Source organism: Rhipicephalus microplus, chromosome 2 (assembly GCF_043290135.1).
Source record: "Rhipicephalus microplus isolate Deutch F79 chromosome 2, USDA_Rmic, whole genome shotgun sequence".
Classification (NCBI taxonomy): Eukaryota; Metazoa; Arthropoda; class Arachnida; order Ixodida; family Ixodidae; genus Rhipicephalus; species Rhipicephalus microplus.
The window spans coordinates 175,195,817-175,267,905 of record NC_134701.1 but is presented as its reverse complement, the minus strand read 5'-3'; the positions used below and the strand labels follow the sequence as shown (position 1 = coordinate 175,267,905).

General features: G+C 46.9%; 1 protein-coding gene across 1 annotated transcript; it reads left to right on the top strand.

Moving 5' to 3' along the window:
• Positions 1-16,196: 16,196 nt before the first annotated feature.
• Positions 16,197-57,560, top strand: LOC119169660 (cytochrome P450 2W1-like). The gene is made up of 4 exons (XM_075885677.1): positions 16,197-16,345; positions 19,060-19,181; positions 28,045-28,151; positions 57,253-57,560. The coding sequence occupies exons 1-4, from the start codon at positions 16,197-16,199 to the stop codon at positions 57,319-57,321; spliced, it is 447 nt and encodes a 148-aa protein (XP_075741792.1). The 3' UTR covers positions 57,322-57,560.
• The last annotated feature ends 14,529 nt before the right edge of the window (positions 57,561-72,089 follow it).

The following is a 72,089-nucleotide window of genomic DNA, read 5'->3' as shown; positions in this document are numbered from 1 at the left end:
CAAAGGTCACGTACGGCAATATCTGATCCCAGTTTTTATGTTCTGTGTCAACGTACATACTGATCATGTCTGTGAGGGTCCTATTGAGGCGCTCCGTCAGTCCGTTTGTCTGCGGATGGTATGCAGTTGTTCTCTGGTGAGCTGTACCGCTGAGTCTGAGAACCGACTCCAAAAGCTCTGCGGTGAAGGCAGGTCCTCTGTCTGTGATCACTGTTGTCGGAGCGCCATTCCGAAGGACGATGTTTTCGATAAAAAACTGAGCGGCTTCTGCTGCTGTGCCACGCTGCATAGCTTTAGTCTCCGCATAACGGGACAGGTAATCAGTGACCACAATAATCCATCTGTTCCCTGTTGTGGAAGTTGGAAAGGGACCCAGAAAATTCATTCCAATCTGGGTGAACGGCTTTTCTGGTGCTTCGACTGGATGTAAAAGACCGGCTGGCTTGCTGGGAGGCGCTTTGCATCTTTGGCAGTCGGTGCACGTTCGCACGTGATGGTTAACAGCAGCAGGTAACTTTGGCCAGTAATAATTACATCGTAGTCGACACAATGTTCGGGTGTAGCCTAGATGACCAGAAGTTGCTTCATCATGGCACGCTTCCATAATTTCTTTTCGAAGAGAAGCAGGCACGACGAGCAAGTGCGGGTTACCAGTTGGTGAGAAGTTTTTTTTATAGAGAACATCGTTTCGCAAGCAAAAAGATGGCAGTTCTCTAGCAAATAACCGCGGCACGTCTTTACGTCGTCCTTCTAAATATTCAATGAGTGGTAACAGCTCAGGGTCATTGCGCTGCTCTCGTGCAATAGTGGCTGTGTTGACAACTCCCAAGAATGCCGCGTCGATGTTTTCGTCATCAGGAGCGACAGTTTCCACTGGCGACCGTGAGAGACAGTCGGCGTCGGTGTGCCTCTTCCCAGATTTGTAGACGATGGTCATGTCAAACTCTTGAAGTCTTAGGCTCCAGCGCGCCAAACGACCAGATGGATCTTTAAGGTTGGTGAGCCAGCACAAAGAGTGATGGTCGCTAACAACCTTGAAAGAGCGGCCGTACAAATACGGACGAAATTTGATGACTGCCCACACCACGGCGAGACACTCCTTCTCGGTGGTCGAGTAGTTCTCCTCCGTGCGAGAGAGAGTTCTGCTGGCGTAGGCTATTACTCTTTCACAGCCGTCTTGCCACTGCACCAGAACGGCACCTAGACCTACATTGCTGGCGTCAGTGTGAAGTACTGTAGGGGCTTCCTGGTCGAAGTGCGCGAGGACTGGAGGTGTTTGCAGGCGTTGTCGTAGTTCATTGAACGCCATTTGCTGTTGTTCACCCCAAAAGAAGGGGACGTCCTCACGTGTGAGTCGTGTCAATGGTGTAGCAATAGACGAAAAGTCCTCAATAAATCGCCGGTAATAAGCACACAACCCTAAAAAGCGTCTCACGGCCTTTTTGTCGCATGGTGCAGGAAATTGCGCTACGGTGTCTATTTTGGCCGGGTCAGGTCGAACACCCTCGTGACTGACGACGTGGCCTAGGAAGTTGAGTTCGTTAAAACCAAAATGACATTTTTCCGGTTTTAAAGTAAGGCCGGCCGAACGTATGGCTTGGAGGACGCTGAATAAACGGCTGAGATGTTCCTTGAATGTTGCTGAGATTACAATAACATCGTCGAGATAGACCAAGCATGTTTGCCACTTCAGGCCTGATAGTACGGTGTCCATGAGACGTTGAAAAGTGGCTGGCGCCGAGCACAACCCAAAAGGAAGCACCTTAAATTCGTAGAGGCCGTCGGGCGTCACGAAGGCCGTTTTTTCACGATCTCTCTCGTCGACTTCTATCTGCCAGTAGCCGCTTCGGAGGTCCATTGAAGAGAAATAGCGCGCATGACGCAGCCGATCGAGTGAATCATTTATGCGGTGCCGTGGATAGACGTCTTTTTTCGTGACTTGGTTCAACTTGCGCTAATCAATACAGAAGCGCAAGCTGCCGTCTTTTTTCTTGACCAAAACCACGGGGGATGCCCAAGGACTTTTCGAAGGTTGTATGACGTCATCCGCGAGCATCTTGTGTACTTGCTTCTGAATCTCCTCGCGCTCTTTCGGAGACACACGGTAGGGGTTTTGCCGAATTGGTCGCGTGTTGTCTTCAGTAATGATGCGGTGCTTTGTCAATGGTGTTTGCTGTACCTTTGACGTACGCGAAAAGCAGTCTTCGAATTGGTGTATAAGTTCAAGCAGGCGCTTCCTATCACAGGGCGGTAGCGTAGAGCAGATGTCCACCGACAAAGTTGTCGAGGCGGGGACAGCCGCGTCATCTGGTGGCAAGGCACAGCAATCCCCGGCTTGGTCTATATCGTCGAAGTAGGCAATTGCGGTACCCTTCTGGATTTGATGGCGCTCGTTGCTGAAGTTTGTAAGGAGCACTTCTGCCTGTCCACCAGTAAGCGTTAGGATGCCTCTCGCGATGGAAATGCCTTGACTGAGCAAAAGAGCGACTATGTGCTCCACTATCACATCCTTATAGGAAGGCCACCCACTGGACACAGACACAAGGCAGCAGGATCTCGGTGGGAGCGTCACATCGTCGGCTATTCGCAAACTGCCGCATAGTTCGTCGCTGCTGTCGTCGACATACGGATGTGTGCAAAACGTCACCATACGTTGAGGGATGTTGATAATAGCGCCATGATCTCGAAGAAAATACATGCCCAAAATTAGCTCTTTACAGCAGTCTGGCAACAGGACGAAAGTGGCCACGAAGCTAGAATCCCCAATGCGAAGTCGAGCGGTGCATTTACCCGTGGGAATCATCAGCTGACCACCAGCACTCCTTATGTGTGGCCCTGTCCACGGTGTCTTGACCTTTCTAAGGCGGTCGGCAAGTTCTTGTCGCATGATTGAGAAGTCGGCGCCAGTGTCGACCGGTGCTGTAACGTAATGTCCGTCAATGAAAACGCCAAGACCAGCACGTACAACTTCACCGGCATTAGTATTCGTCGTGGTTGTCGTCATACCTTCTTGCGATGATAGGGGGAACACTTCGGTGTCTCGACGATTGGCAACCTTGCCCCCGGAGGTCGCAGCAGTTAGTTTTCCTGGTGCGGGCTAGGCGAACGGCCTCTGGTGACGTCCGCGTAGCTCTGAGGGAAGTCACGGTGACGCGCAGGAAATGGAGATCGCCAGTGACGCGGTGTAGTTGCTTGGCCAGTCGACAGTTGATCAGCATCGTGGGCACGACGGTCTTCAGAGCGGAAAGAACCGGGACCAGAAAAGTTCCCGAAGCCGGAATCGCTATGACGGCAATAGCGAGCAATGTGACCGGGTTCTCCGCAGCGGTAGCAAATAGGTCGACGGTCGGCCATGCGCCACAAGTCAGTTCGGCGAACTGGTGGTCGTCTCGTAGAATCTCGTTGCCACCAAGGTACGGCAGTGGGTCGTGGCTGGAAGGGCGTCGCCACAAATGTCGGTGGAGGACGACGGACCACATCAGCGTAGCTCGCTCGATGTGGCTCAGGATTTGGCGCGGGTGGTGTAATGGCTTGCCGCAACTCCTGGCGGACGATTTCGGCAACAGATGCGACTGGCGGTTGGGCAGGGGGAACGCAGAGGGCCCGAAGTTCCTCACGCAGTAATTCTCTAATCATTTGTCGCAGGGAACTTTCGCATACGGCAGTGTTCTGAGCTGCATCACTTACTGCCGTGTGGTTCTGCAGGCGGTCAAAGTGTCGGCGTCGTTGTTGCAGTGCGCGCTCGATGACTGTCGCCTCTCTTATGAATTCATCTACACTTGTAGGTGGATTTCGTACGAGGCCCGCAAACACTTGTTCTTTAACACCCTGCATTAGGTGACGCACCTTCTTCGCCTCGGGCATGTCCGGGTCAGCTCGTCGAAACAGACGGATCATACCCTCTGCGTACATGGCGGCTGTTTCATTGGGTTTTTGCACGCGTGCCTCAATCACTTGCTGTGCGCGATCCCGTCGGTCCGAGTTCAAAAATGTAGCGAGGAGCTTTCGACGGAAGTCTTCCCAAGATTGAAATGTAGCCTCGCGGTTCTCATACCACGTGCGAGCGCTATCTTCCAGTGCGAAATATGCATGGCCAAGTTTGTGCTGTTCGCTCCAGTTGTTGGATACAGCGACCCGTTCGAACTATTCGAGCCAGTCTTCGACATCCTCGTACTCTTCCCCACGGAAGACTTCAGGAACGCGAGGATGTTCAAGAGTGACCTGCGAGGGAAAAGTGGTCTGCGATGGCGGGATAACCGCGGATGTCGTAGGAGCTGCCATGCTGGAAAGAGGGGGAACAGGTGCGGACTCTGGACTTAGGCCTAGTTGGCGCCGACGGAATCGGTGCACTGGAGTCGTGACGAGGGGCTGAGTCTCTGGACTAGGTGAACGGGTCCGAGTAAGACTGTCCTGCATCAGGGTGTAGGCCCCGGCACCTCCACCAGCGTCACGACGTCGAAACAGAGGTCTTGCGGCAGAAACTGAGATACCAGAAGCAGGTAGGTTCTTTTAATAGAACGCGCAAGAAAGTTCTTCTTCTTCGTCCATTTCGTAGTCCTTCGTGGCACATGCACAACTGTCATCGTCTTTCTTGGGCAAGCACGTGACAATATAATCTCCATATAGAAGCACCGCCATCCAGCGGACATTTCAAGGACTAAATGGGAGGTGGCACATGCACACTTTCTTACGGCTTGCGCTTCGGGTTTACTTCCCACCGTTAACCACCTCGAGTTCATGGTATATACTACTTCACTGTATTCATGGCTATAAGGCCCGACGCTTGCTAAACCTTTCTAAAACGTAGGAGGTTACACCCAGCGAGTATAACGTAGCAACCCTTTCTTGTCAGATCGTGCTCATTGTACATGCCAACAGCTGCTAATGGGAATCGCAGCGTGCGCGTTACCTAAAGGCCGAATGCTCCTGTCTCTCATTCCCCCTTAGAAGCCATTAACATGTGCATTGAGCACTACCTTTTATTGTTCAACAACGCACAGAAGAAATGTCTCACCAGAACCACCTTGGAGGTCAAAATCGTAAGGACCGCTATTTCGGGCATGTGCCACTGGTGGTTACGTACTATGAGGGATGCACAAGCCACGCCATAAAGAGCTCCGTCCTAAAATACGCTTTTCTACATTCTCGGAATGTGTGATTTTTCAAAAGTGGTTTGTCGCATCAGAAATTTGCCTTCGTGAAAGTGCAATATTTCGACATATCAATGTAAACACACCAAAAGATATATATGTTCTTGTTAAGAGCGAACTTCCTGTTGTGTTCAGATTTTCTGCGTCCAACCTTCCAGTACTTTTAAAGGCCAACTGCAACGATATTTTTCTTGGGGTGGAAACGGCCATAAATACGTAGTGCATATGCGATAAGTTACAATACCGACAGTGAGAAATCTTGCAGACGCGTATTTAATTTATAGTTGGTGCTCTAATTGCCAGCAAGCAGACGATGCAGAGCTCTAGCGGTGTGTCCAGGCAAATAGGACAAACCCAGATATGACGATTACTGCAGAACATCGCCGGGCCGCTCTTTGTGAGCAATCCTCCCTGGCGCTGAATCGTTCTTCGCTTTCAATGTAGCGCGTTTTAGACACGTCTGTGTGTTTTTTTCTGCCTTGGGACCGCCTAAAGAGAGCGTGTTCGAAACGCGTTCATGCTGCACTCAAGTCAATGGCAAGTCGAGTTCAAGTGAAGCAGCGTTTCCGAATACGGGGGTCAGGCACTGCAAACCCACCAGTGGGAAGCCTGGACCAGCGTTCGATGAGAGGCATGTTGACACAGCTCTCTCAAGTTAACATAAAAAAACACACGCACTGACCCCCATATTCAGAAAGGCTACTTGACTTGAACTTCACTTGAAACCACTTTCAATGCAGCGCGTTCACAACGCGGTTGTGCGTTTGTACTGTCTTGGCACGCCCTAAAGACAGAGCATTCGAAACGCGTTTGTGCTCAATTGAAGTCGGTGGCAAGTCAAGATCAAGTCAAGCAGCGCTTCTGAATACGGGGGTAAGGGGTGCGTCCGCAATGTGCATGTTGGAGGAGCGTGGAGAAGATGATTTTTCTGTAGTTTACGTCACTTACGATCAGCCGTAATGGCGCCGTTTTTAAATGCGAAGCGTTTTTTAAACGAACTGGGGCAACATTGAGCGTATCTATCTATCTATCTATCTATCTGGCTGCCTAGGTTTGGTTGCTCTCGTGGTCACCCCATTTACTTGGCGTGAACCAAAATTAGCATGAGAGAGTAAGATGGTCTGACAAATACGACGCGCTTGTCAAGACATAAATTATGTCACAACCCTGTCACGTACGTCGTCAATCACTTCCCGCCATATCAGACAGTGGCACATGCCCACTGGCGGGCATGTGCCGCTGGTATGTGGGTATGTTCCACAGTGGATTAAAACAAGGTATCTCCCAGGAACTACGAGAACACACGTGGTAATTTTAACGCCCGAGTGTTGATAAATACCTGAGGTCGGCAGTGCCGAACCGTCGAGTCCCACCTGGAATCGAACCCAAGCATTCTGGGTGCCGATGAAGCATTTTAGCACAGAGCTACGCCAGGTCACGGAACTACTTTTCATAGACGCTTATCTTCGTGAAACATTATTAGTGGTTGCAGTGCTGCCTGCCCAATGTTATAAACATTACATATGTACTATTTTGATACAGCCGTCACGTCGGGTTAACGTCAGTGGTGGTTAGTTGTCATGCGTCGAAGTTGATTTATGTAGCAGTGTCCGGGGCCAGCATCTTCGCGAGCATCAGCGCTTCATATCAGCCTCTGGTGTTGCTATGCGCGTGTTGCAGTTGACATTGTTGTGCAAGGGCGAACAACTAGTTATATAAACATCTGCAACTCTTCAACATATGTATGTGCGTGCAACATTTGTACATATATTTAGCGTCATTTAATGACGTGTCGCCCAATCAATAAAAATGCAACATATAGTCACCTTTCCTCGGCATGCTTCGCATAACGTGGATTCCCAGGTACGTGAGATGAGCCGAAAATTTTTCTAGTTTCGATCTCAAAAACACCGTCGTTTGGAAGCTTTTTTCTGAGGTAAGCACTTGTATTTCGAAGGGGACATTTGGCAGGCAGCACTATCTCTAGCTAAAATACCTGTATATTGACTTTTCGCTGAGTGCCAAATTTCGTTGTAGTTAGCCTCTAAATGCGAATGCATTTCTTAGTCGGGCCATGTCAGGCGTCCGTCGGGATCCGTTCATCACCCTCTCTCATAGCAACAGCAGCAGGAGCGCGCGTCCCTAGACACAGGAGCCCCCCTCCCCCCTATGTCACGCTTCGGCGTCGGCAGCTCTCAGCACGAGCTGCATGCGGGCGCTTATCCTCCCCCTGGCAACCGGAGCCCCACTTCCTTGACTTTCTACTTCCCCACTCTCGACCGTTTGATGGAACATCCGGAAATGTGTGCTCGAAACGCCGCTGTGAAAAACCAACGCCAAGACAAGAACGCTGTTTGTTTTGTTCACTTCATGGTATTTTTTAACCGTGCACTCTACCTACAGGAGTTGGACAGTTGTTACCAGGAATACAAGATCTCTAATCTTTAGCAGATGTCCCTTTTTATTTACTGTGCGTATTTTACAAAAAAACAAATGTCGCAGCATTACATTTTTGTTGTTTGAAAGTGATAGTACGCGCCTCTCTTAACCATATATTCGTTTTGCGAGTTGAGACCCCATACATTATTGCTGAAGTTTTAGTGCAAGCTAACCAATTTGGTGTAACATGTACAAACATGCCCTTCGGCTACTAGGTCTATTGGCCTCAAGCACATACAATGGCGGCAACATTCCTACGCGATGACGTCAAACATAGGATGCCGGATTGACTTTGTCTGCTAGAACACCGCATTTCCTGCACTTTTGCTGTGGGCACCGTGCTGCTTCCCTTTGTTTTGAAGCTCAGTGCTTGCCCCGCTGCTGTGGTCTAGCGGCTAAGGTACTCGGCTGCTGACCCGCAGGTCGCGGGAGTGAATCCTGGCTGCGGTGGCTGCATTTTCGATGAAATGAAAATGCTGTAGGCCAGTGTGCTCAGATTTGGGTGCACGTTAAAGAACTCCAGGTGGTCGACATTGCCGGAGCCCTCCACTACGGCGTCTCTCATAATTATTTATTTATTTATTTATTTATTTATTTGTACAATACTGCGAACCTTGAGAGGTCCAAGCAGGAGAGGGATGTACACATCCAGAAGACATGCGTACGGATGCAAGATCGACACATGAATGTGAGGGTACATAATCAACAGGTAAGTATACAATCTTTATACATTGGATGACAGCAGGGATACATTGGATGACATTCCAATCGGAAACAGTTCTGGAAAAAAATGAATATTTGTATTGGTCTGTACGGGCAAAGAACGGTGTAATACTTCGGCTATGTTTGTACGAGACATGCTACGTGACTACGTATTGAATGAACTATATGGTGGTTTGGGGACGTTAAACCTCACATATCAATCAATTGAAACTCAGTGCTTACAGACGCGGTAAGACCTGATGTTACTCGTGAGCAAACTACCATTCAGTTCCTTCCGTGTCACCCGTGTCTAATTTGCGTCGTGAAGTCATGGCTAGGAACCCGTGTAGCCATGAGGGACGATGCAATGGTGCGCGAAAGCAAACATGCCGTATTCCACAACTACGCATCCTATCTGTGACGTCAAAATGATCACGGCGCTGGCCTCTCTAGGGGAGGCCTTGTCTGCCATTAGGCAAGTAATGTGCAGGTAGTCTGTGCATGCACGCCCGCCTCGAGGAGGCACGCGCACTGCACATGCCATGGTTTTGAATGCGAAGCCTTTTTCAGTGACCTGCGGCGACTTTGAGCGTATCTATCTATCTATCTATCTATCTATCTATCTATCTATCTATCTATCTATCTATCTATCTATCTATCTATCTATCTATCTATCTATCTATCTATCTATCTATCTATCTATCTACCTATCTATCTATCCGCGTACGACTTTTAGCTCTCCGGGCCGTTTTTACATTGGTATCAATACCAAACTTTGTATGGCATAACATGACTGTATGTAGAACATATTTGACTTGTCATAACATGAAAATCACGATATATGTCATGAATGTGGTGATTTACAATTCATGGTCCTGCAGCTCTTGGGGTGATTTCGTTCACATGGAATATTGCGAAATGGGTATAGTACGACATGATTGCATGCTGAACACGAGTGACCGACCCTAACATGAAAATATGACATGCGTGTAATGTAACAACATGACTACATGCCACGCTCATGATGTGCTCGCGACCATTTCGCTAGCGTCATGTATACCAAAGGGTATTACTGTATGTGAATGGATGACGAAGGTATGTGACTGGTGCAAACACGATAATCATGAGAGGCGTGTCATGTAACGACATGACTACATGCCACGCTCATGATGCGCTGGCGGCCGTTTCGCTAGCTTTATATGTACCAAACTCGGTATACGCGACGCGAATGAAGAACACAGGTAGACACATCCAAACATGATAATTATGACATGCGCGTCATGTAACAACATGACTACGTGCCACATTCATGATGCGCTCGCGTCCGTTTCGCTAGCTTCACATATGCCAAATTTTATATTACGAGACCTCAATTTAGGACGGAGGTGTGTGACTAGGGTAAACATGATAGTCATCAGATGCGTGTCATGTGAGAACATGACTACATACCACAGTCAAGGCGGCAATACATTTCGACGAGACGCGGTGCGCGTGCTAACTAGCGTTTGTTTCGTCGCGTCACGCGGCGTTGCCACGCCAGACGCCGGGCCTGCAATATAGGCGCGCGCCGCGCCGCATTGCTTTGACGCGTGCGCATTTCAGCGCGTCCGGCTTCCCTCCGTCACGAAAAGAGGGAGACGCAGTGTTTTCTGGGTAACGCATCGGCACGAGCATGTTGCATTTCGCGCCGGTTGCCTTCGGGCCGTGCCGATGGACGCTGGTGGTGCTGGTCGCGCCAGGTGTCAGACTATAAAGTGCTCGCGTTTTGCTAACGCAGCGTAGCTGTGCCCAGCATGCACGCGCATCAACGCTACATCGGAGTATATTAGGCCCTTAATGATGCGTTCGCGGCAGTTTTTTCAACTCCACAAATAGCAAATTTGGCGTTACGTGACGTCAATGGATTACGAAAATATGACTGGTGCGAATATGATAATGCGGACAAGCGTGTCATTTAAGAATATGACAACGTACCACGCTCTTGCGTGCTCGTGGCCGTTTCGCCAGCTCCACATTTACTGAATTTGGTATCACGTGATGTGGATAGATGATGGAGGTAAACGATACGTCCAAATATGACAATCATGACACGTAAGTCACGTACGGCATAAGTCACCTCCACCTCCTAACATTGTACTGATTTTAGATTGACATATCAACTTTCCTCATTTGTGCTTCGCATATCATCTATTCCCAGTGTGTGTGGGATCTGCCAATTTTTTGGTGGCCAAAACTTGACGGCACGTCTGGACTACGTGGCATCTGGTGCCGCAAACATGCAAATATTTTCCCCAAAGAGAGGCGCGAACGCAGGCCTCAGAGAGTGCCTAGTGGAATGCGGAGGGCAATTTGGGAGTCCAAGAGCCACCAGTTTGGATTTCGGTGAATTCCACTTGGGTTGATGTTCGGACTAGAAAAGGCCCATTAAGAAAAACGAGCTGCCTCCTTGTGCATTGGTGCCTAGCGTCTCACCTCTTTTATATATAAATTATTTTTGTTGAAATAGAACAACCTGCTTACTGGAAATATGTGAAATAACATGTCTTGACAACGCTTTTTGTAAAGAACGAGTTTCTATCATGTCTGAACAAAAGCCTTGATAACCACATACTGTAACAATTATAAAAATATTTAGCAACGTCTTTACATGCCAGCGTTGAATTTGTATTGTAAACGATCGCTTTCACTTCCAGCTGACCGGGCAAGAAATCACAGCTTCGTGTCCGCTAGTTTCAAGGATCATCCGAATGGTGAAATATTGTACGTCTCACGTTCCACAGGAAGAATGCGAAAGCGCTGAAGGAGGGTCGTCAGTAAGAAACATATCTGGGCAATGGTCATTGCTTCTCGCGGGCACATTCACTTTCCGGTAGAACTGAACGCAACAAGGCATGATTTTCAATTCAGCATCGTTGTTGTATGGCTGCACTTACATACATATCTATATGCCGACTATAACGCAACGAATGGTGAATCTTGGCGCTTGTAGAAAAAAATGCTTTTACGCTTGAATGAATGCCAATACGTTCAGAAATCGGGCTATAAATGTCAAACGGAGCATAAGAGTGTGTGAAACGTACATGAAACGAATGCGTTCTGCGCGCATCGATTTTTAAAATGTCATGCAATATCAACGAGATATTGCGTTATACAGATGACCCTTCATCTATTGTTTACACGAATAGGAAGATCGAATCCACTCTATCGCGTTTAGTGACCCTTGGTTCAATCTTACGAACAAAAAACCTATTTCGTTAATACTATTTTTTCGGTACCTTTCGATTCAGAACTTCTACATAAACTGATAAAAAAAGGTGCACGCCAAGATACTGTGCTGGCTATGAATCCTAAGAAAAAAGTTGCGGCACAAACATTGTTCAACTGATCAAAAAGGGTCACAAAGCTACGTGAAAAATGGTAGTCACGTGAAGCAAGCTTTTCGTATCTAAATATATCAGATTGCACTGGTGTGCACAACCTCGGAACAATCCAGCAAATGAAACCAGAAAACGGAAAAAACTTTTAAAAAATCAATCACTAAGAACATGTAAATAAAACCATATCTGATTCTGATTCTGATTTTGTGGCGATTGGTTTCAAAGAAGGCGGCCTATGGCCGACATCCAATAGTACAGTCGGGTTGTCATGTCATCGGCTACTGTGCGCAGCAATGGATGCCACGGATAACGCGCAAAACCAGATGGCTGTTTTCGTTGTATCGCACTAGTATATTAGCTGTCGGCTGCACGTTTAATGCAGTAGCGCTCGCAGCGGCACGCCGGCTATTCGTGTGGCTGCATTAGGCAATAAAAAAAAAGAAAACAGTGGCTAAACAAGTCATCACCTTGCGACATGTCTAGGACATACAACGAAATGATGTCAAAGCATAGTTCCTGGATAAGAAAATGGCACCAGCAGCCAATATTGGCGAGAATCTGTTGTACGCAGGACACGTTTCGGTGCAGTCAATAGCACAGCTTGATTGGACCAGAACCCAGGCACAGTTCGCGCGTGACATACATGTTCGCTTTTATAAATGAGAATAAACGCACAATAATTCCAGGGAAGGCATTGAATTGTTATGCGATATAATTGAAGTGTAAATGTGAAGATAGAAAACTGAAAGAAAAAAATAACTTCCCACCGGCAGAATTTGTAGGCGCATCAGTGTTATATAACCATCACATTGCTGATGAACCAGATAATGAAAATACTAGGTGCGGGTTATTGTGGTTTGCACCAATAGCCTCAATATTGATCAATGCCACACGCACAGCCCTTTTATTTGCCGCTATTTGCCGATTGTGGCTGGCAATGTACTGTGCTCTTTTTTTAAACCCTGCAAAGGTTACCAGAAAAGTTACGTCGAATACGTAGGGTATAGGATTTGCAAAAAAAAACACAATTTGAAGCTCTCAAATTTATGGCTTGATCAGTATTGATATTTCAAGACTCGTTAAGTGCCACCCAGCCGACCATAGACTGGATTAACCGGAAGGCTGAGAACGTCAATCTGAGGTAAGCTCTTAGCTTAGTCGTTTGAGCTACAGTTTATTGTTGTGCAACAAAACTTGTTGGGGAAACTGGCGTGGTGAAAAGCACCACGGTAATATGCGGACACACTCTATAGAGTCAGGTACAATATAGTCAGGTACAATGTGCCACTTCATTGTGTATATTTGGCGACAACCGAGCAACCATTATCTCTTCACTGCCACTTGATATTTGTATTATGAAATGTTTGTCTCACGGATTCAGTGATGAATTCTTTAGGCCTCACAAGAGCAAAGAAGTATGGGCTTAGATCTGTTGTTCAGCACTAGTAAGAAAAACAGGAATATACGAGAAGCGTTGCTTTGGGAGTAGTAAATACTACGCGTAAGCGTAGAGTTTTGTCGAATGATTTGGCTTCTCTTACAACGCTGCTCACGGAAGGCATCATCATTCGGCCTTCCACCTGCTTTCTAGCGTTACTGAGCACCCGAATAGACGAACCAGATGATTCAGCATGCTGTTCTCAAAAATCGAGCTAGAAATAAAGTTTTTGTGATTATTATGTTTTTTTCTGCTGTAAGCGGACCTCAATAGTCAGCTCACTTCTTTTCTTAGAAATCATTTTCACGTCACCAAAGTAAGCTTTATAAAACGCCCTAAAGAAACTATTTTCTGTTTACATTTCTTTTGCACTGCGGGTACAACATTTTTGTTTGAAGTGAAATAATGAGCAAGAGGGGCCACTGCTTTTATTGGACAACGGCTACTCGTTCTTGCTTAGCAGACAAAATATGCTGTAAAAATTCTGAATAAAGTGAACACTATGTCATAAAGTTGAACAAAAAAATTGTGAAACAGTACAATTTCACTACACCTCTCTCAGAAGTATTGGAAAGCACCTGTTCTAAATGGTCAACATAGTTCAGTGCACATGTGCCAACTCATATATTCAGTATGGCTTAATGTACGCACTTAACCACTCTAGGACAAATAATTACAATAACCTCGTCACATTTACGTGCTCCTTATATATTTATATTCAGCAAGCGTGGCGGTGAAACTGAGTTTTTTTTTTAATGCAAAAGATGGCCCTTCGGCATAACAAGCATACATAAAAACGACACAGGTTAGCACATAGACAATTTACATCGATGTATAAAAGTTAACACACTCACATGCTATGTGCGTGGAGGGCAAAGACCGGCTGAGACCTAGTGGCGAGGATAAAAATTTATTTTATTTGAAACATTTATCTGCTTGTATGAAAAGCTGCCTTAAATGACTGTGCGACGTATGGATGCTTGTACATAAAGAAAACTGCACAGGCAGTTTCCCGTCAAGTTGCCCTGTGAAATATGCGTACTTGTATTATATATTTTTTGTTGAGCGCAGGTGCGTCTGTACGTCAGCGGATGATGCAAGTGGTCGTGTAGTTTTGCGCTTTTGGTGAAACAAGCCCAAGTAGAGCTTCGTCGTACAAGAAGCCGTGTGTTGCGAATAATGTTCCGAGCAAAAACGTAACGCATATTCACATCATTTCAAGTCATGGTAAGCGAACCTTAACTTTTTCATAACAAAAGCATTAGTACTTGCAGGGCTTGAGGGATCAATACACAACTTGCACAGGTCTCATGTATAGAATTGGCTGTTTTGGCCTTCGAAGTACTTGTTCTTGGGCTAGTTGGTTCGTAATACTGAGGGAACTTTCTAGACGCTCTTTCTCTGTGTGTCTTTCTCTCTGTGGTGGTGTAGGCTTCTAGAAATTTCGCTCAGTGTGCTGGCCTTATTGAGAGTGTTCAGTTGTCGAGGCGGGCTCATCAAGTGTGAGGCCCAAATTAGCACTGTGTAGAATGCCATGCGTGATTTCGTTCGATAGGTCCTCATCATTGGCCTACGGAACGGCTATATCCTTTCCAATAGAAAAGAATGAAGTGCTCTAAATTGTAGAACACTCTTGGTAAACACAATAGACGCAGTTAGCGCGAAGTGTCCAACCTTGAGAAGGCACAGCTAAGCCTGATCACTATATAAACAGCCCCAAGCTTATCTATTTTGTGGGTGCTTCTGCTGGCTGAGTAACCCCTTGCAGGGTTAGCTTCACCACTCAACAGTAAGAAGTGGCTTCTTCAGAGCAATTGCTACAACCTAGATACATACCTCCGCACAACGGGGGCACGAGCTGCTGGTGTAAGTATCCAGATATTGTTTATAAAATAAACACAATTTGGACACGAATCTTTCCGTAAAAGCCAAAGCGTGAATGCCTGAACTCTCTTTCTCTCTCGCTCTGTGTGTGTGTGTGCGTGTGTGTGCGTGTGCGTGTGCGTGTGCGCGTGCGTGCGTGTGTGTGTGTGTGTGTGTGTGTGTGTGTGTGTGTGTCTGTGTGTGTGTGTGTGTGTGTGTGTGTGTGTGAAAACAAGCAAGCAACATCGCTGGTCGGCTTCATGGAAGGCAGGCGATGGTTTCCATTGAAGAATTGAATGGCTTATGTAGTAACGCGCACGGCACCGCTTACGTCATAATTGCAAAGGCAGCGTTGTCGGCCTCTGCCGACGATACTTGCTGTTTCGTCGATCCAGTGCAGCACGACTAATTTTTTTTCCTGGCAGTAATACTGTGTAGCCTTCTAAGCAGTTGCTCTGGTGAAGGTGAAAGTGACTCGCAGAGTTCTCTCTTCGTCGCCTTTTCAGCCACTTTTTCAGTGTTTGAGGGCGCTTTCCTATTTCATTTGCAAACTTTAAAAAAATGTCTTTCGTAGTATCAGGCAATGGTGACTAACTAGGTTCCCCGGCCCAAACTTGATTCAGTTGACTCCTCCTTATCAGTTGGCTTCTCCTCCTTATTCGACAGATACTAGTAGAGCCCTTGCCACCACTTGATTCATGTTGAGACAGAATGCGCAAGATCCGCTTATCTTCCATTCCAGGAGATAAGCAAACTTTAGTGACATTGACTGATTTATTCATACAAATACCTCACGGGTTCCTATGTTTTGAACATTGTGTGAGGGGGGGGGGGTAAGAGAAGAACTAGAAAATTGTGCAAGATACGGCGAATTCTATTACTCAATACAAAAAGAAATCATATTTCTATCCCAAACGAAAAAGAAATCAGGCATTCGTATCACATACATATATATACGCAAAGCAACCATAGCTAAGAAATGTACTTTATACAAAAGAACAATCTAATTGTATATAATGTTAAACAACGTTTAAAAAAGTTGCGCCATGTGGCATCTAAATAGGTAGCTTTTAAACTTTATTCGTGCAAATATTCACTTACTTAATATCCTGTTCATCGCTTCGAAATTGTGGTAAATTCATCAATATTTAGGACGTGCTGCTGGTCTGGGCAAATTTAGTACTCACCATCGCTATTACGGGGCTCATAGCGGCATTTATAACAAGGATGGTGCGCTCTACGGAGAAGAATAATTCCCTCAAAACGCCACCTGGGCCACCGTCTTGGCCTTTGCTTGGAAAACTGTGCTTGTCATCCTACACCTTGCCGGTGAAGGATTCTGTTGAGTGGTCAAAAAAATGCGGCCCCGTTGTCAGGTAAGGCATCAGTGTTAATCTATAAGCTACTCATTACCTGTTAGAAAGCGGTAAACTCTCATTGAAGAAGGGCAGAACATGTATTGTGTTGCCTGTCATGGAACAGAAAACATATTCCTCTCCATACGGACGTACGAAGAGTACAAATGTTTCACAGGGTGTGGTAGGAAAATGAAGTTATGCAAATATAACAGTAGTGTTATCATTTGTGCAAAACTTCACTTTATTGTTGTTATCCTGAGATGTTTATTTCTAGAGTTAGCACTGCTCGACTTCATTGATTGATATGTAAGGTTTAAAGTTCCAAAACCATCATATGATTATGACAGACGCCGTAGGAGGGCTCCGGAAATTTCGACCACCTGGGGTTCCTTAGTGCGCACCCGAAATTGAGCAAACAGGCCTAAGCACTTTTCGACATAATACAACTGCAGAATTAATTGCGAAAATGCGTACAAATCAAAGTGATGTGAGATGAGGTAGGACAGGCTTGAAACTGTGAGTAAAACAAGGTACACCTTAAGGTAAAAAAGAAAATTGGCAGATCCCACATTCTAGGAAGGAAAGGAGAGAAAGGGGTATCGAGGTTGCTCCTTTAGAGGAGTAACTAACTTGCTACACCCATTGCACCAATTCAGGAGTAACCATGCTCTAATGGTTACTCCTCAAAGGAGCAGCAGTTAGCAAAACAAAATCAGGTTTTGTTTGGCTTGCCCAGCCTCTCGAAGTGCGTGCTAGGATTTGATTAAATGTGCAATCCATGTGCAAGCATGATATTCAGAATGAAATTTCGAAGTATTTGCAGCAAATCCACGGGATTCAAACTCACGAACACTCAGCATGCGCGTACACTAACCACTACACCACAGCGCGCTAAGGCACCGTCTGAGAGGAAACAGGCTTGCGTAGGCACCGACAGGTCGTTTGCACACGGCGCGAACATAGCTCCAGTTACTCTAAAAAAAAAGAGGGCGCTTTACTCCACAAGGAGGAACGTGCCCCTCCTTGCCGTGCAATGTGCAATATTTTTAGCGCATTCCGTTTTGAGGTGGAGCAAAGAGCCCTATTCGGGGGTAACTGCGCACTTCCTCCACAAAACGTTTTAGAGTGCACGTACCTTGAAAATTAGTGTCATGGGAAGCATGGGGAAGGAAAGTGGCTGTGTTGTAAATATTTATTCAGAGGAAAGAGTACAAAGTTGTGCTGAAAATATATACAAATGCACGCACAGACAAATGTAAAGCAGTCACGTATGTTCTACATAACCAGTTGTTCACACTTTCGTAACGATGCAAACAGCAAACATGCATATATTAGCAACACTGTAATAGGCAAGCTGATATGAAGCGCTGGGGGCTGGGAATCACGCTTGCCCCGCCGCGGTGGTCTAGTGGCTAAGGTACTCGGCTGCTGACCCGCAGGTCGCGGGTTCAAATCCCGGCTGCGGCGGCTGCATTTCCGATGGAGGCGGAAATATTGTAGGCCCGTGTGCTCAGATTTGGGTGCACGTTAAAGAACCCCAGGTGGTCGAAATTTCTGGAGCCCTCCACTACGGCGTCTCTCATAATCATATGGTGGTTTTGGGACGTTAAACCCCACAAATCAATCATGGGAATCACACTTAAAGTCAATAAAAACGGGGAATATACCACGACATCTGCCCCGCGGCCAAAAATGGTCCAGCGTGGCTCAAGCTGTGGTTGGAGCAGTGTTTAATATACGCGGAGTACTTCTTGTTTTACACATTGAGTGTGCTTCTGCTGCCCCCAACGAAGCACAGTGTTGTTTTTTACCAGGTTATGGGAAGAAATAGTGGAATGTAAGATATTCTACACGTGCACACACGCATACTAAGGCAACAACTGACTGGCTTTTAGGCACACGCTTGTCAGTACTCATTAAATGCGAATCATTTATTATCAATCTTATCAATCTTTTGCGCCTTTGAAAGCATATATATCTATATATATATATATATATATATATATATGAGATTTAACAGACAGTAATGCCAAGGAATGTCTGGGGGAAGTTATTAGACCCATTGTAATGTAAATGCGAAGAAAGAAAATCGGGTGAAAAGATGACTTGACGTAAGCAGGAACTGAACCTGTGACCTTCGAATAACGCGTTCGATGATCTACCACGGAGCTACCACGGCGGCTATCGCCTAAGCCACTTTATTGAGTTTATATGTGAACTTAAACGTTGCAGTGTTAGTCAGCGCCACCTGTAGCAATAAAGGTGAGTGAGGCACACTCTATATGAGCCTGTTTGGCGTCACGTAGCACTAGAACCTAATACGAGCTGGCAGCTGACAAGTAGTCTTTCGTATACAACCTAATGGCACCAAGTCTGCCAGTACGAGACCCTCGTTAATGAATAAAGAAAAAAAATAGTATACTTAAGGGCTCGTTTTTTCTGTGTTTTGACAAAATAATAATGAGATCTAACAGACAATAATGCCAAGAAATGTATAGGGGAAGGTAATAGACTGATTATAAAGTAAATTTGAAGAAAAAAAGCGGGTGAAAACATGACTTACCTTGAGCAGAAACTGATTATATATATATATATATATATATATATATATATATATATATATATGTACATATATTCAATTATTCTTGCAGTGAATGCATGTACGCGAAGTAATATGCGGTTATTTTTTTCTTCTGTTATGCTCTTCTGCGTAATTCACGCACGATACAAAGCCTGAAACAAGGATCTGTGGACATTGTGATCCTTAGTGACATTCAGCAGATAAAGGAAACGCTCTCAAGGCCGGAGTTCCAAGATCGGCCAACAACCTGGGGTCTTAGCTCCGTTCATAAAGGTCAGCACACCGTCATCATTTCTCCTTCAATGACCGTCAATCGAAAAGGGTTCCCTCACCAAGCACCATTCACATGACTGATTCTTTGGTTAGTTATATCCTAAGGGGGTGCTTCTACATATATTAGTGACCACCTTTGTAATTATCTTGTAGGATAGTAAACGAAACTACCTCTAATATTTCAAGTCCTTCACATCTTTCTATTTGTGTAGTAGGCGATGTTGCCATTAGTTAAATATTTCGCATGATCATTTACCTTCAAGTCTAATCTTGATTGATAAAAAGAAACCATTTTATTCTGTTGAACATTGATTACTCTCAGTGGATCATAGTATTAAAATGTAGACAAATCCACTATAAAAAATGCATTAAAGAAATATATACCATTACAAAGTCACCCTTGTAATCAATAAAAAAGCGAAATCCTAAATAAGAGCGGTTATCTGGCGTTACCTCCCCTATCAATATTGTTACTGGAGGGCACACAGAGAAACGAGGTTACAGCTAAGACACATTTGCACGACGCCAAGCTTAAGCCGAGATGGCAAGCGAAAGCGTGCCTCACATCCCAGAATCACGTCGTCTTTCTCACTGTCTGTTTCGATTCTTCAGTGTGAAGTAGTCTTGTAACAATATCACCACGTGCTTAGTAATTGTGCGTCAGGCTTAGAGAGGAAGGTGCACTGAAATGTAATTTACCTATGACATCGTCATGCTTATTAACTCGCGGAGCGAATTTCAAAGAGCAATTAGTGCGTCAGACATCCAAAGCAGAATGTTGCTCGATTATTATATCGAAAAAATCTTTAAAAATAAATGTTCCATAACATTGAGAGATAAGTTTGTCTTGCGATAAATAGCGAACCACTGAAGACAGTTGAACAATAAGTATATCGTATGCGAGTACACAATATCTAAGCCGAGACGCCTCAGTAATGAAAAATCACAGTAATACCGAGGCATTCGCCCAAGAGGACTCGATTCTAACGCCATCTGCTCAAACTTTTCAGCTGGCTTATAAATATCTCCAACCTGTCCGAAAGCTTTCTACATGTTTGGCGCTCCCTCTTGGGTAGAGACATCACAAAGATTTCGCACCTCACCTGGTTTGGTATCGTCTCCTTGTTCGATCCCCCATTGAACAAGAGACGCCATCACCGTATGACGTCCTGATCGTGCCATATTTTCCGGCCATGCGGCTTATCATGACGACGCCGCATGGGGACGTCATTTTGTGATAATTTTTTGCATCGCTTGAATTCCCGTGGACGCCAGGGCATGCGTAATTTCATGGTCTATTCCCAGGTCGATGAGGCATCTAAGGCATTTTCCTGAAAAAAAATAAAGTGAAGTACTTGCATTTGGTGTTATACTTAACAACAGAGCTCTTTAAGCTGGGTGTAAAGCCAGCGTCACAGAAACATTGGCTAGCTATGCGCCACGAAAATCGGGCAGGCCCTAACTTCTGATAAAACCAAGTGCGGGGGGGGGGGGGGACAGCGAAGAGAGAGTAGGGCTTTAGTGAGGTGAAGGAGAGTGTGGAAGAACGGTGAGAAAAATATTAAGAAACTGGGCAGGAGAGAATGTAGCCTAGAAAAGGAGGGAGTGCTGAGGCAAGAAGCCGGGAGAGAGAAGGGAGGTAAGAGTTAGGTAAAAGTTCTGCTCGGCGGAGTGGAGTATGGACATAAGGGAAAAAAGGAGAAGTGTAAAAGAGAAAAGAATAAGCAATAAAGATACAACGACAAAAGTAATGATATCAGCCTTCTCCCTGTGTATTTTATCTCTACCTATTCACCGTTTTCTTATATTGTCTCCTTAAGGAAGTTCAGGCAGGGTGTCACGATACTTTCGATTTTCGATCTACGATAAGATTATTGGACGCAACATTACGAGGTATTCTGCATTAAAGCACATGACTTCCGGTTATACTAAGCGCCATGGATTACGAACCCACGAACGCGCATTCACTGGTACCCCATAAAAAAAGCTCACGGTGTCTGTTATGCAATGAACTAAGACAAATTTAGGGAGAACGGCATGTCATTCTTCAAGACAGATCTATACCCTGCCACCCATTATGCCAAAGGTTTCGCCACTTAACGTGGTTTTCTTCTACCTCCAGATTTCTAAGGCACCTCACCTGCTTTTGCACAGACTTCGTGACCCAGTCACCTTATATTAAGCTATGGTGTCTTGCGATCATGTGCGTACGAGATTGTTACGTCTCGTGATGTCGCTAGAATATCACTTTGTAAATTCTGGCGATCTGCAAGGTCGTTAAAGCATCATATTGTTACGGGAAAGATTTATTCACCGAGAGCTGGTCTTGCTAACGGCTTAGAGAGCGCACAGTCAAGCAGGCCAACGGGAGCAACTTCAGAGTCCAACCCACTACAACCTCCTTGTCGTCTCCTTCATTTGGGTGCCAATTCAGCTGTGTCGGTGCGACAGTTCCATACACGTATCATCACCCCGGCCCGTAAGGCACCGTCTCGGTGCATGTTAAATGAGCGAGTCGGCGTTGTAGGGCTTCAGACGAGAAACGTGGACCACTTCCGTTCTGGGAGCAGCAGCTGATGAGTTTGTGGTAGCGACAATCTCGTAGGTCACAGGTGTGACCTGACGAATGACTCGGTAGGGCCCAGCGTATCGCGATAGGAGTTTCTCGCAGAGGCCAACACGTCGAGATGGGAGCCACAGGAGAACAAGAGATCCCGCAGAAAAAACGGCATCTCTATGTCGACGGTCATAAAGAGACTTCTGTAATGTCTGCGACGACGATAACCGAGCACGCGCTACCGCACGTGCCGTGAGGGCACGGGTGATTGCATCCTGAGCGTACGAGGTGGAGGATGGGTGGTCGGATGAAAGCAGTGTGTCAAAGGGCAGTAAGGGATGACGTCCGTAGAGTAGATAAAAAGGGGAGTAGCCCGCTGTTTCATGACGCGACGAGTTATAGGCGAAGGTTACGAACGGAAGAGCTATGTCCCAATCAGTGTGGTCGGTAGATACGTACATGGAAAGCATGTCCGTCAATGTGCGGTTTAGTCGCTCCGTAAGACCGTTAGTCTGAGGGTGGTAAGATGTGGTGAAGTTGTGACGGGTAGCACAAGATCGGAGTAGATCATCAACCACACGAGATAGAAAGTAGCGACCACGGTCTGTGAGCAGGTGAGTCGGAGCGCCGTGCTGGAGAATAATGTCGTACAGCAGGAAGTCGGCAACGTCGGTTGCGCAGCTGGTTGGTAGCGCTCGAGTGATTGCATACCGAGTGGCATAGTCTGTGGCCACTGCAATCCATTTATTTCCAGTTGTAGAAGTAGGAAAAGGGCCTAGCAAGTCCAACCCCACTCGATAAAATGGCTCGGCTGGAACTTCAATAGGTTGAAGTAGACCGGCAGGGGGAGTCGTAGGCTTCTTTCGGCGCTGGCAGAGGTCACAAGATGTGACGTAACGGCGAACAGAGCGGTACAGACCTTCCAGAATACTCGTCGTCGAATGCGGTCGTAAGTTCTGGAGACTCCTAGATGTTCAGAAGTTGGAGCGTCGTGGAATTGTCGCAGAACATCCTTTCGCAGGTGATGCGGTACGACGAGTAAAAGTTCGGCGCCGTCGGGGTGTAAGTTGCGGCGGTACAAAACGTTGTCTTGAAGCAGGTATCTGCTAAGAGAAGGGTCAGCATAACGCAATTGAAGGCGGTCAATGATGGTGAGCAGCGACGAATCTTGGCGCTGTTCGTCAGCCACGTTCAGAAAGTCAGTGATGGCTAGAACGCAGGCATCGGATTCCAAATCAGTGGAGCTAGGTGGATCAACGGGGTGCCGGGATAAGCAGTCAGCATCGCTGTGCAGCTTTCCAGATTTGTAAACAACCGAGAACGTGTACTCCTGTAATCGAAGTGCCCATCGGCCGAGTCTTCCTGTAGGGTCCTTAAGCGTCGATAGCCAGCAAAGCGCATGATGGTCCGTGATGACTGCGAACGGACGTCCGTATAAGTACGGACGGAATTTCGCAATAGCCCAAACGAGGGCTAAGCATTCCCGCTCAGTGATGGAATAATTTTGTTCCGCTTGCGACAAAAGACGGCTAGCGTAGGCTATCACACGGTTGGTGCCATTCTGTATCTGAGCGAGTATAGCACCAATGCCATGGCCGCTTGCATCGGTGCGAAGCTCTGTTCGAGCCGCTGGATCAAAATGAGCCAACACAGGTAGTGATGTGAGGGCGGTAATTAGCGACGCGAAGGAATTTTCTTGGTCGCTTCCCCAAGAAAATGCCACATTCTTTTTGAGGAGATCCGTGAGGGGCCTAGCAATATCCGCGAAATTGAAGACAAAGCGGCGGAAGTATGAACAGAGCCCAATAAAACTGCGAACTTCTTGTGTGGAACGCGGAACCGGGAATTCTCGGACTGCACGGACTTTGTCAGGGTCGGGTTGAACACCAGTGGCGTCAACAAGGTGGCCGAGTAGTTTAATCTGCCGACGTCCAAATGAGCATTTCGACGAATTAGGTTGGAGACCAGCGCAACGAAAAACGTCAAGAATCGCCGAGTGGCGAGACAGGTGGCTTTCGAAGGAGGGCGAGAAAACTATTACATCATCCAGATAGCAGAGGCAGGTCGACCATTTGAAACCGCGAAGAAAAGAGTCCATCATACGTTCAAAAGTAGCCGGGGCATTGCACAAACCAAAAGGCATGACCTTGAATTGGTAAAGGCCGTCGGGTGTGATGAATGCCGTCTTCTCGCGGTCACGGTCGTCGACCGGAATTTGCCAGTATCCGGATCGAAGGTCAAGGGACGAGAAATAGTTCCTTTACCTCGAATCAAGCGCATCATCGATTCGAGGTAAAGGATAAACGTCCTTCTTGGTGATCCGATTCAGGTGGCGATAGTCGACGCAAAAACGCCAAGTGTTGTCCTTCTTTTTAACTAAGACCACAGGGGAGGCCCAAGGACTCGATGACGGCTCAATGACGTCTTTACTGAGCATTTTCTCGACCTCCGTCTGTATTACTTGGCGCTCAGCACGTGACACGCGATAAGGGCGTTTGTGAAGTGGACTGGCGTCGCCGGTGTCGATGCGGTGGGTTACGGCACTTGTGCGGCCCAGGGGACGGTCGTCAACGTCAAAGATATCCAGGTAAGAAAATAGAACACCCCGGAGCGCCGCAACTTGGGATGGTAAGAGGTCACTGGATATCATTTTGTCGAGGAACGCCTTATTTTGCGACGTGATGACAGGTTTCGTCATGGTCTTAGTGTCAGGTGTGAAAGAACAAATCGAACATTCATCAAGGGTGGAAAGATCGGCTAAAGTGATGCCTTGGGGAAGCACTTGGGTCGACGTAGAGAAGTTCAGAACTGGAAGTAGCACCGTGTTGTTAGAAACAACCACTATAGTATGTGGTAGTGCGATGTGGTGCGTAAGAGTCAAATCAATGAGGGGAGCTACCAGATAGTCTCCATAAGGAACGGACGGGAAGGGCGACAGAGGAATGTACATAGCAGCCTGGGGCGGTAGCCGTAGAGACTCCACGGATCGTAGCCGAGTGCGACTTGGAGGAGTGAAATCGGAGCACAAAGGCAATTCGAGCCGTAAGATACCGGTAGAACAATCGATGAGGGCGGAGTGGGCGGTTAAGAAGTCAATTCCAAGGATGACGTCGTGTGGGCAAGCATCGAGGACTGCGAAGAGAACGGAAGTATGGTGGCCAGCAACAGTAACGCGGGCAGTGCACATACCAAGCACCGATGTTCGACTTCCGTTGGCAACTCGAACAGTAGAGAACATGGCTGGTGTGAGAACCTTTTTCAGGCGAGATCGAAGTGTAGAACTCATAACAGATACTTGGGCACCAGTGTCAATTAGAGCAGTAACGGCGTGGCCATCAACGAACACCCGAAGTAAATTGCGTCTTGAATTTGTAGCCGGTTGAGGGTTTTCGTTCCGAGTCGTCAACGCAGCGCCACCTCCAGGAGCTGCACTCGTCAGTTTCCCGGGGAATGGGCAGAATAAGCCGGTGACGGAGAGCGGCGGCGTTGAGGGGAGCGTGACGGCCGACCCTGAGGTGACGGCGAGCGGCTGGACCAGTTTCTCTGGGCGACGACGTCAGCGTAGGATGGTTCGGAGCGTGGAAATGAACGGCGAGCTGAAGGGTCCAGAGTATGGTCATCCGGAAAACCGGGTTGCGAATAGTGTCCGCGGTCCTGACGGCGATCCACATTACGAAAGCTTGGCCGGAAATACGACCTGTTGCGGCAATGGCGGGAGATGTGCCCAACTCGAGAGCAAGAAAAGCAGATTGGTCGATCATCATGCGTGCGCCACTCAGATGGATTTCGGTAGCGTGGTGGAAACCGAGGAGCCGAAGCTGCCGCAGCGACAAGTGGAGCAGAGTGGTGGTCAGCGTTGTGGACGGGAGTGCTCATGGGCTGCGGCATAAGTTTGGCGGGCTGGGGAACCTGGACGCCCAGGTTAGCAAACTCCTGACGTACGACGGCTTGAATAAGCGAAACTGTTGCCCAGTTGTCTTGCGCAGGGGGCTGATAGGAAGCGGGTGCCATGGCTTCCAGCTCCTGGCGAACAATCCTTGCGATATTGGCAGGAGGGGCGAGTGAACGGGGCGCTGCAGAATCCTCGCAAGACGAAGTCGCAGCAGTGTTTGGTAATCTCGCGATTTGGTGGGTGATTCGCCTGCTTTTAGCTTGCTCAAATCGCCGGCATTCAGATATGATGGAGTCGACAGTGGTGCAGCTCTTGCACATTAGTATGTTGAAAGCATCATCAGCAATGCCTTTCAACACGTTGCTGATCTTGTCCGCCTCGGACATGTTTTTGTCCGTCTTCCGGCACAGTGCCAGTACGTCTTGGATGTACGTGACGTACGACTCCGTCGATGATTGAACACGTGACGCGAGTTCCTGCCTGGCTGCCATCTGACGAGCAACTGACCGACCGAACAAATCGCGAAGTTTTTGCTTGCATGTGTCCCAGCTGGTTAATTCTTCTTCATGCGTCTCATACCAGGCGCGTGCCGTACCACGTAGGTAGAATAGAATATTTGCCAGCATAAGGGTTTCGTCCCACCTGTAGTGCTTGCTGACGCGCTCGAATAATGCGAGCCATTCTTCGACGATCCGTGCTGTCCGTCCCGGAAAACGTGCCAGGGTCGAGAAGATGGGGGGGAATCACAGGCGATGGAGCCGGCGCGGATGGCGAGGCCTGAGTGCCAGTTTCAGGCATCGTGGCTGGACAAAGCTGGCGTCCACTGCGGAGTTCCAGAGCCGGGTTGTGTGAAGACCCAGCACTTTCCACCAAAAGATGTTACGGGAAAGATTTATTCACCGAGAGCTGGTCTTGCTAACGGCTTAGAGAGCGCACAGTCAAGCAGGCCAACGGGAGCAACTTCAGAGTCCAACCCACTACAACCTCCTTGTCGTCTCCTTCATTTGGGTGCCAATTCAGCTGTGTCGGTGCGACAGTTCCATACACGTATCAATATCATCTTTGGTGGTATCTTTACGAAGCGGTGATTTTTGCATCACTCATGTTAACACAAGCAACGCGGGACGCCGGTGAATTTTGTTGTTTTATGAGGCATGTAGGGCTCTTGAATCATTAAAGAAAACCAATAAATCTTTTCACCAGGAAGCATGGAACCCAGAGATGCACTCAGCTATCCTGATATTCTATCTGAACAAGGATTCATAAAGATCTATTATTACGTTGCTTGTATCCAAAGAACGAGAGATCAATATATTGAAAGACAAAAAAATTAAGAAAAATATAAAAGAGGTAAACAACAAAATATACATAAAATTAAATGTAGAGACGCTTAAACCTATCTTTCCGAGTGTTACACGGCCTAATTTGTACTTATGTGGCTGTATCATGGTGTAATTGATTACTTGAATGATTGATATGTAGGTTTTAACGGCCCAAAACCACCATTTGATTAAAGGACGCCTTAGTGGAGGACTCCGCAAATTTCAACTACCTGGGGATCTTTAACGTGCACCCAAATCTGAGCACGCAGGCCTACAACACTTCTGCCTTGATCGGAAATACAGTTGCCACAGCCGGGATTCCATTCCACGACCTGCAGGTCAGCAGCCGAGTACCTTAGCCACTAGACCACCGCGGCCGGGGCTGTAAATGACTACTTCTAGATAAGGCTTGACTGGTACGCTAAGGTAGGCCGCCACTGTTCCTTCAGGCTTCTGGCCATCACAACGGATCTGCTGTTCATTTTTTCTAGAATAACAAATGACAGCTCACCAGAATTCCTCATTAGCGAAATAAAAACAGATTCGCTTTATCGTTACCTACCGACGATGCAAAAACAATGGAGCTTTTGTGGACATACAAACCTAATTTAAGGAGTAAGACTATAAGTTGGGCCAGTTGGTTGTGATCCATCATGAACTTGTTTACAGCAGAACGCAAGAGACACAAGTCAGGGAAGGAGCAGCGCCGTCTTTTCGTTCCCTTTTGCTCCCTTCCCTGTTCTGTGTCGCTGATGTTGCGATGTAAGCAGATTCACTATTATTTGGAGGATACCGCAGCTAGTCCCATCAAGAAAAATGGTTGTTATAACGTCGGAGGAAGCAATAAATAAGTGTTGGTGTGGAAAAAAAGGCTTGTTGTAAACATTTACCTGCTACAATATTTTGTGCATATATAGATCTTTGCGTACGTTTGTATCTATACATGTTTATATTCGTATAACAACTGAAAAAAAACATCCAAAAATGTTATAGGCAACAGCATTGAAACGACATCCCAGTTTACCATGGCACTTAGATTGCGTCACACTGCCTCGCATGTGAATTCTAATGTTTTCAAGGTTCATTTTGCAGGGTTTTCGACATTCAATGGACAGAAATGGAAGGAAAACGGGGACTGCACGATGCGAGCATTGGCGAAGCTTGGAGGTGGAAATGAGATCATGAGACAGCACATACAGGTACTTGTACTCAAAAGTGCAGCTAAAGCTCCACTTATGAGGAATCGTGACCGTGAAGATGATTTCACTAACAAAGTGAGTGTGAATAACAAGTGACAGACGTTGCGGCTTCACGTGGGTACCGAGTCCGTGCACCAAAATACCTCTCATAGATTTTTCCCCTTCTTTTCTTTTTGGACCTCTGTTTCCATGTCACGTACATTTTGAAGCAAAGGACAAAAAACCCCAGAGCTTAGACTGTTGGAGTTGAACGCGATAGTACTATCCTGTTCTCAGCGCGTACTTGAAACACATAGTGCATGAGACATTTTTGACATTGTTATGCATCTTCTACGCGGCCTTAAAGGAATAGAACTAACGTGTGTGCCTTTTCTCGTGGCTGACTGGCTATAGAGAGTCTTCACCTGTTCTGACACTCGCTGGCAATGGGCGTTTGTACGATGCATTAACGCTGCATGTTGCATCGTTTAGCACGCTTACAGGATGCGTGTGTTAGTAAAGCATGAAAACTACTTTCCCAGCATTTCCAAGCAGAGGAAGGTCTTTTCACTGCACACTCGATTCACACGCAGATGCCAGCCCTTGTGGTATAATATCCCCTTGCCACGCAAGCAGCCCTAATATGATCCCAACTCGCACCTTAACGATCCTGGTTATGTCCGCACTGATACTCAGCACTTTTTATCACTTACTTTATGGCGTCGTTCTCAATTTTTTGGCCACTCATGAGATGATTTTTCTTTCGCAACCAATGACAAGAGCGCCAGAATTTCTGCGAAACAAGCTGTTTAAAGCTATTACGTTAAAAGATGGTTTCATGCAACATATTGTGGGAATACATTCGAAGCCCAGCAGTCAGCTAATAACCACCTACCCTATCGGTGAAAACCGCGTTTCCAGTGTATCTCAGTACCTTTACCACACTGGGTAGCACTGGAAATGCGGTACAGTGTCTCCCAGTGTACTACGGAGCGCTGGGAGGCACTAGAACATGTTGTACAACATGACCACTGCCGTGCAGTGAGCTGAAAGAGACCGTGAGTTGTGTGGCCTAGTGTTCCACGGCACACTCTGAGGAACTAGCCACTTTGTACATTTACACACGCACACTGATAACACTGGCGTCACATAGAAAAAAACTGGGTGCGCTGCCTGGCTTTTTTTACAAGACTTGATAATAAATTGCAAAAAGTAGAAAGTAATATTTATCAAGTATTTTTGATGAATTTCCTTTTACACATACCTACGTGCAATTTCCTTGAATGTGCTATTGAGTGTTGGGAATTTAGTTCAAATACCTTAACCAAAATAACGTCTAATTCAAAACGCAACATAAATTAGCATTAGTCTAACAATCAACATCAGCGTACGCAAGAACAGTTCTTTTATATGAGCTCGTACTACTGAGAACCGCATGTCACTGTCAGTGGTTAGCCGCTGAAACATCCAATCTTTGTGTCTTCAGCTTTTGAATTGTGTAGTTGAAGAGGCAAATATGTACACTTCTTCTCTGGCTTCAGTCTGTTATGATCGAACCTACATTTCAATGGTTCTCAGGTTCAACTCCTTCTTGGTCAAATTCTACAGCGGGAGCTGTTATGAGATTTTGACGCCGTAGTTGTCTGCCGTCACCAGTGTCCATAAACAATATCGCATCTACTAAAAAAAAGTTGATTCCTTCATCGTAGGAGTTCGTACAACACAAAAGTAAAGCGTGCACTTACGTATAGGTAGCTGCACCTTTAGTGGGCAATATCAAAAGAGAGTTTGGATAATGTAGAATAATGTTCGGGAGCCAAAGCACCGTAAAAACTTGATGCACCGAACATTACGCCTGGTGGTAAACCTGCATCCCGGCGACTAACGTCATTAATGACTAAACTAATCCTTCCCTATTGAAAATCCTTGGTTGGTGGATGCTGGAATTGTTGGTGGATATGGTGGAAGGAATAGTGGATATGATGGAAATATTAGTGGTTATGGTGGAAACTGTAGTGGGCATAATGGCTGATGACGGCGAAAGTGGAAAAAATTATATCAGATGGTGGTGGTGGTGGCAAGTTAATAGTGGTGACGGTGGAAAATGCCGGCTCATGGTGGCGAGGCAAACCATGTTTGGTGGAAGGCTTGGTGAACAAGGTGGATGACGGTGGCATGGTGGAAGCTTGGTGGATGATGATGGCATGATGAAAAACACATGACAGTATGCGAAATCACTTTTTGTAGTGTTTCATTCTAGAATGCGCAGAGATATATGTTTACGGTCAAAAGAAACCAACGCTGCTCATAAAGCTTTCTCGTGCGTTTTTATACCTGTCGTGTCAACAACACTTCAATTTTTGTGGAGCATAGGGTATGCGGCCGGGAATATGTTTACATATCGCACACGCACTTACATCAAGTTCGACATCCGCGATGTGTTTCTTTGTTGTGATGTTTAGAAGACTAGAATTGTCACTGTGAACTTGAGAGTAAATTTTTTACATCGGCGCGCAGTTGTCGACCAATAAATGGGCTCCAGTTCACAATCGCCTCTTTCAATGTTAGAGCAGAACGCAGTGGTCACTCGATGTCACCACGCTAGAAACACAACTCTGGTAATTTTTGCACACTCTATTGTTTGAGCCGTACCTTTATGTTAACAAAGTGCTTGCGAATCTGCATAAATGTTCACTTTTGACATGCATCGAGATGAGCCCAAGCGAATTTGATTTTTACCCCTCTGTTCTATCGCCATGATTTCCACCAAAGTTTAGTCATGCCAACCGAACCCGCACAAGTGCTAACGGTGCTTCTGGGTTTCAGAATACACAATTTCGACGAGTAAAATGGACAATACAGCACAGCTGCGGCATCATTTAACCTAAATGAAGCTTTTATTATTGTGGACGGTGTCCGTGCAAGAAGCGACAAGCATCGATGCGACGCACTTGAAGCACTTCAGCCGCTGGTCGCACTCGCGGGCACTTCATTGGCTCTTATGCGAGAACATAGACACGTCAATTTGTATGCTTACTGAACTTATGTGATAGAACAATGTTTCTGGCGCACTGCATTCGTTTTGGCCAAGCTTTTGTGTAGTTGCTCCTAACGACAGAGCAACAGCGGTGCGCTGGCATGACTGCGCTCTGCGTTCCGCGAAAAACATCAGAACCAATTGTGTGGGCGTATCTATCGAATGAGGATAGAAGCGTCATAAATCCTTGAGTGATATCGCTCTTTGAAAAGAGCGAGAAACAGATATTAAACTTGGCAGTAACCGCCGATAAACTCTACCTGCTCCTTAGTCCACTGAGTCGTTTTTTCCCTCGCGGTTGTAAATTGTAAGAAAAACATAGCGCTGTTGCCATTATCGCACTGGCAATCGTTACATGCAGCAGTTATTCGTGTTCATCAAATGCGCAAATGTTAGCAGATGCAGATCCTGTCCTTCCCGAGTAAACAACAAACAGAACTGAAGTTAAACAGTGACTTCCTGAGTTAACTACCGCTTTAACACCCACTTCGCCATCTTCGATCGGTGCGGCTTCTTTCATGGAAGAGGAAGCAGAAACCGTGCCGATCGGCTGCCTTCTAAAATGTTCTGTAATGTTCTCTAATATGTCCCCTAATGTCCCCTAAATGTTCTCTAAAATGCCCCTAACCTAGAAAATCTAAAGGTATTGACTTGCATTACCCACCACCTTCTTGGCCAATCCCCCTTAGTGAGTGAGAGCCACAAAAGAAAGGAACAAGCAAGCAAGCAAATGTTCTCTGCTGGTAACAGCGTAGCGACCGATGGCCGAGGATCATCGACTCCGTTTCATGATGAAGACTCAAACTATAAAGTCGTCCTGCCACGTCTTCCAACTAGTAACGACGTTTGGAATTTCGTTTTTCTTCATGCCGACTTGAGTGGTAGGCCGTACCGTGCCCCAGACTTCCGTGACGCGCTGCTTAAAGTGGTGAGCACAGCGGGCATTATAGGAGTTGGCCAGTATCAAATGACCCATGTATGGATGGTTACGTGTGCATGCAGCATGGCGAAACAGAAACTCGTCACTTGTGGTGAGCTCCGTGTAAAAGGGCTGAAGTGCATGGTGCTAGATCCGGAGACCAAGAATATTAGGATAAAACTTCTTTGGCTGCCGCCTCATATTGAATCGCAACGTGCTGAAGAGGCGTTCCGAGCTTACGGCGTTGTGAAGTCTGTTGAAAAAGAGGCATGGAGATGTGCAGGAATGGAACAATGGATGACAACAAATAGGGACGTTGCCTTGGAGCTCAAGGACACCATCACTGTGAGCTCAATACCACACCTTATGACAATCTATGGTCACCAATGCTTCGTACTTATTCCCGGTAGCCTCCACTGTGTCGTCGGTGCAAGCGAGTGGGGCATGTACGCCAAAACTGCAAAACACCGAGCCGCTTGCAGTGCCAGCGTTTTGGTCACTCGTCGGATGCCTGCGCGTCGACTTATGCAAACAAACGCCGTTCTGGCCAAGGCACAGAAGAACAACATCTGGATCATTTTATGGATGTTACTGAGGTAGTTGATGCGACAGGAGAAGCAGCGGGAGGAGCAGAAGGTGCCTCAAAGGACGCTGAATACTTGTCCTTGGATACCCTTGGCACGCAAAATAACACCGCTAACGACGCCAGTGAAAGCATAAATGAATGCAATGCTGCAGAAGAACACCACTTGGAAGACCTTAAAGACAAGCTTCCTGACAATGAGGAACAAGAAGGAATGAATAGCGGTCAGACAAGGAAGCGTCAGGCACCAGTCACCGATGAAGCACCAACGAGTGCGCCAGACACGACAAAGGAAGTGTCTTCATGTGGTCCACCTGTCACCTTCGTTGGGGACCGAGAGACACGCTGCCTATACGAGCGTCCTCACGAAAGTGCTCCTAAAAAGTGCAAAAGAGGTAAAGGCACAGGTTGCCTTGTGGCTAAAGGTGACCTACAAAAGTTCTAAGATAGCAAAATGGCGACCGCGCTAACGTTTCCCATGTGCGTAGTGACACTCAACGTACGTGGCTTGAGGAATGTGAGGCGTCATTGGCTAGTTGCGCCATGTGTTTGAGCAGTACAACATTGATGTACTTGCAGTGCAAGAGACTAAGATTTTCGCTGCTCGTGACGCCGATCTTGCACTGGAAGTTTTTCGAGATTACAATTTATACATCAGCCCAGCACGTGGTGCATCCGCTGAATGCTTTTTATTAGTTAGAAAGAACTTGAATCATATTTTGACGTCACTGCATGCTGATGGGGAAGCACGCCTCATTTGTTGCGACTTATCTTTCCATTCCCATAATTGGAGGAGACGCGCCTGGACACCGGAGCGAGCGGACGCGCGTCGCATGCGCTCCACCGAACGTGTGCTCTCGTTGGCCGGATTACTTCGATATCGTCGCCGGCACTGTGTCGGATCATCAAGTTTTAACTGTCCTGGGAACCGCTGTCACACCTGTCCCGTTTATTAGGGAGGCGATCGCCGGGCTAATTCCAAGAGCCGAAGTATCGGCCCCCCGAACCGCACCACGAAAGCGTGGACAATTTAGAAGTGCTCCTTATTGGTGCGCCAGCGGACGCCGGCTGTGGCCCAAAGAACAAGACAGAGCCGAGAGTTGATAAACAAACAAATTATATTCTCAATAATGGCAGATCGAAAATAATACACAAAAATGCACACTCCACAATAGTACATACAATACGTCACCAATCAGACAACGTACTACACAGTAAAATCAGCCACACTCAAAACAACTGACACAGACAACAATACGCACTACAATGCAGTCGCATGCATTGAACAACCAAGACACTTAAGGACTAAAGAGATAGAAAACCTATTCAGTCCAAAGTCCTTGGAACAAAAGTCTGAATGATACTCTTCCGAGAATCACTCACTCAAAGTCCAGCGTTGTTGTCGTTCCGTAGTTCTCGAAGTTTCTCTTCCAGGAAACCTCGCGTCCTCAAATGGCCACTCTCCAAGCTTCAAACTTCTTCGCCGGAAATCCGTCGGCTTCACACACGCAGCTGTTGCCCGCGTCTTCGCTCGATAGCGGTAAACCCACGCTCTTGCCTGTAGCTCGAGCCGTCCCTACGGACCAAAAACTTCGCCGACTACACGGCGGACTCTCTACGCACTCTGGCGCTCACTTCCGTCTCCTCCTGATTTCTCGTCTCGGCTGCTCGGTTAAATACCTTGCGCGCGACTTTCCAGATGTTTCTCGTCATTTCGTCGGCACGATACGCAGCGAAGGCTGGGGAGAGGCACGAGACGGTTCGACTGCCCTCTCCGGAGGATGATTCACTCGGTCTGACCCCGCCTCCTTCGTTCTAGAAAAATCGCGGCCTTGCTGGGCCGCCGATGTGGGGTGAGGAGGATCGTCTGCGAAGCCGTGCTTCTGCAGGGAGAGCGCGCGCCCGGGAGCCCTGGATGTTTGCTTTCTTTTTTTTATTTTTTACCTCGCGGCGTTTCTGCCGCCCGTTGTCGCAAGGATTTGGCGGCGCGCTCTTTTTTTAGCGCTCGTTCTGTGACACTGCCCCCCACTTTAAGAATATTATCTCATAATATTCAAAACCACACAAACGAGCGCGAACAGTCACCACACATTCTCACAGATTGTAACACAATCCGTCGCTCATGACACTTCACATTCACAATATATCACTCGATACAATCGTACATTGTAGTTCAATTCCACAGCACTTGAAATATAACCACAGGTACATGCCTACAACACTTCATCACACATTCTAAACAATACAAACGTACAAAGTTCTGTCTATCCAACAATTATACAACACTATACATCACACCATCGCACAGAACACTGACTCACTCGACATACACTTGAGACACAGGATAACAAGAACATTAACACAACATATGTCACTCAGCCCTGCCGAACACATTCTGATTCCACCTCAGCACCTATCTTGAGTACTTCGAACAGCGCTTGCGCCCCTTTTTGCGGTGCTCGCTCGATCTATTCTTGTGTTTCCACGTTCTTTTTCGGCGAGCCCTTTCCCACGACGATATCTGAGGCGTCGTCTCAGCCATCGTTGTCTCTTCCGACACCGTTAACGCGTCATTACATTCGACGGGTCCTGTCTGTTTATTTACCCGCTTGATCATGCCTCTACATTTTGCCCGGCTGGCCAACTCCGTCTCCTTTACACTGTCAGTTGGTTGAGGTCGTGCCGACGTACGTCCAGTTGCTCGGCCTGTGAACTTATTCGACACGATCGTCTTCTCCTTCGCTGTCTCTTGCGCCGCAGCTTCACCTTGGGCTCTAGTGAGACTCGTCACGGGATGCTCCTCCACTGTATCTCGCGGCCGCTGTGTTGGCGAGGGCTCTATCTTCGGGTCTTCTCCCAAACATTCTGGATCACTTGGCCCTCGCGCCTCGTCGATGTTTCCGATGACAAGGTCAAACAGTGGGGTCGTCATGCATAAAGCAGTAACCTTCCCGCTGAAGTACGGGGTTTCAACCTCAATTTCTGCTTCGGGAAGCATCCGGACCGTACGGTCAATTAGGCAAACCGGTTTCGTCCTGCCTGTCAACTCACTTTCCCGTACCAAATTTCTCCGCACGATAACAGTGGAACTGCCGGTATCTCTTAACACCGTAATCTTTTTGTCCGCAACTTTTCCAGGCAGCGCTGGCATTCCTGTCGTAACACCGGTTGGCTGTTTTGACATTACAGCACCCACAATAGGAATTTTCTCCCCTTTTTTCAATTCTACGAATCCGTCGGTGACGGCATTATTATCGGATTTCGGTGCCACTTGCACACAGGATACCTGGTGAGTTTGACTCGCTCCGTTTCGACATGCATCTGCTTTGTGCCCAGTCTGACCACACTTAAAACATTTCACTACCGTAGGGCTCGTAAAGTTCGTTCGACAGTTTTTCGCGCGATGACCCACTCGGTTACACAGAAAACATCGCTGCATGCTCTCTGGTGCTCGCTTCTTTTCTTCAGGAGCCAATTTCTTCGAATCATCAGGACAATCCTTCTTGACCTTGGCCAAATTAGTTCCTCCTTGCGCTTCTAAGAATTGATCAGCCAATTCAAGCATTCCTTCAAATGACTCCGCCTTCCTCTCTTTCAAATACAGCGACAGGCTTGGGTGGCAACTAGTAAGAAATTGTTTTCTAATTAGGAGCTCTCTAAGTTCATTGTACTCCTGCGCTGTCCCTGAAAGTTCAATCCATCTGTCGAAATAATGACAAAGTCGGGCGGCATACTGCGTAGCCGTCTCACCATCAGCTGGCTTTCCTGTCCGAAATCTGTCCCGGAATCCTTCCACAGTGAATCTAAATCACTTCAACAAAGCAGCTTTCACCTTGGCATAGTTGTCTGCATCGGTCGGCGTCAGCCTGCCATACACACTGAGTGCTTCACCACTCAAGCAAGTACTCAAAGCAGTTGCCCATTGCTGTTCTGGCCAATTCTGGCTCTTCGCAATCGTCTCAAATCTGTGGAGGTACGCGTCTAGGTCGTCCTTCCTTTCATCAAACGCTACGAGCAGCTTGCTTGGGTTCAAGCGGAAGCCATTATCTTCCCGTTCGCTGCTTTCAACTCTAGCTTGGACCGGAGTTTCCCTTCGCTGTTGCAAACGGAGCCGCTCGAGTTCCATCTCGTGCTGCCGCTGCCGTTCCCTTTCAGCCATCTCCGCTTCTCTTTCTTCTTTCAGCTGTCGCTCCCTCGCTTCTCTTTCTTCTTTCTGTTGTCGCTCCCTCGCTTCTCTTTCTTCTCTCGCCCTTTCCGCTGCTAACTTCTCTCTCTCCAACTCCAACTTCAATTGTTGCTCTCTTTCTTCCTTCGCCCTTTCAGCGGCCAGCCTTTCTCTCTCCAACTCAGCTGCTTTTACTTCCTTGGCCCTCTCAGCTGCCAACCTCTCTCGTTCCAACTCAGCTGCTTTTTCTTCTTTGGCTCTCTCTTTTTCTTCTTTTTCCTTCTGGGTGACCCACTTCCGTAGTTCGGCGCCAGAAAGACCCATCTTTTCACCAAGAGCCACTAACTTTTCGAGATCCATTGTGTCTCGCAACTCGCAACTAAAACCTTGCCACGTGCAAAAAGTATCTGCCTAAATCAGTCTATCGGAACACTCCCCTGCACTCGTTAACGAGAACACTGAACAACCCACAAAATCGTTCCGATGGCACTATCAACAACTCGAGGCTCTTTCTCACTACTTTGGACACACTGTGCACCAAAAGGTCCTGTATAATTGTCACACCTGTCCCGTTTATTAGGAAGGCGATCGCCGGGCTAATTCCAAGAGCCGAAGTATCGGCCCCCCGAACCGCACCACGAAAGCGTGGACAATTTAGAAGTGGTCCTTATTGGTGCGCCAGCGGACGCCGGCTGTGGCCCAAAGAACAAGACAGAGCCGAGAGTTGATAAACAAACAAATTATATTCTCAATAATGGCAGATCGAAAATAATACACAAAAATGCACACTCCACAATAGTTACATACAATACGTCACCAATCAGACAACGTACTACACAGTAAAATCAGCCACACTCAAAACAACTGACACAGACAACAATACGCACTACAATGCAGTCGCATGCATTGAACAACCAAGACACTTAAGGACTAAAGAGATAGAAAACCTATTCAGTCCAAAGTCCTTGGAACAAAAGTCTGAATGATACTCTTCCGAGAATCACTCACTCAAAGTCCAGCGTTGTTGTCGTTCCGTAGTTCTCGAAGTTTCTCTTCCAGGAAACCTCGCGTCCTCAAATGGCCACTCTCCAAGCTTCAAACTTCTTCGCCGGAAATCCGTCGGCTTCACACACGCAGCTGTTGCCCGCGTCTTCGCTCGATAGCGGTAAACCCACGCTCTTGCCTGTAGCTCGAGCCGTCCCTACGGACCAAAAACTTCGCCGACTACACGGCGGACTCTCTACGCACTCTGGCGCTCACTTCCGTCTCCTCCTGATTTCTCGTCTCGGCTGCTCGGTTAAATACCTTGCGCGCGACTTTCCAGATGTTTCTCGTCATTTCGTCGGCGCGATACGCAGCGAAGGCTGGGGAGAGGCACGAGACGGTTCGACTGCCCTCTCCGGAGGATGATTCACTCGGTCTGACCCCGCCTCCTTCGTTCTAGAAAAATCGCGGCCTTGCTGGGCCGCCGATGTGGGGTGAGGAGGATCGTCTGCGAAGCCGTGCTTCTGCAGGGAGAGCGCGCACCCGGGAGCCCTGGATGTTTGCTTTCTTTTTTTTTTCTTTTTTACCTCGCGGCGTTTCTGCCGCCCGTTGTAGCAAGGATTTGGCGGCGCGCTCTTTTTTTAGCGCTCGTTCTGTGACAACCGCACACCCTTCCCGAGGCTGTAGAGCATCTTCATTTTGCTCTATCACCTTCAGAAGAACCCATGTGAGCGCTGGGCCGCTAGGCCTAAGCGTCGACCCAGCTCGCCTGTGCAAGTACGGGTGACTAGGCCTAACGGCGGGACCCCTTCCACAACAATATGGACGCTAGCACTACGCCAACTGCTGACGTGACTACTACCGGATGCGTTCAACCTGCATTCAGCCCCAACGACACCCATGTTAACACGGGATCTCTCGACCTGATTGATTTGATTGATATGTGGGGTTTAACGTCCCAAAACCACTATATGATTATGAGAGACGCCGTAGTGGAGGGCTCCGGAAATTTAGACCACCTGGGGTTCTTTAACGTGCACCCAAATCTGAGCACACGGGCCTACAACATTTCCGCCTCCATCGGAAATGCAGCCGCCGCAGCCGGGATTCGAACCCGCGCCCTGCGGGTCAGCAGCCGAGTACCTTAGCCACTAGACCACCGCGGCGGGGCGGGATCTCTCGACCTCGACGAGCTCACCTCGGCAAGCGAAGATGAAGTTGCCGTGCTCCATCTTACATCGTCTGCATCGCTGGGACCGGCGAGCGACACCGACGCCAACTGGAAACTGGCGATTTCCCGTCGCCAGCGTCAACGCCAGAAAAAATTCGACAAAGCTCGAGCGGAATTGATGCAGCCGGCCGGTCCTGCAAGCACTCCGCCCAGCCACGTCAACGCCGGGGCAGCTGCGGGTGCGAGCGCTCCTGCTGCGCAGGCAGACGCGGCCGGCGTCGCACCGGCGCGAACACCACCACCCGTAACGAAGCCGCGCCACCTACGACGGAAGCTGCCGCCGCTTCCACGCACGGACATAAAGATCATCATGCGCCCGAAAAAGGGCCTGGCCATTCGGAACTTCACTACGCATCAAATCTCCCGAGCCGTAGCACTGGCGGGCAATTCACGACAGCATTGTACTGGTGATCATTTCATTATACGTACTCGCCCCGGGTCGAACATCATCATTGCCAGCACGCCACATGTTGAGACGGCCGACATTCTTCCTCGGATCACCACCCTCACGCTTGAGAGGAAGACCTACGAATTCAATACCTATGTGGCGGCCCCTGAGGGCACCTTGCGGGGAGTTATTCATGGGATAGACCCTGGCACAACTCCGGAAGAACTCACCGCCAACCTCCGCGTGCGCACGCAGGGAGTGACAGTGCACAGTGCACGAATGCTTGGTGCTACCAAATCTGCCGTGATCACTTTTGAAGGCCCCCTTCTGCCCCGATATGTACTGTATTGCGGTGGGGAGGTGGCCTGCCATCCGTACAAGCCGACGCGACAAGCCTGCCAAGTCTGCTTACAACCGGGGCACTGCTCAGACGTATGCCCCACGCCAAACACTCCCATGTGTCGGCAGTGTGGTATCCTCAACCCCGTTGACGGTCACCCCTGTGCTCCCAAATGTCACTTGTGTGGAGATGCCCACTTAACGGGCGCGAAAGAGTGCTCTCAGAGACTGAAAGCCCCGCGCCCACGGCCACCTCCTCAACCAGCAGCACCAGCCAGGGGTCGCAACCCCCATCGTAACCCACCCACTCCCAAACGTAGGTGGTTCAGCAAGGAAAACGAGACCTCATGCAGCCACTCCCGCTCACGCTCGAGGTCACAGTCCTTCCCGCCCCTCCCTTCTGTGGAACCTGGCCAACAGCAGCAACCACAGCAGCGACAACATCCGAAGAACCAGATGACCAAGGGGCAGCAGCAGCAGCAGCAACCCACCTGTCAACAGTCCCAGCACGCCTCCAGCAAGCATAATGAGAAGCCCAATCCCACTCCATCAGCCACTGCTGACAATAAGGTGAGCTGGTCAGCAAATGTAGATCCTCCCATCGCTCCACTCAATACTCTGTCCACCGCATACGAACACCTCCTCGCGGAAAACATAAAACTCAAACAGGAGCTGGCGGCCGTCAGGGCACGTCAAGCAAAGGACAGTTCTCAAGTTCATGCCCTAATGGCACGTCTTGGATCGCCGCCCGACTCCCACGAAAAAAACCCCCCAACCTCCCCTAAGAGACAGAAGACCCCTAAAATGGCGCTATCAATTCCTGCTGCGTCGGGCACCACAGTCACACGCGAAGAGTTACGCGAAATGCTCTCAACGCTCGCCCAGCAGCTATCGCAACAATTCAGTGCCGTATTCACGCAGTTCGGAGAACACCTCGACTCTCTCGAGACACGATTCGAGGCGCAAATTGCTGAAACAGGCGAAAACATACGCAGGAAGAGGGCCACTCGTAGCTCGCACGCTACGACAGATCAAGGTTACCATAGACTAGGATTGGAATCACATGCATCCTAAATCCTCGCTACCCCCGCATTGACACCCAGCGCCCTCACCCTCACTCCTACATCGGCGTCGCAAGTCGAGATTCCGATACCCACGCCTTTCCACTCAACGAATTAACCATGGGCAGCACAGCTCCACTCATTGGCGAACATTCAGAAGTCTGGCAATGGAACTGCCACGGCTTCCGCAGAAAGCGGAGCCTCCTCCAACAGTACATTAACACACATCTTGCTCGGCCAGATGTCATAGCGCTTCAGGAGCCCGGAACGCCACCCATATTTTCAGGTTATGAGTCCTATAATAGTCTAACAAAGGGCAAACCGGCCATCCTGATTGACAAAGCGCTAACCGCAGTTGGCTTAGACAATATCCCAGACACCAACATAGAACATGTGATTGTGGAGCTAGTTCTCAGGCAAAAAAAGAAAGGAGAAAAGCGAAGTATCATCATTGTCAACGTATATAGCGCCCCAAAGGAAAAAAAAACACTGATTTCCATGCCCTCGTCCAAGGTGCCTGCCGATTGGCCCAGGGAAAAGAACTCTTACTGCTCGGCAACTTCAACGCTCTCGACGAACGCTGGGGTTACAACCGTTCGGATGTCAAAGGCAAACAGCTTGCGGCTGCCACTGGAAAATTTCAGCTTGAACTGCTTACGGATCCCGCGTTCAATACCCGGATCGGCAACAGTGTGTGCAGGGACACTTGCCCCGATCTCACCTTCGCCCGTGGCCGTGCAAACTATAACTGGGACAACCTGCAGGAATCCTTGGGCAGCGACCACTTCATTCTCCGCACAAAAGTTACACAGAGCGCAGCGCGTCGGTCTATTGGAGAAGCACGCATCACAAACTGGGACGCCTCTCTTCGTGAGAGCGAATATTCACTCGACAGCCTCACAAGCCTCACTAACTGGTGCACCCAACTTAAAGAAATTCGAGAGCGTTGGACCACCACCATTAACAGAACACCTGCACTGCCGGAAGTGGACGGCCATCTGCTACATCTGTGGGAAGCCCGAAGGAGCCTCATCCGCAGATGGAGGACGCAAAAACATAACCGACGCCTCAAGCTAAGGATCGCCACACTCACCACTCAGGCAGAGCAGTACGCTACAGAACTGGCGCGACTCAATTGGGCCCAGTTTAGCGACTCTCTTCGAGGCTCATTGGGCACGGCCCGCACGTGGCACATTTTGCGCGCTTTGATGGACCCCACTCGCACAAAAAATGAGACGAATAAGTCAGTCATGCGCCTCATACACGCCTTTGAGGGTACTGACGATGAGCTGCTGGATCAAGTCCGGCGAAAATGCTTTGGTGATTTCTAGCCACCCGCATCTCAAGCTGCGTATCGTGGACGTGCCAATGACACTCTCGACCGACCAATAACGGTGGACGAAGTTTACGCAGCCATTCGCAGCAGCAATCGCAACACAGCTGCTGGGGCAGACGGAATCACGTACTCCCTTATCAGGAACCTCAACGACAGCGCCGTACAAGAAATCACGGCGTTTTTCAATGATCATTGGCAACGTGGCACGCTTCCTCCTGAATGGAAGCACGCGGAGGTCATAATGATACCCAAGCCGGGCAAAAAACTTCAGATCGAAAACCTCCGACCAATATCCTTCACTTCCTGCCTTGGTAAACTCTTCGAGCGCGTCATCACTAATCGCGTGCAAGATTACCTCGAAGACAATGACCTTTTCCCGCACTCAATGTACGGGTTCCGGGCACATCTTTCAACGCAAGATGTACTGCTACAATTAAAAGAAGTCATTGATAACGCCCCCCAGCAAGGAGAAAACACTATCTTGACTTTAGACATTAAGGGCGCATTTGATAACGTTAGCCACCAGGCCATACTTGAGGGCCTCGAGGCCCTTCATTGTGGGCAGCGCGTCTACAGTTATGTTCACGCCTTCTTGTCGGACCGCACTGCCACAGTCGGTCTTGGCTCCATCCGATCAGATGTTATCAAGGTTCCGAACAAGGGCACCCCGCAGGGCTCTGTGATTTCCCCGCTACTCTTTAATGTAGCTATGGTTGGCCTGGCACATGAACTCCACCGCATCGATGGCATCCATCACGCAATGTATGCGGACGATATCACCGTCTGGGCCATGCGGGGGTCCCTTGGAGAAAAAGAATATAAGCTGCAGCAGGCAGCCACATGCGTCGAACAATACGCGCAGGCACGAGGCCTGGCCTGTGCAACAAAAAAATCGGAGCTTCTACGAATTTATCGACGCAAGCTCCCACCATCGACGCTGAACAACCAAGGCTCCCGCCTCCAGGTTGTCCTTGCTGGCAAACAAATCCCAGAGAAATCCACCATTCGAATATTAGGCATGTGGGTACAGTCGAACCGCCATGTGAATCACACACTTTCCCTTCTCCGCACCACTACACTGCAAGTAGCCCGAATGATATCTCGGGTAGCCACTCGTCGCCATGGCATGCGCGAGGAGGACACCCTGAAACTCATACGTAGCCTCGTGGTCAGTAGGGTGACATACAGTTTGCCCTATCAACGCCTCACCAAGAGCGAACAGGGCCAAGTAGACGCAATGCTCCGCAAGGCCTACAAAGCGGCACTCAAGCTACCACCAGGTACTCCTTCTAGAAAGCTCCTCGCATTGGGCCTACACAACACCTTTGAAGAACTTTGTGAAGCGCAACTCGCCACACAACTGCAACGGCTCAAGCAAACACCTACAGGCCGTGACCTGCTCCTACGTCTCGGCTACATCAGCCAGTTTCACGACGCAGCTCGTCGCAAGCCCATTCCGGACCAACTTCGTGCCACTTATAAGGTCGCTCCCATCCCCCGCAATATGGATCCCCGACTACATCAGGGCCGGAGGGAAGCCAGAATGGAAGCCCTCGAGCGAACTTATGCACACAAAAACACTACGTACTATGTTGACGCCGCCAACTACGACCATGCAAACAATAAGGCTGTAGCCACAGTCGTGGACCACACACTCACAGAACGTACCAGCGCTTCCGTGCGGTGCCGCAACATCACCGATGCTGAAGAAACTGCCATCGCGCTCGCTCTCGCCCTCGGCTACAGACAACGAAGGTCGCTGACAGTTCTCACGGACTCTCAAGCAGCTTGCCGCAACTACCTACAGGGGCGCATCAGCCAACCCGATCTCAGCGTCATCATGAGCGTTACAGACACTGGCGAGCATTCCATTACACATCCACTCAGAATTTGGCATCGGATTATATGGACTCCGGCCCACATGAGACTGGAGGGAAATCAAGCAGCGGATAGGGTAGCCCGAGGGTATGCGAGCCGAGCACCTTCCAACTCCGCCCCTGAGGAACTCGTTCCGGTCCCTTGCGACTATTCGGCCATCCTAAACCATTACAGAGGACTTAGGAAAGCTTATTCGCTACCACACCGAACACTAAATAAAGAGGAATCTGTCAGCTGGAGGCAAATTCAAACCGGCACGTTTCCAAATTTGCACATCCTGAGTAAAATGCACCCCTCGGCATACTCTCCTCTCTGCCCATAGTGTTCAGCTAAAGCCACTCTGTACCACGTCACGTGGGAGTGTCAGGCCATTACAGCCTTACAACCAGTACAAAATCCAACAGCGGAGCGATGGGAGGAGCTGCTGGCCAGCGAGAACCTGGAAGATCAATTGAGTCTGATCAACCGGGCCCGCAGAGCGGCTGCTGCAAGCGGAGCCCTGGACTAAGGGCCCCCCCACCGCAAGCCAAGCATGTTCGACTACTCGGAGCTTCTCCGCAGAAAATTTCATGTAATGAAATAAATAAATATGTTTCCACCAACACCACCATAATTGGAGGTTTATTTGTGTCTATGCTCCCTCCAAAGTGAATGAAAGGAATTCTTTTAACCTCTCTTTAACTTCGCTGCTAAACACTGACAGAACTTCGATAGTTTTTGGAGACTTTAATTACGTTTGTGACGCGAGAGATCATTGATATATAACAAAACGTTATAATGCAAATGCAGCCATACTGCAGAAACTATTGAATTACCACATTTTAATAGATGTGGGAGCGCATGCACATTCCTCGGTGAGGTTCACGCACTTTCAAGGCATCTCTCATGCTCGGCTTGACCGTGTATATATATCTCTAAGCTTATGGTCTCACGTTCATAATTATGCTGTAAAGCCCATATTTTTTACAGATCAGTGCTTGGTCACTGTTTCTTGGGGTCCTGAAAATTTTCGTAAAAACCCTCTAAACTGGGACCTATGAAATCTTAATGTGCAGTTGTTGCGCGAAGATTGTTGTGTTAAAATAGTAAAAGAATCGGTTTAAGAGGTAACGCATTGTCGACAGCTGCCAATTTCGCTCAACGGGAAAGGTTCAAAGAAAGAGTCAAGTATCAGGCAATGAGTATTTCATGCGAAATAGTGCAAAGAAAAAAAAGCTGAAAAACGCTATCTTTATGATTTACTTCATAAGCTTCATACTTTTGAAAGTCAACAGCCGGGATTGTACGGGGACGAGATAAATGTGATTCGAGCACAGATACAAAAACATGATACAGAATTATACAGAGGAGCAAAGATTCGTTCCCGTGTTACCCATTTCACTGAAGAGGAACCCACAAAAAATCCCTCGGGAATGAAAAGAGATATGCACTTTCTAAAAAGATACTGCTAATTGAGTCGCGGGGTTCTCTTTGCCCAGAGACGTGTGAAATAAGAGCCGCATTTGAAGATTATTACAAATGTTTGTTCACCGCGGCTGAGCTTCAGGAGAACTTTGAGGAAGAAACTGGCCACTTCATTGCCCTTGTACCTCAGTTACAAGATGGTTATAGACTGACTGTAGATGGGCCAATAACCAGAGCGGAAATTGGATTTGCAATAACAAAGTTGCAGAAAAACAAAACTCCTAACCCAGATGGCCTTAGTGGCGAATTTTACATAGCTTTTTAGGAACTTTCGATACCTTTCCTTGAACAACTTTTTAAAAAAGCTTATGACCGTGGTGAAGTTCCTCCTTATTTCTCTCAGTGCCATGCAACATTAATCCGAAAAAGTGCTGATCCTGGCGCATTAAAGAGAGTTAACGAATATAGGCCTATATCGTTATGTAACGTTGACTACAAAATATTTGCTAAATTATTGACAAATCGGCTACAGACAGTGAATACTAAATGTGTAGGTGACCACCAAACATGTGGAATTCGTGGTCGCTCTATACAGACAAACATTCATATTGCATGTTCAGTTCTTTAGTGTATTGATGGTAGCATGAACGAAGTAGCCCTCCTTCAAATAGACCTTGCAAAAGCATTTGATAAGGTACAGCATGCTTTTTTGTTCCGGCTCCTAAGGCAACTGCAGTTGGGTGATGTACTATACAATGGTATCTCACTCTGTTATAAGCAGTGCACAACTAGGCTAATTGTAAGTCGCACACTTTCCAATATGATAGAGTTAAATTCATCTGTACTTCAGGGATGTCCGCTGTTACCTTTGCTTTTTGCAATTTATCTGGAACCATTATATTTAAGTGTGCCTCTAAAGTCTAGCCTAAGAGGCTACCAATAAGATGCTGAGAAAGTTGAAGTTCTAGCTTATGCAGATGACATTGCCTTCTTTTGCGCTGATAAACCCAGCGTTCAAGAAACAGTCAACACTACTTTACGTTTTTGTGAAGTCACTGGCACCAGCATGAATTTTGATAAAAGTAGTGGATTCTGGCTAGGCGTGTGGGCTAAAACTCCTTCGGTCTTCGCAAATATTCATCGGAATGCGACTCTTATGAAATACCTTGGTGTGCCTCTTGATAACTACCGTAACAGCGGCCCACACTGGACCGCTGCGATAACTATGATCCGCCGAAAGGTGGCAACATGACACGGACGGGAGGTTTTCATTTTCGCCAGAGCGAAAGCGTGCAATATATTCCTTGTATCAAAGCTTATTTATATTCTGCAGGTGTCGCATTGCTCTCAAGCCTTTCATTGGACATTCAAGCCTTTCATAGGATATTTGCCTGCTTTATTTGGAGCTCTTCTTGGGAACCCAAGAAAAGAGACAATCTTTTTTTTCCACTTGAATAGGGTGGCCTCGGCCTTGTTTATTTCTTCGTGCAACAGTTAGTGTTGCCATTTTTTTTACCTCAAGGATGTGTGCCACCCATTTCTATTAGCAGTGTTTCGTAACCGTCTATGTTACCACCTTCCTTTTAATCATGTCATAACAAGCGTTGCTAAGGAATTGCCATTGCGGGGATTCCTAAAAAAATTGTTGATACTGTCAGTTTTTTAAGGCCAGGTTTACCCTAAAGTATTGTATACTATTGACAGAACGAATTTGACCGCTGCACTTGTGAATAACCTTTCCCCGAACCTGTTTATCGAAAGCCACCTTTGCTTCTGCCTGGTCACGATGTATTATTTCGTGTACGTAGAATGTGTACATCTCCTTCAGCGAAAACATTTTTCTTTAAACTGCACACTTCCACGCCGCCAGTGAAAACGTGACTGAATAAAAAATTAATATACGTGCCCTGGACAGTGAATTGTAGACTCTGCAACCAACCTAAGACTATAGAGCATTGTTTTATTCATTGTCGTGACGCTTTTTTATTTTTGGGACGTTATAAAAAGAACGTTAAGAAAAGAACTTTCAATCACAGCTCATGGTATTAGGTGCCTTCCATTCAAAAAGAATCTGACTGATAATACTCCTTACAACCTGTTTCACCACTTGCAACAGCACATATTGTTGGGACTTTATTCATTAAGGAAAAGTCGCATGATCGATAGACACGCCGAGCCACCACGGTCGACAAGATCTCTATTCCGAGAAGCAGCTGCTCAAGTGTGCAGTGTTGCCGAGACTTTTAACCCCGTTCCGGAGTGGCTTCCCGTTCTTGACCCTTGTGTGTGTGTGTGTGTGTGTGTGTGTGTTTGCCTGACTTCTGATGAAGTATGTTGTGTGTAGTTTACTGGTGATAATTCCATTCATTAAAGAAAAAGAAAAGTCGGTGTGGCGCAATGGTTATTGTCTTCGGTTCAGAATTCGAAAGTGGCAGGTTCGATTCCTCGCTGTCGCACGTTTTCTTTGCAGGTGTTTTCTACATCGTTTTCTAAGCAAATATTTTTAACATTTTTACTGGCAGCTTGTCACGGTGGTTCTGACGCTGCTTCGCACTCCAGCATTGCTAGCTAGAGCGCGCCATCCACCATCCGCTCCACCATAGCCACCATACACCATGTGCCACCAACGTTCCCACCGCCATAATCCACCAAAATGATGGATGGTGGAATCCACCATTCCTATAATGGACGTTTTTGTCAATAGGGTTGTTTTAAGTGTACTTGTCAACATGGAGAGTGTAATCAGACAAAGAGGCGTGATAGCGAGAATAGTGTTGAATATTGGACACAGCGCTAATCATCCTGTGGAATTTGAAGGTGTGATTGAACACCACGGTTGAACTGGAGGGAAACGCTAAGCGTGTCGTGGCGCCCATGTAGCCCGGCCAGGATTTTCCCCAGAGTGAGCCTAAGCAAAGAACACCTTATTCTAACCAGGTACCATAAGTTTAAAATAACAGTTTTCATTATGTTTTTTTTTTTGTTTTATTCGCTTGCTGTTTTTCCGTAGTTGCCAATCTTTGTTCTATATTTTTATACATGAATTCACAGGAGGTCCCCCCGACAGTTTTTACTTTGGAACCTCCTTCTGTATTATATCAACTTTTTACTTGCACTGTACTGTACTGAATAAAAAAGCTGTAGAGCTGTTGAAAAAAGAGTCAGTTGGACGTCGCAGAGCTATTTTAGAGGCGAAACAGCTTTTTGATTAGCGTGTGTAACGCGCCGTACGTATGTGCGTCTGTAAGAACGCTTCCAACGCGATCCTCTCGCCACAGTTGTTCAAGTGGTGCCACCTAGGTCAAACCGCAGATGCGCGTTGACATCATGCTCCCCTAGCAGTGCGCGCTGACGTCACCTGCAGCTGCCACCCGCAGCATCCGTTCAGCCGCAACGCCTTCTGCTACCACTCTTCGCTACTTCGCCGACTAGTTGATTCATGCGCAATAAACCGGACGCGCGCCTACCATATGCGTTAAAACATGTCTGTATGTGTCAGCGATCGTTTCAAACGATTCTTCCAGCGCTCCTCGCAGCATCCGGGTTAGCGCCGTTCAACTGGTGACGTCAGCCGTGCGAAACGCTGCTGCTTCGCATCCCTTCATGGTTCACTTTGGGAAGATGGTGTAAATTTTAGATACGAAGCCGCTCTTTGATTCACGTGTGTAACGTGGTACGTTCGTGCGTTGGTATGAAAGTGCCGCAATGCGGTCTCCTCAGAGCAGGTGTTGGAGCGGCTCCAAGTAGGTCAGGCTCCAGCTGCGCATGGACGGCACGCTTACCTCACTGGAGCAGGCTGACGTAACTCTTTTCCTGACTTGCAGCACGCTCGCCGCAGCCCCCGCAGCTGCCGCTTCCTCCACCCACTTGCAACACACTTCTCCCTCACTTCTCTCTATCCACCACTCGCAAAGCTCGACTGCACGTCGAGTGGAAATGCTATTACGGCTCGTTTATATGTGAAGAAATCCACATGGAATCCAACCCACCTCCCGCGAAACAGTTCTTCCAGCACCTTCGTCGACGCCGATTTCAGCCAGGTCAAGGCCGTGCGCACCGCTGCTGCTTCGCATCCCATCAGGGAGATGGTGCGAAATTTGTGATTGCTTTAGTTTAAATTAGCAGCTCTGTACAGTTTACATAGACACTATTGGATGGATGGATGGATGGATGGATGGATGGATGGATGGATGGATGGATGGATGGATGGATGGATGGATGGATGGATGGACGGATGGACGAATGGACGAATGGATGGATGGATGAATGGATGGATGGATGGATGGATGGATGGATGCATGAATGGATGGATGGGTGGATGAGTGGATGGGTGGATGGGTGGATGGGTGGATGGATGGATGGATGGACGGACGGACGGACGGACGGGCGGATGGATGGATGGATGGATGAATGGATGGATGGATGGATGGATGGATGAATAGATGGATGGATGGATGGATCTGGCTGTGTGTTTTAGATCGGGCGGTGGCTCACCCCACCTAACCATAAATTTAAGCACTCTCAATATGTGTTGAGGGGTTGAATTTCACTGGCGCCTTGATTGTATTCACCGATAACTTAGCCTCCTCCTGGTTATTTCTGCTCGTTTAAAGTCTATTTTACCTTCACTGTCCCTAAATTCTAATGAGTTGAAAAATTCTGTGCCATTATTATGGGCTTTCGTGGGGAGCCCTTTACAGAAAACTAATAATTGTTTAGCAGTTACCTTCTCCTCTCGACACACACTACATAACGTGTGTGTGCCTTCGTATTTGGCTCGGTACGTCTTCGCCCGCAACGCTCCCGTTCTAGCCTCGAAAATCAGAGAACTACCTTGAAAATTATCGTAGATCCTTTCTTTTGCAATTTCCTGATTGAATGTTCGGTAGGTCTCCAGTAATGATTTCATAAGCATTTTATTATTCCACATAATCTTCTCTGTTTCCTTCACCCATTTCAAAACAAATGTTTTCTTTTGGCTTTGTATTCTGCTGTTGTCTAAATGCTTGCTAGACAATTTTTGAGTTCGCTTCCTCAATTTAGTATGAACATTCTTCATGCACAACTAGCTGAAAAGTTTCCTAGCACAACGCTCCTCTCCCAATGTTTTCAATTACTCCTCAAATCCTATCTTGCCGCTAGCTTCCTTGCACTCCAACGATGGTAGTTCCAGGTCACTCGGTACCCCCTGATTTGGAGTTAATCCCGTATGCTCCCAAAGCAAGCCTACCTATGTCACGTTGTTTAATTTATAATCTTGCTTTAACCTCTGATTTTACGCACAAGACCTCATTGCCAATTGTCAAAACCGGGACCATGACACCTTTTCAAATCCCTGTCACAACGTCATACATAATGCAGTTCCATAGTGACCTATTTTTACAGCTTCATTCCTGTTACACTACGTATCTCAGGTACTCAGCTCCGTTATCTATCCGTACGCCCAAATATTTTTATATATCCACTATTTCCAGTGTGACTTTCTGTATCTTAAGCTCCCTGTCTAGTTATCATTAAAAATTCTGATTGCGGACTTTTACCTACTGAACTTCACATTTAACCTATCTTCCTTATTACCCCAAATGTTTATCAATGCCTGCAAAAGTTTTTGTTCTCGGCTATTACTTTTATATCATCTGGATACCTCAATGCTGGCAATGACTGTTCAACGTGTTTACTTGCTTTGTAAAAGAGATGCTGAAGCCGAGCCGACTCCCTTATAATTTACAAAGGGAGTCTATATAATACAGTGCACTATTTACTAGTGCACTGTATTCATGGCACTGTGGCCCAACGCTCGCTAAACCTTTCTAAATCCTAGGACGTTATGCCCAGCCAGTATAACGTAGCAACCCTTTCTTGTCAGATAGTGCTCAATGTACATGCCAATGGCTGCTAATGGGCAATGAGAGACAGAAGAATTTGGCTTTTAGTTAACGCGCACGCTGAGAATTTTTTATTGTTCAACAACACCCAGGAGAAATCTCCTACTGGCTCCACCTTGCAGGTCAAAGCGTAAGGCATGTTGTGCACTACGACGAGGGACGAACGGGTGCCGCATTGCAGAGCTTCGCCCCTAAAAATTTGGCAGATTCCACGTAAAAGCACCGACGGCTGGGACAGACTTTGAAATATGGTACAAAGGAATCAGAGATGACGCCACGGCAGTGACCAAGGAGGTCGTCACTGACCTCGATGTTGAAAACATGGACAGCAGGTTGGCCCACCTACTCGAAGCCAAGCAAGCCCTACTCACGAGGTGGAAGGGACACAAGCATGACAGGAGGCTCTGCAAGAAGGTTTTCGAGGTTAACAGGGCGATCGAGGAGCACTGCAAAACCCAGTGTAAACAACAATTGCATGAGCTCTGCGAGAGCATCGAGGGTCAGCTCAGATCTGGGAAGAGCTGGGGTCTTCTCAAACACCCTCTCAATGAGGGCAGCACCAGGTCCAGCCAGAGGCGATCCCTCGCACAAGCCATCCATCTTGCTACTGACTCTACCCCGGACGAATTGGTTGTCAAAAAGATTATAGACAAGTATCTGCGAGTGGCAGATAGCTCTGCACCCACACAGTTTCCGGACTACGCGTGGTGCGACGTGCCGGAGTCGGACCAGGACTATACTGTGGCTGAGATCCGACAGGCTTTCTTTTACCTAAATGCCAAATCCGCCCCTGGCCATGATGGCATTATCAATAAGATGCTCAAGAACCTTGATGATGACTCCATTGAATTCCTTACGGAAAAGATTAATGAAGTGTGGCGCAGTGGGGAGGTCCCCGCACAGTGGAAGATGGCCTACACAGTTCTACTCACGAAACCTGGTAAAGCACCAGGAATAGATAATCTAAGACTGATTTCCTTAACTTCCTGTGTTGGTAATGTCGCTGAGCACGCCCTTCTGAACCGACTCAAGGTGCACCTCGAGACTAGTGACATGTACACCCACAATATGATTGGTTTCAGAGCTGGCCTCTCGACACAGGATGCCATGAAGCTGATAAAGCATCAGATCATCGACCGGAGCACAGGAGATACCAGAGCCATCCTTGGATTAGACCTTGAGAAAGCTTTCGACAACGTTTGTCATGAATTCATTCTCCAGTCTATTGCCAGCCTAAGGTTACGGAAGAGGGTCTACGACTTCGTGAGATCCTTTCTTTGCCAGAGAACTACCAAGCTCAAGATCGAAGGGTACTTCTCACAAGAGATCAACCTCGGTTCACGTGGCACTCCTCAGGTCTCAGTTTTTTCACCAACACTCTTTAACGTCGTGATAATCGGGCTCTATAAGGAACTCACGAAGGTTCAAGAAATCAATCATACTATATACGCAGATAATATAACCATCTGGTGCAACGGCGGGAGCGACGATCAAGTTGAGGAAGCCATGCAGCGCGCTATCGACGTGACTGAACGTTTCCTCCGTCCCACCGGTCTCAGGTGCTCCCTATAGAATTTTGAAGTTCTGCTCTTCAAGAAAACACCCCGAGGCGGCGGTCACCGTGACTAGAAGCCTGCGTCTCAAAGTGAAGTACGGCTTTTCACTGGTGACGGGTCCCCAGTGCCCAGAGTGGATTCACTCCGAATATTGGGAATGTATATCTAGTCCAACGGCGCTAACGAAGCTGCACTCAGACAGATCACTACCAAGACGGAAAGTGCTCTCGGCCTCATCAGGAGGATCACCAACTGACACCGGGGAATCGAGGAAGACAATGTCATCCGCATCATATGCGCTTGTGCTTTGTCACCTTTCGTACTCAGCGGCCATGCATAATTGGCATGTTGCGGAGAGAATTAAGCTCAATTCCCTCATAAGAAAGGTCTTCAAGCTCGCGTTCGGCTTGCCTGTAAGTACTCGCACTGAAAACCTTTTTAAGCTCGGTGTTCACAATACACTCAAAGAGATAATTGAGGCGCAAGAGCGCTCACAGCTGCTTAGGCTTTCCGGAACTAAGTCGGGCCGCAAGATACTCGACGGTTTGGGCCTCCACATTATTGACCAGTGCCCCGATTCCATGCAGATTACCAGAAACATCAGGTCTCAACTGCGCATCGCACCCATTCCCCGCTATATGCAGGCTGTGCACAACGTCGGTCGACGTAGGACCAGGGGTAGAGCTCTGCTCGAGCACGTCCATAGCAACCCCACTAATGCAGGCTTTGTGGATGGTGTGCAATATGTCCAACAAGAGGCATTCGTTGTTTCCATTGTTGACTCGAATTCCAGGCTCACTTGCTCCACCACGGCACGCGCATCGAAGCCTGTGATGGTCGCACAGGTTGCAATCGCGCTGGCTATGCTAGATAGTTGCAGACAGTCAATATACAGCGACTCCAAGGCGGCTATCAAAGCCTACGAAACCAGGATGGTAGCCCCTCAGGCCCTCCACATTCTCCAAAGCGTCAAGAGTATGACGCCCAATTCTCTCACTTGGTTTCCCGCTCACCTGGGATCGATTGAAGGCTATGCCTCTAACCCGAACGAGGGCGTACACGAGGCCGCCCGAGGACGCACTGACTGCGCCGCCCCCGCAGTCCCTCTGCCTCGCTGGGAACACTTACTTACGTTCAACGAAATAACAAAGCACTTCTATTTGTCAAGAAGGGCGCCTGCTCTCCCACCTCCGGCCTTGTGCAGGGCGCAGACAGTCACCCTAAGACTATTGCAAGCCAGTGCGTATCCTAACCCTGTGGTTCTTCATGCCAACTACCCTGAAGGGTATACAAGTGCGGATTGCCCCAATTGTGGACTGTTAGCAACATTCAATCATGTGTTGTGGGAATATGAAGCCATCGGCCCGCCCTCAGCGAGGACAGGTGGGCTGCGCTCTTAGGCAGCCCTGAACTTAAGGTACAAACCCTGGCAGTCCAGAGTGCCTGTGAACGGGCCGCTAAGCTCGGCTTGACAGTCCCTACGTGAGATTAGCCGGCTGGCGCGGGGTCTCCACTGCGTCTTCTCAGAACCAAAATACAGTTTTAATCAATCAATCAATCAATCAATCAATCAATCCCACGTATACCTGAGAATTGACGTTATGCGAAGCATGCACAGGGAAGGTGACCGTGTTGCATTTTTTTAACGACACGTCTTGAAATGACGCTAAATATATGTACAAATATTGCAGGCACAGATATATGCTGAAGGATTGCATAAATTTGTATAACCAGTTGTTTGCACTTGCGCAAAGATGCCAACTGGAACATGCGTATTAGCAACACCAAAAGCTAATATGAAGCGCTGATACTCTCGAGCATGCTGGCCCTGGGACTTGCTACATGAAGTACCTTCAGAGCATGGCAGCTAACCACAATCGACGTTAACCCGACGTGACGGCTGTATCAAAGGAGTACATATGTAATGTTTATTAAGTTGGGTATGCCGTACTTCAACTACTATGGACGTTTCACGAAGATTAGCGTCTCTTTGTAAAGTAGTTCCGAGACCTGCAGTAGCTCTGTGGTAGAATGCTTGACTGCCACGCAAAATGCTTCGGTTCAATTCCTGCTGGAACTGTTATTTTCTTTCATCGGGGAGTCAACGTTGCCTATGTCCGGTTTTTCTTAACACTGACATTTATTCTATGTCTTCGTTGGTCGACGCTACCAATGTCGGGTATTGCTTAACGCTCACGCGTAAAATTCCCCATGAGTGTTCTTGTCGTTCCTGGGTAGATAAACAGCTGTGGCACATCCCCGCCCGTGAGTATGCGCCACTGTCTGGCGGGAAGTGTTTTACGACGTACGCGACGGGAAGGTCACATTATTCATGCTTGTCAAGCCATCTTACCCTCCCATGCTAATTTTGGTTCACGCCAAGTTAAGAGGGTGACCACGAGAGCACCCAAACGTAAGCGGCTAGATATCCACAACTTCAACAAAGCGCACATAATCACTTGAAGGTGTGTAGCGGGTACCTACATACTCTGAAAAAAGACGAATAATGGCGCGTGTACACTTGCCTACCACACTCAAATTTTAATGCTCCGTGGTGTAGTGGGTATCGTGCAAAATATTCTTATAATAGTTGCCCCAAGAGTGTTCGAAACGGGCACTAAAAAGTCCACGCTTCCAGCTTTTACAGTGACCCTGCAGTGTGCTCCACGCTGGCCTGGTAGTTTCTTTCAGGTTTTTACCGCAGCCGTCCCGTTCAAACCTTAATAACAACCTGGGTATGACCGAAACTTTCATAAACAGCCTAAATATGCTGATTCGGCCTGTAAGCCATTGTACAGCATGGTCACGTTTTAGTGGCCAGTAACACAATAATCCAATTATCATGACTGTCGGTTAGACAGCGCCACTGTGTTTTCCGATAGGGCACACTAGTCTTTTTGCTTTATGTCAATCGTCTCGATGCGTATGAACATTTTTGCGTAAATTTAGTAGTCGGGCGCACCTCTATGCTCGCAAGACACACGGAATACATTGGTGTGAAATGGGTCAGCAATCACATTACATCGGTATTCACGTTAGAGCAGAGACGTCGTGTTCACTGCGAAGAGGTGCATGTTACGATTACATGACGTGGATGCCAAAATCTGCGATCATGTGGGTATTCGCGAAATGTCTCACTTTAAGCTGCCAAGCCATAGTTGTGCATATGCAGTGAGGATAATTATATAAGCCGATAGCCAACGCTGCAACCACAATATGCGCTGTGCTGAGATCACCCGCTTTCGCGGTCTTCTTCAGGAGCAGTTTGAAGCACTGGCGTTGCTCTCTAGCGGAATACTTGGCTGCAGTTCAGAATATCAGAACACTTGTCTTTGACGCCGGCTCACGCTGCTGTTTTTTTCTTTGTTTTAACAGAACATTTCACAGATCGACCAATCTGCTGACGCCCGCACGACTTTTTTATGTGGCATGCACTCATGCCCATTCAAAAGTCAATATTTTCCATAGATAACGAAAGTAGCTCTCAAATGAAGACAACTGAAATTAAAAATGTGGTTTTTGAAGACGCTTAAAGTTCCGTGGCCACAAGCCGTTCTCACATCCGCCAAGCTTCATGACGTACCGTTTTTTCATTTCGGCAGGGCTGATATATCTGACACGTCTTATAGATTTCTGTAAAGCTTCTAGTTCAGTTTTCTGACACATATGCAAGTGAGTGTACTTTTCTTTTCAATCTTGCGTACTTGAAGAGGAAGCATGACTATAAACAGTTTGAATGATTATGCAGACCACACAAGTTACTGATAAGCAGTTCATTCTAATTGTCATAGGCATGACACCTTGGTTTACCCCTATTTTCCAGGCAGAAATAAAAAGCACCTATTTCAAGATCGATGTGGAGTCAAACAATGAGCTATCCTTAGAGCCTCTTTCACTGTAAAGATTCCCCATTGACTTACACCGATCCACAAGAGGTCCTCGAAAAATCCATCATTGAAATCTACAAAACTAGTATGATATAGACTGCCAATCACCTGAGGCGCATTCCCGAATACCTCGGGGTGTGGTACACGACTAAGCGTCACACGCGACCGGTGGAAAGAATTTCGTCACGTGCTGGGCAGTGATGTCACATTATTCATGTATAGCCGTGCCAGTTCTATTATTCGTGCACTGACATCCTTTTTTCACGTTTCTCAATTGCCAAGACAAGAAAATGACCACGAGAGCATACAAGCGCAGACAGACAGATAGATAGATAGAAAGATAGATAGATAGATAGATAGATAGATAGATAGATAGATAGATGCATTTAAAGCTATCACTGAAAGTTAGCTTTATCTTTTTGAGACCTCTTCCACGAATGACGTTCTGCTTTCTATTGCTATGTTACAGTTTGAAGCCATGCACCTTGCCGGCACTTTGGGTTCGCACCATGGTCATCCAGTGGCGAGCTTCTTGTAGACGTATAGAAGCCACATCGACTCTATATGCCAGTTCCTGCTGGGATACCGCTACGATTTGAACGATCCGCTGTTCGCACCCATTCAGGAAGCTCTGTGTAGCTTCAAGCTACAAAAAGCAGCTGCACCCGTAGAACACCGGGCTGCTTGGTGGCGGCGTGTGCTGATCGAGCCTCTGTTGCCTAGCTGCGTCAACGCAAATCACCGCCGTAAAATATCTAAGCTCAACATCGTGCTCAGGTACTCAGTCGGCTTAGGCGCGTTTTCAATCGTTTCTCCTTCATTGAAGATTGGTTAGAATGTTTGTAAGTGCAAATCATTGAATAGACCCGCGATGTAAATAGTTTTGAATGTTTTAACTGCCTAATGAAGCTAGCACATAAGTTTCATTTCTCTTGAAATTATACAGCGCATCATTTGTTTAATGATGTTTTCCTAATAGATAATGACACGGGTGCTAATAACATGTTCAAATGGGTAATTATTATAATAAGGGCAGCACAAAAATTAGCCTGTAACTATATATTTGAATAATGACACTAGCCTGATACATAGCTGATTTGCGCGCAAGCTTGAAATTAGAATGACATGATTGAATTTTGAGCTTTCGAATATTATATGCGTCTGCGGCACATATATTTGGGCTGCAACTTATTTAAGGATACGGCAAGCGAAATGAGTATTGATCGCTGAGACGCGGTTTCTGATGCCCCAAAACTCTTTCAGGCTTGTCAAAAATTATCATTTGTAATGCTAAGAAAATGAAACGAAAATTCAGTTTATTTGCAAGAACGTTGTTTCCCCGATGATATTTCTAACTGTGTATGTAGTGCAGACACTCTTTTTTTCTCCCCCCATTTTTTTCTGGTTCCATTGATTTCCCCGTTGTGGGCTGTAAAACTAAGCACAGCCTTCGTACTCTCTGGATTTCTTTCTCACACCCCTCTCTTTTTCTCTCTACATCGTGCAGGTGCAGACACACTGCGTGATAACAAAAATACTAAAGTTTCTGCTTTGGGTAAAAATAACAATAAAATGTGTTTAAAAGACACTGCTTCTGAAGCACGATATTACACAAGCGAAGATCTCGCATAACTATAACGAGAGAATGATTAAATTTAGCTTTTCTCTTGAAGATGTATTCTTCACCGTGCAAATGATCATTTTCCTTTTTTTATGATGACGTAAGGCCTAGGCACAAACTTCACCTTCACGGCTACAATGTGAATAGTTTATTTTGTACGGCATGCGGAAAAGAAGCCCACACTTCAAAAAAGAAAAGTTGCTGATTCCTTCTTCTAATAGTCGGTAAAACGCGAAAGTGAAATGTGTCTTCACAGAGGTAGTTGAGTCTTTATAGTGCACAATTTTCCCGCAAGGGCAAAGGAATGACTGCTACAGCAACAAATTGCGAAGTCACGGGAAGAATGGCACGAAGCTTGAAACTTGCAGCACGCACATAAAGCAGAAAGCACATACAAAATAAGCATACACAGGAAGATCGCGGACCACGACTGTCACAGCTCGATACTTAAAGTGCGCTGTTGAAGCAGAAACAAACATGCACGAAACAGACGCACAAGCATATCTGTCAAACTGCCGAGGCGGCACTGCAAAAAACGCCGCCACCAGCGCCCTCACTGCTACACTGGCCATAACTGAGTAGTGCAAAGAGAGCTGGCCACAAGCGATCGTGCGTCGGTCCTCCTTTTTTGTTGCTGTTTAGGCCTGGTTCTCCGAAAATCAAGCACCTGGCAAGCTTCATCCGTGAATCCAACCTTGTTTTAGAAAGGAAGAAACTTATTAAAGTGAACATTGGCTACAATGCAGAGATGTTTCAGTAAGTTTCAGTTAGTTTGCTTCAGTTAGTTAGATAGTGGTGCACACACACCGCACCACTATCCACCGTAGGGTGATCGTTGCACCCTGAAAATTGGCGAATGACGCCAAATAACTTTTCAATGCAGTCTTGGCTGAGACGGCTTGTGAGGATGAACTTGAAGTTCAGCTTCTCACTCGCGTACCTCAATAGGCCGAGGGTAGCATGCTGACTCGCAGTCCCTCGGCTGTGCTTCCTGAAATAAACCCAATTTCGAATGGCTCTAAGGAAGTTTCCAACTTGTTGAGATATTCAAGAAAATCTAGTATGTTCGTTTCTTGAGGAGAATTCACCTTCAATCCTTGCAATGAAATGCGTGCCGTAATTGCTTCGATTAGTTTAACCATCATCTGCACAAACGCCTGTGTTGGGAATGGGTCGCTCCACCATCTAACCACTTCATTCTTGTAAAAAATAGGCCACGTAGGACTTCAGCACTCAACGAATGAAATGCTAAGTTCACCTTCATCTTCTCGAAGTTGTTGGGGTTCACATGAGAAGCGGTGATTTTAGGCATCACTTTTAGAGTGACGGCGCATTTATCTTAGTCACACGCTGCTTTGATATGATCCATGTACACAGCACCATCTGGGGTCTTGTAAGGGGCTTTTATAAAGACATTCCTAACACACTTCATTAAATGTGGGAAGTCTGATATAAAGAAAAGGCGTCGGCCTTCCTCTACAGGATATGCTACGGAAATCTTTATTGATGTTGAAGACCCCCATATGCCAAACCTGCGCCACATGGATCGATTCCACGAGGCTCCATCCGAGGTAATGAAATCTACTTTGAGGCCTGCTTTCTCTGTGAGCAGCACGGCTTCCATAACTATCTTTGAAAATAGGGCAGCTTTGACATTTCCTCTGGAATTAAAGACTCCCCTGTTAATGGTTGAAACAGAATGACTATACCATGGTCACATGGAATGTGTTTTTCGCTCTCAGGTGTGAACTCTCCAAAATCCACAAATCCTTCAACCTTTCCTGCTGCACCAGCACTCAAGCACTCTGACAACTTCATTTCATCTACTATGAGGCCCCCGAGTCGTTTTAATTCATCCATGGACTTGATTTTCTCTGCAATCTCTGCTAACACCATGGGATTAAACCCAAAGCCGCTCTTATACTTGTGCATGTAAACTTTCAGGCACGAGCGACTTGGCAGCAGGAGTATGCCCTCCCGTCTCACGTGTTCATACAGCCGAGGGCTTTTCATTCGCATTATCATGCATTCAAGTAACTAACCTGGGTTGTACTTCATTCTTTTGGGCGACTTACGTCTTGCACCCTGAAAACACTGCATGATGGCAAGCTTTTGCTTGGGTGTGAGGTCTTTAATTCGGCTTTCAAGGAAGTTTTCTTCGAGCTCCCCACTTTGCTGTTTCAGTTTCTGCATAGTGTCTTCATACCACGAAAGCTTGGCCCTTAAAAGTTTAGGAGCTTGTGTTTGTGCCCTCCTCCTTAATGATATATGAACAGCAGAGTCCGGCGGCGTTGTTTCGGCGCAGATCTTTGATTGAGGAGGCCTTTCATGAGATGCTTGCACGAAATGCATTGTTTTTCTCTTGTGCAGTTCCCTGGCATTTTAAACTGGATATTACGGTACCAGTGACCGCCTACCTCATGTTGCCGATGGCAAACGGAAATTCTTCAAGGGTTCCAGCCCCTGAGCACACACTTAGAGCGTCTACCTGCCCTAAGAGTGAGGCAGGGTCGTCACACGCATCGAGCAGTATCGGCACTCCTTCCACAAATACTTCTTGCTTCACCCCGTTTTCTTCTTGTGTGAAAACAACCAACTTCCTGGCGAACAAGATGCTTTTGTCTTTTCCGGGGTCACACACGCTGTAACTAACAATTAGAGAAGATACACCGAACTTATGTTTCCCCAACGAGGGCGACGGTAAGGCGAGATTGTCAAACGGCACGCACGAATCGCTGTCGATGTCAACACTGTCGCTCGCGTTCTCAGCACTTACTGATGAGGCAGTTTATCGTGCACGTTTCTTCCTCGGTGGAGCATACTGTTCAGTCCTTGTAGAACGCTTTCTCTCCGGTGGTAGCTTCTTTGAGCAATAAGCAGGGAGGTTCGGGAACTGATTTAAAACTGCTCCCGGAAGCAGCACGGGCCTGGTTCTGTCAATGCGGACGAGCTCACCATTGACAGTGTGCTCAAAGTATCTAGAAATGAACCTGTCGACGAAGTGGAGTTCGCACATAGCACAACAGTTTCTTGTCGGCGCGAGGAACAGCACGTTGCCACTGTGCGAGCAAGGTTGGGCCCTTCGGTACACCAAACAAGGACAGTTTAGTCTTATTATACTTATAGCCTGCTGTACACCCAGGCACAAAACAGTGACTGTGCCTCCGCGGCATGGCTACAGAAGATGGAGGGGGGGGGGCGAACTTTGCACGCAGATACGTAAAATCGACCGCACGCACATGTCACTCAACAAAGAGAAACAGCACGCCTTTCGGCGCGGCGAAGGTACAGCGACATGAATGCGGGAGCGAGCGCCCCCACGCGGTTTCCTCTCCTCAGTCTTCAGCGCCTCCTGTAGGAGCCGCTAGCCGGTCGTCACACTTCCTCATTCTAGCCACTGTATCGATGGGAAGCTATGTCATGAGGTGGGTTGCTGACTTGCAGGACGTGCAACAGCTTTTTTTTTTGGGGGGGGGGGGGGGGGGCACGAAGGCCTTTCGGGGTGCAAGACAGCTAGTAACAAGGAAAACAACCAGGGGGACTCTTTGACAGGTCGTATAGTCAAATACGATTCCAAAATGGCAGCAATATCGAAGACATGTAGAGTCCGGGGCAGAAATGGACGTAGCCACGAGGGCGGAGCCGATACAGACGTAGGGTATATTAATATACAGGGTGGCAGAAATAGGCTGAAGTGGTAAAAAATAGAAGAACAGCTAAAAAAGGAGAGACCGATGGTATGTGGTTTTGTAGAAACACATCTTAAGGACATGGAACAACCTTCTAACAATCTGGACTACGCGTGAGAATATTGTAATAGAACACAAAGCCGCAGAAAGGGGGAGGGGGTAGTGTTGGGGCATTCATTCATAAAAGTACAGATTGACAAAGGGTAAAGCAGGAGTTCAAGGAGCATTTATGTCTAAAAAAAAAAGTGGCAGGGCAAATGACGCTCCTGAGTTGTGTATAGTTGTGGACCGAGGCAAAAGACAGAGATGAAAATCATCAATTGGTGCAGTGTATAGGAAATGACAATGACGAACTAGGAGAAGAGTGCGAGGTAATTATATTGCGGCGATGACGGCATTGCGGCAATGCGGCGATGGCGTAGTGGTTAGAGCATCCACCTCGCATGCAAAAGGCCTATGGTTCGAATCTCGGTGCCGCGCAGTCCCCAACCTGATTAAAAAAATCCCCGTGATGATGTACCTGCATTAAAAAGCCTGGGGTGCGGCCTCATCGGTAACCACCGCCGGCAAAGCACTTACTCACCAGAGAAAGATTGGCCACACTGGTGCAGTATTTGGCCACTACATCCCACATGCATACGTCAATTATATTAGGAGATATGAATGCGCACATAGAACATATGCATGGACGGACTGATCCAACAGGCAGAATGCTAATGAATATATGTGAAAAATATGATTCATTCATTTACAACAGCACCGAGAAATTCGAAGGGCAGATAACATGGGAGGCGGGAAGGCTGGAGTCGTCGATAGATTACGCAATAATGTCACATAGGATGTATGATCGGCTAAGGGTGATGAACATAGATGAATATGTGTCCAGAAGCTTAGGTAGTGATCACAAACGTATCAAGCCGAGTTTTGGAAAAGAAATAAAATTGAGAAGGTGGAATTAGGAGCAAACACATGGTAAGTATCATTGAGAAAGGCAAATAGAAATAGCAATTAAAGAGATTGACAAAATAATTCCCGAGGATACTGAAACAGAGTGGACGTACACAAATTTAACTCGATTGTTTAAGTTAGAGCTTGCTAAGGTACAAGTCAAAACAATAGGAAAAGCAGACATAAACCCAATAGCTGGTGGGGTGACAAACCTAAGGAAGCCATAGTAAGACTTCAAGAAGCCAGGGGTCACAGGTTTGCTAAACAGAGGGGTGAACTGGCAGATGATATAAAAAGAATACGGGATAACTTTTTGAGCTCCAGAAGAGAAGAGTCCGATTTGATCAGTGAAAATATTAGAAAAAAGGGGGCCCCATGAATGGCGGAAGTGAACAAAAATGACATAAAGGCAGCTGCAAAGTTTTGGAACCATCTCAATTCTCTGAGTAATAAGAGAAGCATGAAACAGAGGTTTGTAACTACAGTTCAAGATGTCAAATTAGAAGGGGATGAGGCAATGGAATATATAAAAGCAATGATGACAGAAAAATTTAAACACCAAGAAAGCGCTGCATGCACCGTACCAGATGAGGATGGCCCAATTAACTCAGTGGCTCCGCTCGGACAACGAGAGTGGGAAAGGGCAGAAAAATGGGTTCCTAATAACACATCAACAGGCCCTGACGGCATCCCAAATGCTAATAAAGAAACTACGACCAAACTCTGGGCAAACATTATGAGAGGCAGCGAGCAAAGCAATAATAAATGGAGAATCTCCCAATGAGTGGAAACTAAGCAGGATGAAGATGATCTATGAAGGAAAGGGGGACAAAGCCGATATGAACAACTACCGCCCTATAACAGTGACACAAGTAGTGTTTAGGCTGGTGATGCAGATAGTAAAGGAAAGACTACAGACATGGGTGGAGAATGAGGGGGTGCTGGGAAAACTACAGAATGGGTTCCGTAAACGAAGGAGATTGGAGGACACTCTGTTTTCATTTATTAATTAAGTGCATTGAAATAGCGGAAAAAGAACACAGGCCCCTGTGGCTGGCATGTCTAGATATCAAGGGAGCTTACGATAGTGTGATTCAAAAAGACTTGAGGGGAATACTGGACACACTAGATGTGGAAGATGGATTACCTGATCTTCTAACGGATATCTATAAAAGTAACAAGATAGTTATCACACAGGAAGAACAGGTACCCTAACCTATAGAGATAAAACGCGAGGTTCGACAGGAATGTCACTTGTCACCTTTGTTATTTATGCTGTATCTCCAGGAACTAGAAGCCAAATTAGGGGGGAGTCGACTCGGCTTCAGCTTTTTTTTTTGCCAAGCAAAGAAAACACTTTAAACAGTCATTACTGGCATGCATGTGTGCTGATGATAAAGTATGATTAGCCGACAATTAGAGAATCTGCAAGGATTGATAGACATCTGTGGTAATGAAGTAAATATGTTAAATTTGATGTTCAGCCGGGAAAAATCGGCAATCAAGATTTTAACGATAGCAAAGGCAGTGAGCATGAGATACTGGAAGTCACGCTAGAAAAATTGAATAAATACAAATACCTGGGCGTGTTGATAAATAATGAGGCTTGGTATCTAAAAGAGCAGGAAAAATACGTAATATCTAAGGGCACCAGGAATGCACCTGTAATAAAAAATAGGGCACATTGCAAGTACAATAGGTATGACGTTGTGAGAGAGATTTGGAAAGGTGTCATGCTCGCGTGTTTGACGTCCGCCATTGCGGTCATCTGCATGAAATCAGAAGTTAAAATTAAATTAGAAAATAAACAACGTGGCATAGGTCGACTTTCTGTGGGAGCACACGGGAATACCCCAAATAAGGGGGTACAGTGAGATGTGGGATCGACATCGTTTGGTTGCAGGGAAGCTAGCAGCAAGATAGAATTTAAGGAGCAATTGAGAACACTTGGAGAGGAGTGTTGGGTAGGAAAGCTTTCCGTTACGTGTACATGAAGAATGTCAATACTACATGGAGGAAACGAACTCAAACATTGTAAATCATGTATTAACACAACAGCAGAATACCAAGCCAAAAAGATACATCGGTTCAGAAGAAGGTGAATAAAGCAAAGAGGGACATATGAAAATTGTAATGCTTATGCAATCATCGCTAGAGACCTACCGCACTTTTAAGCAGAAAATTACAAGGGAAAAGATCTACGATAATTCTCGGGGTAGTTCTCTGCTCTTCGGGGCAGAGAACGGTAGTATTGGGGACCAAGACGTACCGAGCAAAATACGAAGGCACAGACAAGGTATGTAGTGCATGTGAAGAGGAGGAAGAAGCGGCTGAACAATTGATAGTGTTCTGTAAAGTACTCTACCCTATAGTCGAAGATAATGGCGCCAAATTTTTCAAAGCATTGTGGTTTAGGGACAGCGAAGGAAAAATAGACTTTAAACAAGTAGAAAGAACCATGAGGAGGCTAACTGATTGGTGGCTAAAATCGAGGCGCGAGTGAGATCCAATCATTAGACACACAGTGATAAAATTTAACTTTATGGCTAGGTGGCGTGAGCCACCGGCTGATATAAAGGACCCAGCCGGATAGAAAGAGCCCAGCCGGATCCATTCATCCGTAGATTTTTTTTTTTTTGCGAATGAGCAAGCATCACAACCACAATTTTTTCGGCTGCACGGACAGCAAGCTTTCTTTCGGGTACTGCATTTATTTCAGTCCAATTTATAAAAAAAGCATGACAACTGCAGAATTTTTCTATATAGATCCTTGTAACGAAGTATCTATTCGTCTGTGGCAGTATTGCTTTTTTTCTACGATCTGTTTTGTTTTGGTGCTAAGTTCCTAATTGGAGAAATGTAGAGGCATACTAGCACTCCTCGTTTTTTGAGTCGTGTATGGCTGAAAACATGACTAATCATTGTCCTTCAACCATACTGCCCTCCTGTCGTAACACATCATTTTACTACTTAATTATGTACGGATATTGATGAGGTGGCCAACCGAAGCACAATCACGCTCCAGATAACTGAGTGTCCTGGTCATGTCACCGAAGTAAGGTCTTCAGTGCTTTAGCCGGAATATTGTTGAGAGTCTTGATTAGCCGACACTACATTTACTCCCCACGTCTTTCAGAGTGATAATGCCTGAGTTGTCATGGTCTTTTTTTTCGTCATCTTTATTTCGATTATGTTTTGGTAGCCTAATGACAATATTAGTATCATGTTTATTTTCTGTACTCTTGACTGCATCGAAATCAAAAGGTCACGCATGCAGCAGAATAGCGTATTTCTGAAGAATATAAAGTAATTATCGACATAAACAACTGAATAAAGAAGTGCATATTGCCAGTGCCATTTAACGCGCAGTCTCTCATACGTTTACACCGAACTCTCAACACGTGCTGCGTATTTCTTGAATAAAAAAAAGCTTTGTTCATGCTTACATTGTCCAGCGTTTCCACTGAACAACGTAAAACTCACAGTAAGAATAGGTGCCCATTTGTACTTTGACCATGGCGCAGCTGGGAGAACATCAGTGCGTCCGCGAGAATTCTCGCGACGGCGTTTCAATAAAAAACAGTGCTAGTTCCATAAAAGAAAAAAAAAAGGAACCCAATTAGTCGAGTGTAATTCGTGAGCGTAGAACGCTTTCCTCTTCTGACTTCGCTTGTGGATCAGACTGGGCTTTTTTTTTTCGCCAGCGGCCGCCCTGCTGTATATAGTGCCGTAAAACATCGAAGTATAGCAAGTTACCGCACACGCGGATCTCTTGCACAGGCAACGCTATTATAAGTGCTCTAATACGGGTGGCACTAGTCGACACTGATACGAAAGGCCATCGAACGCTATATATAACCCAGCATTGACTTTGGCTCTCTTACCCCCCGACTCGAGATTTCCAAATGAGCCTGAGGTTATATAAACGCACAAAATCATTTTTTACTCGCCTCATTCAAGATAAGCACACAGCGCGGCAGCTTTTTTGATCCTCTGTGGGAGCGCCGCGGTGCTGAGAAAACAAGGGGCAACGCCCACTTCTGGAAACACGCTCTGTCAGTGCGATTGGGACGGCCGGAGAATAAAGAGCCGTGCGCCCGCCATTCCGAAGGTCATACAGTTACAGAGCTCCAAGGACCGCCAAACGGTGTATGGTGCATATAATTGGCTTTTCGTTAGCAAGCTTGACGACGGATGCTGCGTGGAATAGTGGTTAGTGCCAAGCGGTGCGGAATGTGGTGTCGCTAGTTTGATGTCCAGTAACAGGTCTTTTTCTTGTCGTTTTTTTACAGCTAAACATTTTATTAGATCGAAACTCGGATCACGCGCAGTTGTCCGCCGCTTCCGCCACCGTCACCAGTGTCCGTAAGCAAGTCGCGCGAAATTAGAAAAAAAAGCACTAGCAGTAAACCCACAGTAGGGCTCGAAACCCGGGTCTGCTGGGTGTTAGGCAAGCATTCTACCACTGAAATACGCCGGTGCTTGAGAATTGTTGGCAAACTTGCATTAAGCAGGCCTAATTCCGGGAAAGCAAAAGCGTTATTACGACCTATAAAGCATTTTGAGACAGCGAAAGAACAACCAGTCGTCACACAATACGAATAGCATAAAGAGTGGGCGGTCCAATGCTCCAACCCATTACATAGGCTTGTTTGCTTGCTTGATCCTTTCTTTTGTGGCTCTCACCTACTAAGGAGGATTGGCCAAGAAGCTGGTGGTTAATGCAAGTCAATACCTTTAGGTTTTCTAGACTAGGGGAATAGGATTGCTTTGTTTTTACTGTGAAACTAATTTGGCGCTATTTCGTTTCTCTATTAGCTGTGGTGCATACCCACTTCGGCCATAATTCCTTGTCGTCGTCAGCCAATGCATGAACAGTTTGCACAAAAATCCTTGCAAGTGTTTAGCGGATACCACGTTTCTCAGAGGAATGACGAAAAATAGCAGAGTGAATGCCGGCCTACTACCCAAACCTTTATTATTAATCCCCTATGAGTATCAAGCAAGTATGCTGCAGTAAAGTTACCCAATGAGTGTTTTGAAAATGCTCTGATCGGCCGCTCTTCTAGCTCTCGCTGTGAATGTGCTGCGCTTTCCGCGCACTCGTGGGGTTTTTTAAAGACGATAGTCTTTCTTGGGGACCTTCAAAGCAAAAACTTTGGTCTGTCTGGCTGTCTGTCTGTACATTTGTTTGTTTGTCCTCTCTTACCAACATCGGGTACTTGAAACGGCCGACCCCATCCGCAGCCCCCACCATCGTTGCTCAAGGTTTAGCGTTCATACTTGTGCAATGGTCAATCAAAAGGCATTTATTGCACATGTCTGGGGCACTATAACAACACGTATATATTCTGCACGTGCATCTTTTACTATAAAAGTTATACATAGGTAATTTTAAGGACCGTAGCGCTTATCACGCTGCGCTGACCATGCCCCGCTTGCACGAAAAGGTGAGTGTTTCCAACGCTTTGCTAAAACTAGACGGTGGTGGCACCTACCTGTCGCATTGCATTCTACACCTTATCACCTCTGAGACGTGCGCGTATTCCTGTGTCAGAGCCACGCGTGTTGTTTTGCAAAAAAAAAACTACCAGATGGTGTTCATGTTTCACGTGTGACGTGACTTGATGCGCTCATTTGCCTCCGCTGCAGGCTCGAGGTACTCTAACGCAGCGCCTGCAGAATACCATTCACTGAATTCCTTGGAGACAACAACAAATAAATGTTTTGTTCACTCTCTGCAAACGCAAGACTATCGTCTTTCGACGGCATTAGCAGATAACATACAGATACAGGGCCATTTTCCCCCTTTCCTATCTCTTAGTATTTGTATAACGATCCGTGACGTCGGCACGCCTGTGGTAGACCCAGGCATAAAACATATTAGCGTTAAAAAGGTGATGCTGTGTGGATAGTAGAAACAACAATTAAGTAAATTAGTTAGTATTCACCCTAAAAACAGCACAGTTGCACAGGACCTCAAGCAAACACTAAATACAGACGCGCTAGACAAAATTTTAAGGGCACATTTTGTTGGAACAAGCTTGATTATTAACTTAAGCAGCCTAGCAATGTTGCATACACCTGTAAAAAAGCTTCTATCGCTTTCTCTTAACAACATACCGCTTGCAGGCCATCTGCGTTTGCTTCACTTCCTATATTGAGTTTCAGTGTAAAATATTGGCAGAAAAGTTTCATTCGTGTGACATTTTTTGGGCTATATGTGCTTGCTATTTCAGGTAATGTTCTATTGTCTAAATACAATGTAAATATTAGCAGCTGACATAGATGGTTACTTCTGCTCATAGCGTGAAGCAAGGACCACATTACAAGTTGTTGGCTGCCACAAAGCGTGTTCTTAACAATACATGTATATGTTTATGTAAAAAACTTTTGAACTTCCATAGGACAAATTGAGAAGAGCGCAGTACTGGGCTTCGAGAAGTCATAACCTGTTCCAGACATTTACGCACATAGCCATGGCGACTTCGTGGCTAAAACAAACACTACCTTTAGCAATGACAAATTTCCCAGAGACGGCAAAGCTTAATGATGATTGGCTTATCAGCATCAGCCGTTGCATTTATATTCAACGGGACGTTCAGAAAATAAATTCAGCCCTTTTAGTGGTGAAGCTCCTTAGGCCATCGTCATTCCTTCCTCGATATGTATGTATGTATGTATGTATGTATGTATGTATGTATGTATGTATGTATGTATGTATGTATGTATGTATGTATGTATGTATGTATGTATGTATGTATGTATGTATGTATGTATGTATGTATGTATGTATGTATGTATGTATGTATGTATGTATGTATGTATGTATGTATGTATGTATGTATGTATTGTAGGCATCTATTATGCGCTTCATCCTCATCTGGAGCGCAGTAATTCATCATCACCTGTTCTGGCAGACAGTCATCATCGTCTTCGAACGTGCGCTTGATCTCCGGCTCCGTTGAGCTTGTTCGTTCACGAGTTCACGGCCAATAAACCCCGTTACAACCGAGTCGTCATACATGGTGGAGGTGGATTGACGATCCCGGTCCTCTCCTCACAACGTCTACTCACTGGAGCTCCGTTCAGGCCGCCGCTTGGACCCTCAGTGTGCCAACATGTCTCAGAGTGAGTGGGCGGACGCCCTTTCTGCTCCCATCTCTGCGCCGCAAGCCCCTCCTCTTTACATCGTAAACCACCAGCACAATCCTCCGATCTTCACTGGTCACCGCGGCGAAGATGTGGAGGACTGGCTCGATAACTATGAGCGAGTAAGCGTAACTTATCACTGGGGCCACTCTAACAAGCTCCGCCGAGTATCGCTTTATCTGACGAGCGTTGCCAAGACATGGTTCATTAACCATGAGATTGACTTCACCGACTTGCCTGCCTTCAATCATCAGCTTCACCAAGTATTCGGCACACCTTCCGTTCGATCCGCTTTCGCGATGAGAACCCTCGATGCTCGCCAACAACATCCCGGCGGGTCGTACATATCGTACATCGAGGATGTCCTTGCGCTTTGCCAGTGTGTCATTGCTTCGATGTCCGAGTCAGACAAAGTGCGTCACATCCTGAAGGACATCGGAAGCATTGCCTACAATTCCCTTGTTGCCCAGAATCTTTCTATTGTCGCTGACCTCATCTCTACATGTCAGCGTCTCGACAAACTTGATTCTGTTCGTCTGCATTCGGGCAATAGCGAACACCATCTAGCAGACATGGACCAGCGTGACATGATACGGGAGATCATACGTGAAGAACTTCAATCAATGGGTTTTCCCCATCTTCTTCATCTGTCCCACAGCCTTCAGGTATGGTCTTGCATGACATTGTAAAAGAAGAACTAACATCATTCACCGGTCCAGCCCAAGTACAGCCACCTCCGTCCAGCCCGCCAACGTACGCGTAAGTTGCGGCTGCACCTTCTTGCAACGTAAGCTCTACGTTGTTGCTGCTAGAGTGTACAAATAGTGTTGAGTAGCGTGACCACGCTTCGCCGCCTGATCGCTTCCGCGTTGCCCGCAGTGGCGGTGCTGCAGTCGAATAGTACTGAAAAAGCCGCGCGCCACGTGCAGGAACTGGTATGCGCTTCGGTTCCTCTGTCGCGCTTTCTTGATGCAGGTTTCTTTGTACCTGCCCATCATTCTTGTCTAGCACATGGTACCGTAGCCCTTGAAATAGGAGACGCCAATCAACTCAACTTGAGTGCCATAACAGCCCTTGTGATAGATCGAAAATATTTCAGAAAGGGTTTGTCTTACACTGATTTCTTCTCTCTTAACTCTTTCTTCGTTGGTTGGGCGTCTACAATACTCAGAATAACTGAGCCAATTTATTGGAAGTTAGCTGTGCTCAGAAAGCTGTGAGATTAAAAAACAAATACTGTGTCACACGCACGCAGAACCAAAAGCCATAAGTAAAGAGGGGAGATAAAGGGAATCTGAACCCCCTATACCACGTAATGTTTTCGTAATTTAACGTTTGAGGGTTTGCTAAAATATTTACACGCATTCAGAGCGACCACAAAGGGCCAAAATTGGGCGTTCTGCTGCACACCCCACCCCCTATTAAGAGAAATCTGCCATGGGTAGCCTTGCGCCAATAGGTTACAGTTCGCGAAGCTGAATATAGCGTGTCTCAACAAATGCGCACTGTAGATTTCCCCTTTTTTGCAGTATGAGGTCTCAAAACTATTTCAAGGCTAAAGTAGTCGGACGAGAAATGCACCACCACCACCTAGTGTACATGTACAAGGAAGGTAAATTTCTCAAAACAAGCTGGACCACTGCCTGCCTACAATTTTGATACTTAATAATAGAACTACACTTATAACACGAAACATTGTCATAAATTTGTTCGCTTGCAATGGCGTTACGCCAACAGAATATTTGGAAAGCATCACAATTTAAGCTGTCGATACAAAACGAGAACTGGTTACAATGAATTTACGCAGATTAACAGATGGGCTATATATACAAGTGGCACTTTTTAATACGTTTGTGTGTTGTTTTAATAACTTTAGTATGTATTACACCTTTCGGT

Bases quoted from the DNA above. Each gene is read 5' to 3' on its own strand.
- LOC119169660 (XM_075885677.1), top strand. From the start codon at position 16,197: ATGGTGCGCTCTACGGAGAAGAATAATTCCCTCAAAACGCCACCTGGG. The intron at 16,346-19,059 runs GTAAGGCATCAG...CACGATACAAAG, and splicing joins AAATGCGGCCCCGTTGTCAG to CCTGAAACAAGGATCTGTGG. The intron at 19,182-28,044 runs GTCAGCACACCG...TTCATTTTGCAG, and splicing joins TCTTAGCTCCGTTCATAAAG to GGTTTTCGACATTCAATGGA.